Source organism: Lissotriton vulgaris, chromosome 7 (assembly GCF_964263255.1).
Source record: "Lissotriton vulgaris chromosome 7, aLisVul1.2, whole genome shotgun sequence".
Lineage (NCBI taxonomy): Eukaryota > Metazoa > Chordata > Amphibia > Caudata > Salamandridae > Lissotriton > Lissotriton vulgaris.
The window spans coordinates 1,055,720,419-1,055,792,507 of record NC_141695.1 but is presented as its reverse complement, the minus strand read 5'-3'; positions in this window follow the sequence as shown (position 1 = coordinate 1,055,792,507).

Sequence of the window (72,089 nt, the reverse complement as noted above, 5' to 3'; positions counted from 1 at the left end):
GTTGCAGATCGAGTTTCAAGGAAACAAAGATTAGGTGCACAATATTTTGAAAAACTGTATCCTTCAACGTTGATCAAAACCAGAAACTAATACATAGGATTCTCATCCTACTAAGTTCTGGCGGATACTAACCTTTCACCCACTCCAGACGTCTATTGGAGTTTTTACGGGAAAAGGGTTCTGTGTGAAAAAGCACGACTGAGTTACTCTATTGTCTTGCGTTAGATTATCGCCTTACCAAACGTTGGGCGCCATGTAGTGTAGTTCCTCTTTTCCCAATAGGCTCAGTGCATTGGAATAACATAAACAGCAGTGTAGACGTAGGACTGAGGTCATCTAGGTCTCTATTGACTATGTTAAACTTAATTTAGGTTCGCGCCAGCTAGCTCAGAGGTCACTGGAAACTTTCTTGAATGAAGAGGGATGGATAACCTTCCCTAGCTCAGACAAGAAGGGATTCAGTTTCCGACAACCGCATAAACATGACAACTTTGCTCCCTCAGAATAAGAGTATATCTCTATAGTCGTGTGAAAACAATAGGCAGATATTTCACTCAGTCAGCAGTGCATACTTAGTTTCACTAGAAGGCAGAGAACTAGAGAGACAGGCGTTTTCAATAAAAGGTGTTATTTATTGAGCAGTCTTCCTTCTCATGCAAGAGAAATTAATTGTCACAATTGCAATACTTAAAGTAAAGTGCGTACAGTAAAAGTAGTATTATGAAATAATACTGTAAAAGCATTGATACGGTTTCTTAGCCATATGATACTTTAAAATGGATAAAATATATACATACAGAAATATATTGACTAAAAGGCTCAACTGGTGCTTCTAACTATGCCTACCCCGGTGTACCTGACCTAAGCCTAATACGTGGGAAGGGACAAGTAAGTAGCGATGTTAAGTTAAGTTGGTTAAGATAATTTTGCCAAGAATCTGCATCAAGAATTCTCCTAAGGGTTTAGTCAGCTCCGTACCTTGGTAATAGAATGTGGGAGGTCTGGTATCTCTTTCCTCAGGACTCGATATCCCAGCTACCTGCAAGGGTAGGCTGGAAACACCGGAGCTGGATTTTCTCGGCTGGAGAAAAAGTCAGCGGCTCTCTCGGTACGTCGAACAGGAGGGGTGGCTTCCGCGGGCACTCTCATCAGCTGGGCTCTCGGGCAAGTAGATGGCCGCTCTGCTCCAAACCACTGTTTCTTTGCTTAAGGCAACTGTTGGTATTTTATACCTGAAAGGTGCCAGGTTTGATGTAAGGTTGGACATAAGACGTCACAAAGAACTAACAGTTCTTGCAGGACTTCTGGAGTTCTTGTTCAAATCAAAACAAAAGCAGGGGGGGGGGTTCCCGGGCTGGTGGAGGCTTGGTTTGTTTAAAGAACGCGTTGTGCTTTCTAGGAGTCGATGGGAGTAGCCGTGCTGTGCTTTGGATTGCATGGGCTATTACTGAATATGAATCTGATTCTTATGCCTTTGTCAGGACATTATTGATTATAACCTCACAAGGGCATAAATCGGGAATATAGAATTAGGGTCCTAGATATGAACACGACAATGAATGATGGTAAAACAGAGAGATTGTTTGCCCATTGAGTGCGAGAATATATCTTTCACACTCATTAACATAAAAAGAAGACAGTACTGCCACTTTTTTTAGGTTTCACCTGTCCAGTGAAATCTCTAGTATTTAATATATCTTAAAAGGGGGCTTTTATAGGTTCCCATAGGCAAATTAATGTGTTCATTCGCTTTTTTGTAGAACTTTTTTTTTGTAAACTTTCCCTGGATCCATGCATTACGCTACTTCTACTAAAACTGTTCACACTGTTTAATCCCCATTCGCTGTCAAGATAAGATCTCTTCCCACAAAAAAGGCAGAAAGCTTCTAACAGTATGCTGGAATACTTGCTTTTTTTAATTAGTTGTGTATAGCAGATGCTTTAGCCTTAGAATGTTTGTGGCATTTCCTATTCATGTCTCAGTACCTTTCTTTACACTTTGTAGGCATTGTCGGATTGTTTTTTTCAACTTTATCTATTTGTTCATTATGATCAAATTCTATATGTTGTAATAAATATTGTGCGTTAAAGATGAAGTCAATATACAAGAGCTATGCTATATTTTACCACTAAACAGGCATCCACAAGTGCAGTTACCTTGCACACTGCAGGGGCATGATTTGAATGGTGCAGCAAGTGCAGTAGCACCGGGCCCAACATTTTTCAGAACTCACCGAAACACATAATATAGTATGATATATAATTATTAACTACTAAACAGGCTGCAACAAGTGCAGGTACCTTGCAGACAACAGGGTCATTATTTGAATGGTGCAGGAGGTGCAGTGGAATCAAAATTCCTCTAAGCACCTAATATTGATATATTTTACTACTATGCAGTTGCTTTGAAGTTAAAAGGGGCTTGACATAAATGGTGCAGCAGGTGCAGTGACATCGGGGTCAAACGTTGTCATAACTCCAGTAAACACCAAATATTGCTACATTTAACCCCTTCGCTGCGGCGGCTATTCCGCCGCAGCGCTAAGGGGGTGGGGCTCCCGCGCGGCGGCTCCATATTAGTGACGGAACAGCTCCGTCACGGCTCGCGGGCTAGCTGTGCTTGTGACGGAACGGTTCCGTCACGAACTTGCCCGCCCATCAAAGCGTCAGCGCAGGCGCGCAATCAGCGCCGCGCAGGCGCGGCGAGCGGGCCATGACGGAACCGTTCCGTCACAAGCACAGCTCACCCGTGGCTTGTGACAGAGCGGTTCCGTCACAAGCATGGGAGGGGTTAACTACTAAACAGGCAGTCACAAGGGCAGTTATCTTGCAGGCAACAGGGTCATTATTTGGTGCAGCAGGTGCAGTGGCACTGGGCCCAAATTTTGTCAGCACTACTCTAAACACCTAATATTGCTATATTTCACTAAAATTTAGGCAGACACAATTGCAGTTATCTTGCAGTTAAAAGGGGCTTGATTTGAGAGGTACAGCGGGTGCAGTGGCACTGGAGCCAAAAGCTCTAGGGACCCCACTAAACGCAGAATATTGCTACATTTTACTGCTAAACAGGCAGTCACACATTCAGCTATCTTGCAGGCACTAAGGGCATGATTTGCATGGTGCAGCAGATGCAGTGGCACCATGCCCAAAAGTTGTCAGAACTCCTCTAAACACATAATATTGCTATTACATCAATTAATTCGAATATTTCCCTCTTTATTTCATTTTTCAAAATGCTGCTATTACTTTCCTGCACTACACCTATAGTAACAGCACATTATATTTCCTTTTTGAACATAAACAAGTCATAACATTTTAACAGATATTCTGTAACTTGTATTGGACAACTAGTCAGCAAGCTGCAACTTACAACAAAAACAACTTTTTATTAATCACATAGGGAAACCTAATGCAATGATTGTTCAAAGCGTGATGAGTATCTGTCAGGCAGAGCAAAGGCCAGCCTGATAGACACTCACCATGCCAAGGTCAGGTAGCCAGTCACTTTACACGAGCCAATATACAGGTGCCTCACCACAGAGATGGGGGTCATCAAGTCTTATTGACCCCACCCCCCTCGTTACCACGTTAGGGAAGACCTTGTTCTTATTGGCCGACCCATGCCAAGGTGAGCCAATGAAAGAAGGTGGCAGGATCTTCCATGATTCACTACCCTCCCTGAAGCCTGTGCTTCTCCTTCCTTCCGTCACTGATGTGACCAGGTATGTGTATGTTGAAAGTTACATGTGTGTATGCATGCATGTATGTCAATTTGTGCTGTGTGCTTTCAATGGGCGTGTGCATGGGTTTGTGCTAGCGAATGATGGGTGTATGTGTGCGCGCTTGTGAATGGATGGGTGTGAGTGCGCTGGTAGATGGGTGGGAGTGAGTATGTGTGTGTGTGAGCTTGTGAGGGATGGGAGGAAGGGAGTGTGCTTGTGCGTGCCCGCCCCACTTCTCATCCACATTACGAGCCAACACTGGCCCACTACCTACAAAGAAAAATGTGACTCATTTAGATTGTTCTGAAAGGTATTTAAGTGAATATCACGATAACATAAATGTGCGACATGATCTTGGCAAATGAGGTCGTGTTCTGACAGATGTAGTCAAGGCCCCTATTTTAAACATAACATGTTTATAAACAATAGCTGGCAGGTTTGTTCGGTCTTGCTGACGAACATTTCCAGCTGACTTCAATTCAGCCTGTGTGGTGAAAACACTTCCATCGCTGCGTGTGGCTCTGTGCAAATAGTGTGAAAGAAAAATGCTACCCCTCAACCTATCCATCAACACTGCTCCATTTCCCTGCCTTGCTGACGACTCTCATTACAGCCCAAACACACACATGCACACATAACATCAGCACAGCTCCTGTCCTGTCTCTGCAAGTTGTGAGGTGCCGTGAAATAGTCTTTCCTACTTAGAAAATACCAATTAGAAATGAAAATGCGTCACGTTTTCACGACTGTGTACAACAATTAAAGCGTTCGGGGTCGATTCTGAAAGGCAATAATGAGTATGTGAAGTGGTTCTGCTGTAGCAATAATCCACGTACTCAATGCCTCTGTGAATAAATGGGAATAATGTTATGCCATCAGTGCAAGATGAAAAGACTTAACCCTCTTTGCATTGTTTCTTACAGCGAGTTGGTCATTTCGGGCTGATTCAGTATGTCTGTAAAGCGTTACTCCTGTAGTAAAGTACTACTTCACTGCTCCTAATTGCCTTTGTGATTGTGTCCCAAATAATCTCAAATCAGAAAAAAATCTAATTGTTCAGGGAAGAATGATATACAGTTAGTCCAAATAGAAGGGGCACTCTGCCCTCCTTTCACTTTTATCAATAGAGAGCTGAGCGTTTTGGGGCTGATTCACAAAGATATTTATGAGTACATAAGGACGTCATCCTGATATACAACTTCATGCACCTGTTAAATGCCTTTATGATTCAGCCCCAGTGTCTGCAAGTTTACACAACAGGTGACAGGGGTCTTACTGTATGTCGAGAGAAGATGAAAGCCATGTGCCATTGTTGTTGGGTATTTGAAAATTGTAAGTACATTTCTATAAATTGCAACAGCACCCACAGTGGGCAAATGGGAGCTGCCCAGCCAGTCTGAAGGCCCCACGAACAAGATGTAGCTACTGTTACAGGCTTGCAAAGGAGGCATTCTGTGCCCACTCCCAACAATGGGGGTTTGGGGGGGCGGCCGACCATGGGGGTTATTTGGGGCCCGGAGGGAGGGGGGGGGAAGGCGACCATGGGGACATGGGTAGTTGGGCTAATTGGGCTGGTGGCGGGTGCGTTGGGCTCCTTTTGGGCTTGAGCTTGGGCTGGTTGGGCTGGAGATACTTTAATGGCCATTTTGCGTCACTGACCACCATTTCGGTGGCAGTGACACAGCAGCCGGAGGGGGTTCTGTTCTCTTGTTTTTGCGCGGGTTCTGAGGCCTAGTTGGTGCGGTGTATCGCGTTTGGCGGGGTCGCTGGTGTGGAAAAGAAAGGAGACTGACTTGGATTGGGGATCGTCTTCTGGGGGGAGGGGGATATGGTGGGCCCCAGCAGGTCGCCGTCCCCGACGGGGGTGCGAGGGGAGAGGAGGTGGGGGAGTGGGGGACAGGGAGGTGGGGGAGTGGGGGGAGGGGTGATGGGGGAGGCGGAGAGGGGGCAAGGGAGGGCGGGTGGGGCTGCTGGGGGAGGGGTCAGGGGGTATGGGGTTGGGGGGTCAGGGTGATGCAGGGTGGGGTCGGGGGTGTGGGGAGGGGGTACGAGTTGGGGGGCATTGTTGGGGGGAGGCGGGGGAGCCTCGGCAGGTGGCATTGGGGGGATGGGGTGGGGTGGGGTGGGTGGGATCGGGGGGTGTGGCAGAAGCGGCCGTCGAAGGGGGGGGCACTCCACGGGTTGCGGACGGGGGCCGCAGAGGGGATGGGGAGAGAGGGGAGACTTTGGTGGCCAGGGGGGCAGTTTATTCCCGGCATGCTGGACTCCACGTTTTTTCCTTGGCAGGAGCGTTGGGAGAGGAGCTCGGGTGAGCAGCTTGCAGCTCCAGTCCACCGAGGGGATGGGCCTGCTCTGCCTTGTACGGACGATTGTGCCCCACTGAGGGACACAACAGGAGAGCACAAGAGACGGCGGGGCGATGGGCCCCGCCTGCCCCACCCCGAAGGGTTGAGATGGCCGCCGGCAGTAGGGGTGTGCGTGGACAGGTGGACACTACAGCTTGTGGGTCATGTATGGCGACGGACGGAGAGTGAGTGTGGATTTGGGTGTATTGATGAGGGTGTGTAGAGAGAAGGCGGGGTTGAGTCGATTTGAAGTCATAGGGGGCGACCAGGAGCCGCGAGGATTGCACATGTATGAGGATGGAGAGTCTGAGGAGGAGGGGGGGACAGTAATGCTGTTGGAAGTATATTGCAGGTAAGACCGTGGCTGGAAGCGCCCAGAGTGATGGCCCCTCAGCTCCGCTGGTTAGGCGGAGGGATCCAGTGCGGACTCCGGCTTGACGCCAGGTAAGGTTGAGGATAGAGCGGGGAGTGGTTTGGGCAAGAAGCGCAGCGCGCAGGTGTCGGTGGGGACAGATGCAAGGGGGAGGACTTGGTGCAGCTGGTGAAAGGATGATATGTGACAGATGCGGGGTGGTCACGGATGGGGCGGGTCCATCGGAGGGGGTAGCGTCGGCGAGCGCCAGGGCGGAGGGCGGGCCAGTGCTGCGGCGGTAAGTGCGAAACAGGACGGGGTGGCCGCCAGGGGGGGAGGAGAGTTGCATGGTGCTGGTGCGTAAGCTCCCATATATGGGGTGACAAAACTGCTGGGGTCGCACCTCTCGGTGGCGATGAAGGACAAAATATGGAAGGGGGAGTACGTGGAGATGTTGAAGCTTCTTCACAGGGAGATAACGTCTAAGGAGGGGTCCAAGGAAGAAGAGCAGAAGTTGGCCAGGCGCCCCAAGGTGCCGCTGACGATTGAGAATTGGTCGGCGGCATTCCTCATATACGCTAGCGTATACTGCGAGAAGTATCCTGGCAGGGCCATTGCTTTGTTCAAATACATGGATGTGGTGCAGAGGGCGCAGGTGACGTACGGCAGTTATGCTTGGTCACATTCTGATGAGGAGTTCTGGGTGCGGATGGCGTCCTACCCTGACGCAAAGTGGGGGGAAATGGACTCGGACTTGTACCAGCAGACGATGGGGCAAAGTTCAGTTGCACCGTATATACGGCCAGCGGCTTGCCGTTCGTGCCGAGCCCCTTTTCAGCTCGCCCCACCCGTGGGGGGGTGGGGCAGGGGGAGAGCGCAGGGCAGAACCCGGTTGGGGCTTGTTTGGATTTCAACAAAGGCGCGTCCAGTCGGCAATCGTGCCGTTTTCGGCACGAATGCTCAAAATGCAGAAAAAGACACCCAGTTGTTTGCTGCTGGGGAGTCGGAGGTCCGTCGGGACAACAGCCCGTGGCATCGGGAAACCAGCCTGGGAGGAGGGGGGAGGCAGCGGGGGAGCGGGGGCTCTGGGAAAGGGCTCGTTCACCAGTTAGGCTGGACCGGCTGGAGCCACTGCTGGTGGCCTATCCTTGGGCAGACGATGCGGCTGTCTTGCGACGGGGCTTCCGGGAGGGCTTTCGGTTGGGGTACGAGGGGCCGCGGATTGTTCCCGCTGGTGGTGGTGGTCTCAGTGTGGGCTCGGGATTTGGCGACAACCGGGTTCTGTTCCGGGTGGACAACATGTACAGGTGGTAAACAGGCAGTTGGCTGGGGACCCGCAGGTGCTGAAATTGTTGAGGGTTTTCGGGCTTAACTGTCTCGAGCATGACAACCTTTTTCAGGCCCGGTATGTGCCTGGGGTGGACAATGACATTGCTGATGCTTTGTCTCATTCATAGTGGCAGAGGTTCCGTGGGCTAGCCACGGAGGCGGAGGAGACCAAGACGTCGGTGCTGAGGGAGCTGTGGTCGGTGGGAGACTCCGGGTCGTTGAGCTGGTGAGGGCGTTGGTGGCAGTGTCCACTTGGAAGGTGTACGTGCAGGCTTGGGAGGAGTTTTGGCAGTTTGGTGCGGTAAGGCAGGGGGACAAGTGGCAGCGGGAGGAGCAGGTGGTGTGTTTCATGTTGGCCTTGATAGATAAAGGTTTGTCGAGGGTGACGATTGCGGGGAAGTTGTCGGCAGTGGCGTTCATGGGGACGCTGTGGTGGGGGTATCCTCCGTCCGCGGGGGAGTTGGGGGCGAGGCTGTTGGAAGGCTGGGCACGGGAGAGAGGCGTGAGTGTGTGTCAGCGGAGGCCTATAACAGAGGATATGCTGGGACGCCTGTTGGCGACGTTGCTGTCGGTTTGTCGAGACGGGAGGGAGTTGGTGTTGTTTTCCACGCTCATGTCCTGGTTGTTCTTTGGGGCCTTTCGGGTCTCAGAGTTGGTAGGTCTGGGAGGGGGCCGGGGGTATTATGGGAGGAAGTGGAGGTGGAGCGCGGGAGGTGGCGGTACGCTTGCGACGCCCGAAAATGGATCAGCGGGGAGTGGGGACGTGGGTCGTGATGGGGCCGGGGAGGTTGGACGGGGTGTGTCCCGAGGCGGGGGGGCGGCGTTTGGTGGCCGAGCAGGAGGAGTCAGGAGGGGAGGTGTTTGGTAGTGGGGGGACGGCAGGGTGACCGCGGGGCAGGTGTTGTGGGTCCTGCGGCACGCCCTGTGGTGGATGGGTGAGGATCCGAAGATGTTTGGGACACATTCCTTTAGAATAGGGGCGGCGACGGGCGCAAGACGGCACCGCTGGGGGAAGGAGGACATTAAGCGTTTGGGTCAGTGGAAGTCAGATTGTTACAAGAAGTATGTACGGTTGCGGGGGGTAGGCGAGGTGCAATGACATGGATGTTTTTCCGCCCTCTTACATGTGTATCTTTGCAGGTGCTGTGGCAGGGCCAGCTGCGACGGTGTTGGAAATTTACATTGTTGGACATTCCTTTTTCAAAAGAACAGAGGGGGCTGAGTGGGACAAACATCGGAAACTTAATTTGGAACTGGACGACAGATTGTTTAGATGTCATTGGAGGGGAAAAGGGGGGATGCGTTGGCACGAGTTGATGCCGTTGTTGAATGATGTGGTCCGGGGGGGTTTGTCCTGATGTGGTGATCATTCACTTGGGGGAGAACGACCTGGTGCTGTGCAAGGGACTGGCTCTGGTGAAGCAAATGAAACGGGACTTGTTGGAGATCAGGAAGAAGTGGGTGGGATGTCATGTGATATGGTCCAAATTCATTTTTAGAAGGGTCTGGCGGGGGTCGGAGCGCCCAGGGGCTATCGACAGGGCAAGGAGGAAGATCAATAGGGAAATTAAGGAATTTTGTGCAAAGGAAGGGGTAGGGCGCATGGAGCATCCTGAACTGAGATACTGGGCTGTGTATTTTTTTCAGAGAGGACGGGGTACACTTGTCTCGGTATGGGATGGAGCTATACATCGTTCAGTTGAAGGAGGCCCTTGATGTAGCTTTGGGGGTGTGCAGATATCCAAGGGGGGGGGGGTTCCTATGGGGGGGTCGAAAGTCAATAGGTGGCTTTCGAGTGGCGCTTTTCCTAGAGAAAAGGGGCTAAGGGTAGGAGGCCTGGGTTTGTTTCACATGAGGTTGGGATTCCAGAGGTCAAGGGATGTGTTGGTCGGTAAGGAGGCATGTTGCTGTTAGAATGTTGTGGTTATGTTGGGATTATGTAGAGGATGCCAGGAAATCATTTAGGGGAGGGGGTGGGGTCGGTTAGGTACTTCTTATTTAGCGAGGTTTAGTTTTGTTTGGCACAGGCCAAGGTTCTGTTATTTAGGATGCACCTGCTTCCAATAAAGCAGCCTTTGTCACACCTTAACACTGTGTCTGTGGTTCGTCTGCCCCGCCCTCCTGGTGGGCCCCAATGGGGTTTTGGGGGAGCGGCCGACCAACGGGAGGCATGTCACCCCCGGGGTTATTTGGGGCCTAGAGGAAGTGGGGGAAGGTGTCCATGGGGACATGGGTAGTTGGGATCTTTGGGCTGGTGGCGGGTGCGTTGGGCTCCTTTTGGGCTGCGGCTTGGGCTGGTAGGGCTGGGGGATACTTTAACAGCCATTTTGCATCACTGACCATCATTTCGGTGTCGGTGACACAGCAGCCGGAGGGGGTCCTGTTCTCGTGTTTGTGCCCGCCCTCCCTCCCTGTTGGCTGGTAGATTTGGGGGGTCACCTCCCGGGGTCTATTGTCACTATCCTGCTGCCTGGGGGGAAGTACTGGGTCTGTTCTGGGTCAGGCAAAAGTGGGTGGGATTGTCCCCAGAGCAGTTTTCTTGGAGGCCGGTGCATCAGGGATTGGGTGTTGGTGGGTTATCGTGTCGCTGGAACAGGTGCAGGTGTGCTATACAGGAGGTTGGCGCTTTTCCTAGAGAAAAAGGGGCTAAGGGTAGGGGTCCTGGGTTTGTTTCACATGAGGTTGGGATTCCAGAGGTCAAGGGATGTGTTGGTCGATAAGGAGGCATGTTGCTGTTAGAATGTTGTGGTTATGTTGGGATTATGTAAAGGATGCTAGGAAATCATTTAGGGGAGGGGGTGGGGTCGGTTAGGTACTTCTTGTTTAGCGAGGCTTAGTTTGGTACGGCACAGGCCAAGGTTCTGTTATTTAGGATGCACCTGCTTCCAATAAAGCGGCCTTTGTCACACCTTAACACTGTGTCTGTGGTTGATCTCCCCCCCCCCGCCCTCCTGTTGGGCCCCAAAGCTCAAGTGAGCTGTGGTCCTAGAAGCACTGCTGGAGAGGGAGCAATCATTGACCCTAAAGACATGATGGGAAAACAATCAGTTCACATACAGCTGACCAGTCATTCTGCATGTGTTTGGTAAGAGAGAAGGCCAATCTGCCTTGGCAATATGTATAACGTCAGATATACCAAGAAACAATCCAGCGTCAAGGATAGAGACACAGGAAAACTCGCACTCCAAGATTCAATTTCCACAGAAATGTATTTGACAATGCGTTTCACCCACACAGAGGCTTCGTCACAACCTAGTCTAATATACCCACACACACCCACATAGCTATATTGCTGCATCCTATGGGCAGGAGGGTGGAACTTAGAAGGTGGAAGGGCGATTTTGTGGGAATTCTGGGGCAGACGTTTATGGATGAGAAGACCGATATGGAAGGATCTGGTGGAGGCACCTGCTCCTGCTTTCTATGATAAAGTATCTGAAGCTTGACCTACCTTGTCCAGGACCTCTTCACATTGGAGGCTAGCAGGAGCAGATCAGCCCATGCTGTGCGTTAGGAGCCAAGTGTGGCTGAGGTGCAGTTTTCAAGTGGGAGTTGTGGGCTTAAGGGTACTTTCAAACATAACTTGTGGCATGGCTTTGGATGTTGGTCAGTAAGGTACTGTGAAAGTTTCCATAGAGACTGGGGACTTTCACAAGCAGAAAACTTGCAGGTGGAGGGCCGATATTTAATCCGCAGTTTAACGCAAGAGTGAGCCACAACTCTCAGGTCAGGCAGGCCAGGCAAGTGCTCTTACACTCTCAGCAACGCCTGCTGCAACGTTATATGTCACACGTTGGTGCTGTGCAATGCATGGCCATCATGATAAATTGGGCTGTAAAAACTAGTTATCACATGTACGCAATTATAACGTAAAGTGGCGGCTAAATTTGATGATTGGACAACAGCATATTTTCATCCAGCAATAAACGCCCCATTATTACTATGGATTTCTTTAAAAGCGCACTGTGACACAAAGACTTTTAGCAGATGTCTGTATCCTTCATAAAATATATTTTTCCATATATTTTCTTAAGGCAAAATATGCTTCCTCTATCTATTATTTACTTGCATATGGGAATATATTTTTGAAGGGTGAGTTATGGTCATTATGTAAATTATCTTGTTCACTTTGAATCATGGCTAGCACTGCAGCCCCACCTTCTTTTCTACAAACTGTTTGCGATCCACCCATGGATTGGGAATTATGGTATCCAGTGTTTCTTGTTTATGTGGAAGTTCTTGAAGGTATTGACAGTCTACCTTAGAGGAAGCTAGCATTATTAAAACATACCATAGGTGGTGTCAGTGTTAATAAAATCAAAACTTTATGAGTTTAAGACAATCCAGGAAATATTGACATGTCTGAGTAAGCTATTGGACAACTGAACATAAATATACAGTGAGAAGCTCAACACGGTCATTGAAATATGGCAATTTTATTAGAGAGCAAAGAGAGATGATGAAAGAATTGAAGATTATGCCTTGGACATAAGAGCTTTAGCAGCTTCATGAGATGTTTTGAAAATATAACATATAACCAAGTATTAAAGGTCTAGGAGGCATATTATCAAGGACCGGTGTTAAAATTATCGCTGTTTTATCGGCAGGAAACTGCTGATAAAACGGCGATAATGGGCTTGTTAATTCCCATAGAAGCCCGTGTTCTGGTGTTAACATGGGCTTCTATTGGAATTAACAAGGGCGTATTATCAAGCTTCCTGCCAATAAAACGGCGATAATTTTAACACCAGTCCTTGATAATATGCCCCAAGATTATGATGAAACTAAAAGTTAGACGGTCCAAGAAAGAATGTGGGTTGGCACTCAAATGATGTTGAAAGTGACTTTAAATATTGCCACAGGAATTGAACAATCTGATAAATTGGTCCAGGAAATCAGATGTTTTAGTGATAGAAACAGTAACATGAGGAAAAAGGAAACCATTTCTGTAGTAGTAACTGCAGTAAGAAGCCATACATCATAAAAAAGAGAATATAGATGATAATAAAAAATTAAAAAATACATCTTCTACTTCTTGTTATAGAGGTGAAAGTAATTACCATGTATGGAATTTAAAGATGTCTTGCACTAGACAAAAAGAGCATTCATAAGTGGAAGGGGCATTATGGGATACTATGGCAAGGTAACATGGAAGGCACTGTTAGGTGTAGTATGTAGGAAATGGGGGACATTCTTCATTCAAGTGTTTTATTTTGTGTGGGTGAGGGACACTGATCACAACATTGATTTGTTTGAGTATTTCTGGACTGATTTACCATTTTCAGGCAGGAAAACAAAGGAAAATTAATGTTGCTATGGAAGATGTTGCTGTGAAATGGGACACTATTTTGGGTTGACCTCATCAACAAGAAGTATGTATTCATTTAGATCTAAATGCGGTGCCATCAGTCTATTCAATAGGAGATAATGAGAGTAAACATTTCATGATGGCATTGAAACTTAATTGTCCCATGGGATTTTGTGAGGAGTTGGGAAAGGTTAACAGTTTCAGGCACAAAATCATATTGATAGATAATGTAGTTCCATTGCGTCATAAAGTTTTAAATGTATCTTTAACATACAGGGGGAAACTAAAAGAAATGATGAACGATTTGTGTGCCAAACAGATTATTGATCTGATAATCTCTTTCTCTGGCTCTTCCCGCCTACAAGTGCCCATGGGTTAGGGAGTTTCTTACCTGCCCCATTATAACCTTTTTGAAAAACATTTTAGGGCATGAGGACCAAGTTCCCTAGTTCTGTAATAGTGTCTGTAATGGTAAACATCCTTTACCCCACATGTGAAACAACGCCTGCCATTACAACATAATCATTACAAAGACCGCGTTGTTACATCGCATGTCATTACAGCGCAGGCCGTTACAATGACTTGCTGTGGGGGCAGAAGGCGTTGGTTTTTAAATACAACACCTTCCCTACTGTTGCACAGACTGGAGTTGGAATAGTAACTTATACTATTTCAACATCCAGCGCCCCCCTACAGCAAGTCAGTGTAATGACTTGTGTTGTAATGGTATATGATGTAACAAAACAGTTGTTGTAATGAACGCGTTGTTATGACATGCATTCTAAACGCATGCGTTATAATGTGGCATATTCATCTAAAACATTTTGTTCATAGTTGTGGACAACCTATCAGATTTATCTGCAGTGTAGTACTAATGCAGGTCCTGCAATCTGGAAATGGCCAACCAGAGAAAAATTTCCCTCGGCTAATCAAAAGGCTCTATTTTTTAATTTTTCATTAATGCAAGATTCCTGCAGGACCAATCATCCAGATATTTTTCTGAGTGTTATCCCCTACAAGCTGAACTCAAGTCCTTCTTTAAACACACATTTTTTGAAATACCAAGTAAACTGCTGAAAGGAATTACACCAAATCTAGCAATAACTTCGATCTTGGGGGCTGATTATGATGGAGGTCCTTCCGCCATCAAAAGGATATTTCCCACCGCCGGATCAGGATGGCGGTGGGAACATGAATGCACCCACAGCAGACGCAAAGACCGTTCAACACCAGCAATCATCCCTATTGCCTGGAGGACGGCCTAGGGAGCCCAAAATGGTGGCAGTGCCTAGCAGGAACCGTCCACCACATTAGGATGCAGGCAAACACTGGCCTTTCAATGGAAAGGCATGCAGAATTTTGCTACGGGCCCGTTGTACACCCCCAGGGAGGGTGGGGGATTGGGTGCCTGCACTTGAGGGTACCAATGGTAACCCCCTACATTGCCATGCTCAAGGTGGCTGCCACGTTGTGCATCGCAATGCCAGCAGCCCCATCCACAATGTTAAACTACCAGGATGCGCCTGCCAGTGTGGCGGGGGCTTCCTAATATAACATATATATTCAATCCGTATATGAATAATAGTGCGCTCTCAGTTTTGTGGTTAAAGCAGGTCTTTATTCCAAAGGTTACGTGTTTCGAGAGACTCAGCTCTCTTGATCACACGTTTTGCACTAGTGACAAGGCGCATTTACATAGTCCTCGTAGTACAACATAGTAAGAGGACTTTAGGTTCAGTCATTACCAGCACCACCAAACCACCAAACAATGGGCGGACTTCCTCGGAAAAGGATCTTTGTTGACTTACCATATATATATATATATTTATATATATCCGATCCACGGCTGAATAACTTACACCACACACGAAGGATGAATATAATTAACACAAAATGTGATTAATTCCGTAAATGTTAAACACTTGAAATTATTGGTTGAAATGTATTTCACAGTGCCTTTCGTGAATGTGTTTTTTCTGAATGTAAAAGTTAAAAGTAATGTACTAAGTGAAATTCTCTATCACGGGGGTAAACGTCAGTCCTCTTTCTATGCACATGCAACAAGGCGCTGTAGAGCTTTTAAACTTGCTTCCTTCCGTGTCAATGGTAGACACTGACGAAGGAAAACCGAAACGCGTTTGTCTGCTGAGTGTGCTGATTAAAACATATCGAACACTTTCCCTGCGAGTGCCGTAATTTCTTTCTGGAAAACTGAGAGAGACGGAGCTGATATATATATATATATATATATATATATATATATATATACATAATAATGTATATTTATGCAAATATAGATATATATAGATATATTAATATTAAATATGAATGCATTTTAATGCATACTTTTATACATACAGTTACATAAATGTTTTGTAAAATATTTTAGTTTGATATATATATATATATATATATATAGATATATCTATCTATATATATCTATCTATATCTATATATATATATATATATATATATATATATATATATATATATATATATATATATATATATATATATATATATATATTTTTTTTTTTTACTCCAGTGATGCGGCACACAGGCTTGGGTGCTCTCAGCTCGATTTATTCAACACAACACAACTCTAACCAACGCGTTTCAGCCTGACCTCGGCTTTGTTCATGGGTTCGAAGGATCACTTTGTATGCAAATATATATATATGTATATATATGTATATATATATATATTCAATGTCATCAGTGATGTCACTAACCATGTCATGAATGATGTAATATGTGACATCATCAGCAGTGGATTGCGGGTGCGCGATATATAGTTAGCGCTTATAACTATATATGGAATTTCAATGGTTTTATGCGAGTAAAATAAGGTTTTGTAAATGCAAATCCCTAACTATATATGGCCTAAAACCAATGGTTTTTTCATTGAATTTTCAAGGTTTTGTAAATGCAAATTCCTAACTATATATCCACTATAACCTATGGTTTTTTCTGTGAATTTCATTGGTTTTTTAATAGCAAATATGAAAAGCTTTAAAATGTCAAGTACGTGATAAATAAAAACATTTTCGTATTTATGCACGCTGATGTGCTTTGAACGCTGCACCCCCCCCCTCCCCTCTTTTGTCTTAGTAGTACTCTCTCTTTGCAGATACTGAAGGGTAGTTAACGCAGGCCTTTATCCCCGTTGTAATCCGTCGTGGCTGCTTGTCTCTCCATTTGATTGATTGTTGTCCAAGCATTTACTGTTTTAGAATTGGTTCTCTTTGGATCATTCTCTATTTACAAACAAGCACAAAGTCGCAATACTCTGTTTAGTCTTTGCAGATAGTGAAAAATCGTGTAAAAAAAATAAAAGTATTCAAGCAAAATCAGTAGGCCACTAATTGGATCTCTTTTTGACCTCGCTAAAATAGAAATATTAGGAACAACCCTTCATGAGAAATACGAAAATAGTGAGATGAACTGAGCTCCACACCATGAGGGCTGCAAGACAGCTCGGCTCCATCACCCATCCCGCACAAAATAACGACAAACCGTATGCAAATATTAAAAATATAGACAACACACCAGCAAAGAAACAGGGTAAAACATTTTATTAAAAAACTATTTACATAACGTTGGTTTATAAGATGATGTCAGTAGTGGACCGATGTGTGAATAGATCGAAAGCAGCACAAGGCTCCAAGATCCGGATGGCAAGCTCCTGGATGTTGGGTGCCATAGTTTAGAGTTCTGAATTTGAGCCTTTTTGAATGTCTGTGCTTTGTTGAATCAAATTTGCGGCTTGACACAAAGCTGACTCAAGCGTTGCTACTGATGCTATGCAGACCAAAACTGGTTTTCAGTTTGTACATTTTTCTAGATTTTTAATCCAAGTTTGGTTGACTTTGTAGAACGATGGCTTCAAATTTTCAACATACGGTGTGGTGGCGCTGACTGGGAGGGGGCGCTTCGCTCCTGCCCCCTCCCCAAGTAAGATTTTCATACGTGAAAGTACGTTAATGGTTTTGGTCCCTGAGATGCTTCGATGTCACTGCCATTCTCAAATAGCATAAGTTCTGGATGTTGGGTGCCATAGTTAAGAGTTCTGAGCAGCGCTTGTAACACTGTCTGAAGCTTATTTCCACCTACTGCAGCTTCACTATTCTCAAAGTAAGTGAGTGTCGTTTGTGGACCTGACTGCATTAGAAAACAATGTAATATGTTACCTTCCTAAACAGCTTGACGGAGGCCCCTGAGGGGCGGTGTGATGGCCATGGACTCGGAGAAGACACTTGGCTCCGACACCCTCCCCAAGTCTTATAGCACTGGTGTAACCTGAGATTGCCCCCGACATAGGCCGCCGGCTCCCGGGATCCGGCGGAACTTTTTGCCTTTTGATGACTCTTCAATTCTGAACCTTGTCCCATCCAGCTGAGTTGCGCCCACTCTTGCGGCTACAGCGTCTTGCCCACCATCCAGCTGAATTGCGCCCACTCTTGCGGTGCAGCGATAGGCGGCTGCCACAGGACTCTCAAAATGGCGGCCGGCTCTTCGGTTTTGGGCATGGTCCACTAAAATGGCCCTGGGACACCTTTGAACTCGGACGCTTCCCTGATAGGGCTTGGGTCCCATTCTCGAAAAGCGTCCCCTCAGCCGTGAAGATTCTACAAAAGTCTTGGGGGCCTCCGACTCCCGCAGGCTTCTGGAGGGGAGCGGCTGCCATGATTGCTCGTGGAATGGCCACGACGGAGCTACGAGATGGTAGTGGTCTCATGCTGACGCCAGCTTTAGTCTGAAACATCCAGAAACACTGTAGACTACCAATTCGATCAGTTCCGGTAACGCCCCAACATGACCCGGAAGAGAAGAACTTGCCCTCCCCTCTTTGACTGATGGTTCTTGTTGCCTGTCCCCTCTGTTGTCATTTAACAGAACTTTTTGGACTGCTGAAAGGAGTTGTGTTCCGAACGCTGGTTGGTGGAGACATTTTGACTATATTCTTGACCTACGTTGTCGCGTAATGCGTTATATGACACGCCGCGTTACCGCACCCGGAAGTGATCCGCGGCGCGGCGCGCAGCGCGTAACGTAAGCATAACAGGACATGTGACTTGTTAATAAAACTTTTCATTGGTTCATTTTACTTTTGTTAATTTAATGATGAAAAGCTTGGTCATATGACCTAAAAATTACGCTTTTTATTGTTTTCGAACAATATTTTTTTTTCAAACATATGTTATAATATTCCAGGCTAATGTACTTTCCCGGAAAATTTACAACTGTCTTGTAAGTAAAATATATTCCTTTTTCGAGAAAAAGGGCGTTTCTTCCTTCCATAACGGAGCCGTTGAGTAAAAGAGATTCGGCCTGCTATCTTAGTCGCCGATGCGCCTGATTATCAGATTCTTATTGATCACTTTATATTGCAGACATGAAAAACACAACTGCCCTTAAGCATTTATCTTTACTGCGTTCCTACATATTATACCTTTTATCCGTCATGTAATTGGACTGCTTTATTTCACTTGCCTTTACTGATTCGAAAACAGTGACTAAAAGTAAAAACTTTACCAATGTAAATACTACTACCGTGTTTTGTTTTAAAAACCTTTATTGTGAAAATGTCAGTATACAAATACGGGCCTATAACCACGTGGGCCGGCCACGGAGCAAACTGAAATCGTATATGATGAGGAGACATTTACACTGTAGAAGAACGTAACGAGCGGGCCATTAGGTTGCAAGAACAAAGGTGTCTAACAGTTGCGGAATCGGTGGACGTACATTTTGTAATTAAAATACGATACAGCCACTTACAATAACATTTTCTAGATATACATTTGCGGGCAAGGAGTTACGAGTCCCATTTATACCGGCGCCATTTTGGGCGAGGCCGGGCAGGTCCAAGATATAGTCAAAATGTCTCCACCAACCATCGGCCAGACCAGAACCCCTTTCGGCCCTTTATGCTACAAGATGGTGTCTTCCATTCAGAAAATAGTGTTGGCAGCATTTTGAAAGGAAACAGAAACAGCCATTCTCCTAGTGAGTTTCACATTGTTACATTTAGGAAGAATGTTGAAGAGTAGTATGTGGAAAATCTGAAGCCATTTTTCTACAAACTCTCAATCAGACTTGGATGGAAAAAAAAAACCTGAAGAATGTACAAACTGAAAACCAATTTTTGTCTGTATAGCATCAACAGTAACGCTTGAGTCAGCTTTGTGTCAAGCCGCCATTTTCATTCAATCAATAGCGTCCCGCTGCACACATTCAGGGACCTGGTCGTGTCTTCAGATGAAACGGATTGTAGGAAAAGAAGCAGAAAGGAAAAGGAAAAAAGTTCCGCCGCACCTCGGGAGCCGGCCGCCTATGTCATGTGCCACCTTTGGCCACACCAGGGCAATAGTGAAGCTGCAGCAGGTGCAAATAAGCTTCAGACAGTCTTACAAGCACTGCTCAGAACTCTCAACTGAGGCACTCAACATCCAGGACTTGCCATTCGGATCTTGGCGCCTTGTGCTGGTTCCGACCTATTCACACATCAGTCCAGTACTGACATCACGTCATAAGCCAACGGGGCACCCCACGCCGACTTTCGGCGCAGCATTGTAGGATGGCCACACCAGTGCGGCAACTTGCTGGACACAACATCGGGGCCATCCAGATCTCGGCGCGTTCGACTCACTGTACCGCAAGAGTGACCGCAACTCAGCTGGACACGCCATCTTTCGGCGCAGCATTGTAGGATGGCCACACCAGTGCGGCAATTTGCTGGACACCACCTCGGTGCCATCCGGATCTCGGCGCGTTCGAGTCACTGTACCGCAACAGTGACCGCAACTCAGCTGGACACGCCGTCTTTCGGCGCAGCATTGTAGGATGGCCACACCAGTGCTGCAATTTGCTGGACACCACCTCGGTGCCATCCGGATCTCGGCGCGTTCGAGTCACTGTACCGCAACAGTGACCGCAACTCAGTTGGACACGCCGTCTTTCGGCGCAGCATTGTAGGATGGCCACACCAGTGCGGCAATTTGCTGGACACCACCCCGGTGCCATCCGAATCTCGGCGCGTTGTGCTGCCTTCGGCCTATTCGCACATGGGTCCGCTACTGACGCCGCCTCACGTGCCAACGGATTTTCTACGCTTTTTGTAGCCCTATGCCGCATAACAGGTCATGTGACTTGTTTATAAAACTTTTCATTGGTTCATTTTACTTTTGGTTTCCTAAAGATGGAAGGCTTGGTCATATGACCTAAAAATAACACTTTTCATTGGTTTAGAACATTTTTTTTTCCCAAACGATGAAAGCCCCACCTTGTTTCTGAATCATTCAGACTGAAGCTGGCGTCAGCATGAGAGCACCACCATCTCGTGGCTCCGTCGTGGTCATTCCGCGAGCAATCATGGCAGCCGCTCCCCACCGGAAGCCTGCGGGAGTCGGGGGCCCCCAAGACTTTTGTAGAATCTTCACGGCTGAGGGGACGCTTTTCGAGAATGGAGCCCAAGCCCTAGCAGGCAAGCGTCCGAGTTCCAAGGTGTCCCAGGGCCATTTCAGTGGACCAGGCCCAAAACCGAGGAGCCGTCCGCCATTTTAAGAGCCATGTGGCAGCCGCCTATCGCTGCACTGCAAGAGTGGGAGCAACTCAACAACATGGTGAGCGAGACGCTGTAGCCGCAAGAGCGGGCGCAACTCAACTAGATGGCCGCCACCTGGGGAGGCCCGTTCACGCCGCCTCCCCCACCCCTGGGCCGCCGCACGCCAATTTTCGGAGCAGCATTGTAGGATACCAAAACCAGTGCAGCAGTTTACTGGACATCACCTGGGTGCCTGTCGTACATGTTGTGTCAGCCATGTGACACTGGACACAGTCCCATCAACATCTCAACGCGTTCTGCTGCCTTGGGACTATTCGCACAACAGACCGCTACTGACGAGGCCTCCCCCCGCACCACCCGGGACGCCCCACGCTGTTTTTCTGTGCTGCATTGTAGGATCCCAAAACCAGTGCGGCACCCAGGCGACATCACCTGGGTGCCGTCCAGAACTCTGCACGTTGTGCTGCCTTGGGACTATTCGCACAAAAGACAGCTTCTAACCATTGTTGCTTTTTGTGTTGAAAAATGTTTAAATGTTTTTAGTTTTTGTTCCGTTCGTTATAGTTGATAGTTAATGAAGTTTTATAATCTTACTTTGTTGGAGTGTTATCTATTTTTTTAAAAACGGGTGAATGGGGCCTTGAATCGGGTTATTGTCATGTGTGGGCTTTGGAAGTGTGCTGCTGCAGGATCGGACATTTCAAACTCAAATGCACGTTCTTTTTCTTACCTTTCCGAAGCATGGAGCGCAATAGCAGGCAGAGAAAGGGTGATGCACGTGTTGAACACTACCTGACCTGGCAAGTTGCTGGCAGTGCCCCCCCGCCCGCTCCTAAAAGAGGGCACACACACACCGCCGCCCCGAGTACTTCACAAATCTTTAAAAGACCATGCGCTTGTTCATGAGGCTTAAATGGTTTATCACCTCTTCTAGAACCCCTGCATCGACCCTCTGACGTTTCCTGGAAAAATTACCATGTAACACAATACCAAGCCCTGTCAGCTGAAACCCCCAAGGAATCGTGGGGCATATTATCAAGGGGGTTTATCTCCGCTTTTTTGGCTTTAAAAGCCATGAAAGCGGAGATAAAATTATCTCCCTATTACCAAGCTGTCGCTAACACCAGTTAGTGACAGCTAAAAGGAGATAGCGACCATCTTGGGCCCCGCTTTGCATGTCAGTGATACTTATCACTAATGACATGCAAAGTGGCGTACCAAGATGTTAGCGACTGGAAACAGTCCCTAACATCGCTATCTTCTATTACCAACTTTTGGAGATATTCCCGCTAAGCGCGAATATCTCCAAAATCTAACACCTGCCCTGAGCAGTTCTTAGCCATGTTATCCAATGGGAGGTGGATAACATGGCTAAGAGCATTTGCTCGATAATACATGAATATCGCTGACTTTTCTGCGATAATAGCAAGGTTTATCTGCGATAAAAATCGCCGATGTGCGGCGATAATTTTTGTCTCTAAACAAGTTAGAGACAAAAATTATCGCTAGTTGTTCGTAATATGCCCCCGGGTTTTTGCTTGCAGAAATCGGGAGGCGGGAGACTAGCACTGAAATCAGTAGTCACACGCCTGAATCAGGAGGGTTGGCATGTCTGAATTCTCTACAGCTGGGGCCATAAACTACATCCGCAGGGGTAGGTGATAGCCTGGGACCAGCCTGGCATCTAAAATGGCTGCCGTGCACGACAAAATTGTGGCATTGGAAAAAAGGCAAGATGGCGCAGCCGCTGGAAGAGATGTATCAACATATATGAGCCTCCTCAGCCACCCTCAGGAAACATAGGGGATTAGGATACGTCTCCCGCACCCCTTTATACCTAGTAATTTAATTAACGAAGCACAAAATGGCGAATTCCCGTTTCGCTACCAGTTTGCGGCCCAGTTCGCGGCCCGTGAAGCGCTTCTACCGTGAAAAATCATTTTTTTTTTCTTTTTCCCACGGGACCCTTTAATAACCCCAACAACATTCCTAGGGGGTCAAGAGGGGGATACCTTGCCCCCTTTCATTAAATTCCCCCTTAGTTTTTCACCTCTTCTTCTCTCTCGATCCTACCGAGAAACAAGATGGCGGCCACTCCGGACTGTCACGCAGCAAAATAAAAAAAAGCTCACGCACAGCCGCTGGAAGAGATGTATCAACATATATCAGCCTCCTCAGCCACCCTCAGGAAACATAGGGGATTAGGATGCGTCTCCCGCACCCCCTTATACCTAGTAATTTAATTAACGAAGCACAAAATGGCGAATTCCCGTTTCGCTACCAGTTTGCGGCCCAGTTCGCGGCCCGTGAAGCGCTTCTACCGTGAAAAATCATTTTTTTTTTCTTTTTCCCACGGGACCCTTTAATAACCCCAACAACATTCCTAGGGGGTCAAGAGGGGGATACCTTGCCCCCTTTCATTAAATTCCCCCTTAGTTTTTCACCTCTTCTTCTCTCTCGATCCTACCGAAAAACAAGATGGCGGCCGCTCCGGACTGTCACGCAGCAAAATAAAAAAAAGCTCACGCACAGCCGCTGGAAGAGATGTATCAACATATATCAGCCTCCTCAGCCACTCTCAGGAAACATAGGGGATTAGGATACGTCTCCCGCACCCCCTTATACCTAGTAATTTAATTAACGAAGCACAAAATGGCGAATTCCCGTTTCGCTACCAGTTTGCGGCCCAGTTCGCGGCCCGTGAAGCGCTTCTACCGTGAAAAATCATTTTTTTTTCCTTTTCCCCACGGGACCCTTTAATAACCCCAACAACATTCCTAGGGGGTCAAGAGGGGGATACCTTGCCCCCTTTCATTAAATTCCCCTTTCGTTTTTCACCTCTTCTTCTCTCTCGATCCTACCTAGAGACAAAATGGCGGCCGCTCCGGACTGTTTAGAATGTTGACAGACACCGGAGAGCCAATCAGCTTTCTGCGCGCAAAGTTCCGAAACGCGAAAAGTAAGCGGACCGGATCGCTGCCCGGAGCGCTGTTACAGATATATATCTTGATTTAAACGTTAATTTCTCAAAATCCACTGAAGCACATATATTGAGACCTAGCAAAGGCACATCGGGCTACCAGTCCCTACAATTTTGCCAAGTTTCGTGCAAATCCATTCAGCCGTTCGAGCTAAAAGTGAGGCCAACCGCCCTATGGAAAACTCAATGTAAAAAACGCGTTTTGGGACCCCCCTTTTTTCTCAGCCCCCCCTTGACGAAACCCCACCAAATTTCCAGGGGCTGCTCCGAAACAAAATGTGCCATTTTCCTGAAAATTTCAGCCGATTCCGTCCACAAACGCCAAAGTTATTAGACATAGAATTTTCAGAAATCCCATAGGGAATTAATCCTAACTATATATACCTACTGGCGATAGCCAGTAGGTAATATATATATATATATATATATATATATATATATATATATATATATATATATATATCAAAACGAGTGCAATCTCCCGAGCTCCGACCACAGCGACCCAGGAAATCACGCGGATCCAATAAGTATAAGCACAGTTCTTTTATTTAAAAGCTGAACCAGGCAATCTGACGCGTTTCGGGCATCCGCCCTTGCTCACAGACGAAACCCCACCAAATTTCCAGGGGCTGCTCCGAAAAACAAAATGTGCCATTTTCCTGAAAATTTCAGCCGATTCCGTCCACAAACGCCAAAGTTATTAGACATAGAATTTTCAGAAATCCCATAGGGAATTAATCCTAACTATATATACCTACTGGCGATAGCCAGTAGGTAATATATATATATATATATATATATATATATATATATATATATATATATATATATATATATATACATATATATATATACATATATATATATATATATATATATATATATATATATATGTATATATATATATATATATATATAAAATACTCTTGTTTTCAAAATAGGAGAAAACAAGCACTGCACTCCACCGTTGATCCCAAAGATATTTATTCTGGGTGAGCGCTAGTCAACGCGTTTTGGTTGCCGCTCACAACTTTGATCACGATCGTCGTGATTAAGGTGGGGTGCGCCGACAAAATGCTTTGTTGACTAGCGCTCACCCAGAATAAATATCTTTGGGATCCTCATTGGAGTGCCTATTTCGAGAACGAGAGTGTTCTTTATATATGTGAGACGTTGGTGGAATTCCCTCTACGCCGTCACCACCAGCGTTTTGCCAGCACACCAGCATCCGCCTGTTTGAGGGGCAATATATATATATATATATATATATATATATATATTCACTGAAAAAAACATAGGTTTTGTGATGTCATTTGAGATGTCATCAGTGATGTCATCAGTGATGTCACTGACCATGTCATGAATGATGTAATATGTGACATCATCAGCAGTGGATTGCGGGTGCGCCATATATAGTTAGACCAACTAACTATATAGGAGGAATTTCAATGGTTTTTTATATGTTAATTCCTAACTATATAAGGCCTAAAACCTATGTTTTTTTTCAGTGAATTTCCAAGGTTTTTTAAAGGCTAATTCCTAACTATATATGGTCTATAACCTATGGTTTTTTCAGTGAATCTCATTGGTTTTTTAAAAGCTAATATCTATAGCTGTAAAATATATTCTTTATTACGTGACGTATCATATATAGACTCCTACTAGAACATTTGGCATAAATAGCGCTTCTAATGGTCAGTAGACGGTCTGATATCGGAGTGGAGCATTGGTGCATGAATGCGCGTGCTGAGGACATTGCTGTTTTATCACTAGGATAATCCTTTGTACCCAATAACCCACAATATTAGCATTCTCAGCGTTTCCATATACATTTTATAATAATATATATTTGTTTCCTGCTATTTTCCAAGTGTTTTCTTATCCTGGTGCTACCTCTATACAGCAGTCTGACATTCCCTAGGACCACGTCCACACTACATAAAAACACAAAAATGTATGTGCCTAACCCAAAAAACGGAGTGGATAGTTTGTTTTCCTCTCTCAAAGTAAAACAAATGGTTTATGTGTGTGTATGTATATATCACTAAGGAAACAAATTTTGTTTCAACAATTCAGCAGAGGCTGGCAATCACTTATCCATCCAGCCATGCATGTGTCTGTACGTCCACAACTATGCTTCCACCTGTCTACACACTCGCACTCAGCCATTCACATCCACTTATTCATTAACACACTGATTCAATGATCCACCATGCATTAAACATTCATTCATAAATTCACCCACATCCATGCACTCATCTATCAAGCCATCCAACCTTACCCGAGAATGTATCCAGATATCCACTATAGCCACATCCAGAAATACACACTATACATTCATTAACCCACAGTTATGCATTCATCCATCACGAGGAACCTCTCTGAACAGGATGTGGGAGATCTGTCTGTCTCTTGGGGAGAATGAAGTAAAAAAAGGACAGAAGTAGCAGGAGGAGAAGAGATCACCTGCCCACTTACCACACGTCCACCCACACCCAATCATTCATTCATCCACCATCATTCATCACCTGCACTCATGAACCTTCAATCTGCTTCTATGTGGGCATGTTTGTATCAGTTCCACCTGTTTGTTCATTTACGCACTTACCCACACATCCAACAACACCTGCACATTCATCAATCCAGTTATCCACTCACACCTATGCATCAATCCGTTCAAGCACAGTTATTGCAGTCGGTACAGTGGCACAGGAGTCCAGAGCAATGAGAGGCCAACTGTTTTAGAAAAACTTAAAATGAAGCGTGGGGGGGCATTTCCCTTCCTTGAATTGGAGTCCAGGGCGCGCTTGCTGCAACAAAGAAACCTTCCACTTATACCATTGTATGCACCCAAACCCATCATCATTCAATCTTCCACCGTAAACACTTTTATGTTTAGTGGTGTATGTTTTTTTGATGTGTGCACTGGTGAACGTCTATACAAAAACCTGTGTGCATAGCAATCAGTAAACGTTTTCGTACTTGTGTACCCTATATGCATCAGAACGTGTGTGTGCTCTGTGCGCGTTTATGCTGTATTTGTGTATGTACCATAGAATAGCCGAACTTACTGTCTTGGTCAAAGCTCTTCATACACCTCACCCACACACAGCCCGCAGATCAGGAAGTTAGGCTGTGACCACACTCTGTACGTCTAGTCACAACCCTTTATTCCAGTAAGAGGAGGTCAATTTGCATTTTTGTTTCATTTCCGTTCTAAACGCAAATCCATTTCCCCACCAAGGGCTTTTGAAATAGACCCACACTTGCAAAAGAGGCCTTGGGTGCTACACAAGGTGCAATAACAGCCTTTTATCACAGCCCTATCCATATTTGTGCATCTTCAGTCAAACCCTGCAACCATTTCCAGAAGGGTAATTTAAAAACGGAGAAAGCTATTCTTTAGAAAGACATATTCAGAACGATTCACAGAACGCCTTTTTTCCTGCATAAGCACAAAACTGCATTTGTGCAAGTTAGATGATGTGCAATTTGTTGCAAGAGGCACATTAACAATGCAGCAGTAGGTGCAAATCTTCCATTGTTAAGTCACAGGTGCATGCCTGTGACTCCCCTCCCTCCCCTCACACCAACGAAAACATCACTCTAGAGAAAACCTCCTTTTACATTCGCAGCCAGTGTAGAAAAGTGGGTTACAGTGTGGGAGGAGAAATGGGGGGAGTCAGGAGGCACAAAGTCAGAGCCAATTACACGTTTTTTTTAATCTGCCAGGACAAATGCAATATTAATTCTGTTCTGGCTTACTTATTCATGAACAGGTTCGATTTTAAAATATCTTACAAGTTAAGGCACCAGCTGTAGAGATATTTGAATACCTGGCAATATCAAAGTAGCGAGAGAGCTAATGTGCTGCCCTGTTACAAACCGCGTGCAACATGCAGGTCACAGATTTATATTTTATGTGCACAGCTCAGTGGGTTACCGGCTGCTCTGCGGGCGGGCTCCTCGCTTCCCCGGGCGGCGGCTGGAATGCGGCGGGGGTGGGCACCGACAATGTGCCCCGCGCCCCCTCAACCACTGCTCCAGCCTCCCTCTTGGTCTCCGGGGGTCCCTCGGCACAGGGGAGCCCCGCACCTGTCCGTCCCGCCTCCTCTTCGTCCTGGTGCCGGCGGCTTCCTTCTCTCCTCGGGGCTCCCTCAGCACACGGTAGCCCCAGCCGCAGACAACGCTTCTCTTCCAGGTGGCAGGGCTCCCTCCCATCACGGGAGCCCTGCAGAGTCAGCCGCCATCTTCCTTCTTCCCCCTCGCAGCAGGGGCGGGCATTCCCAGCCGGCCGCGCTGAGATTTGCCGGCCGGCCCCAGCACTTCTGGGTCGCTGCGGGCAGCGCGGCGGCCCGATTTCAGGCAGGCAGGCGGGGACGAGGTGGGCACTCAGCCGCAGACGACGCTTCTCTTGCAGATGGCAGGGCTCCCTCCCATCACGGGAGCCCTGCAGAGTCAGCCGCCATCTTCCTTCTTTCCCCTCGAGGCGGGGGCGGGCATTTCCAGCCTGCAGCGCTGGGATTGGCCAGCCGGCCCAAGCACTTCCGGGTCGCTGCGGGCAGCGCGGCGGCCCGATTTCAGGCAGGCAGGCGGGGACAGTGCGCGCACTGGTGCGCGCCGATAGATATATAATTGATTTTAAATGCAATTTTCTCAGCAAATACTGGACGGATTTACACCATTTAAAGAAAAGCGTAATCTGCGAACCAGTCTCTTCCATTTTACCAAATTTCAAATAATTCCGTTCAGCCGTTCGGGCTGTAGCCGTGTCTAAAGGTCCTATGGAAATTAACATGGGGAACACACGTTTTGGGACGAGGAGAGGAGCGGAGCGAGCCATCTTCTTTGAGAAATTTGCGAAGATTCATCAACCAGCGCCAAAGTTATTCCCAATAGAATGTCGGGGATTTCCTATGGAAACTAGGTCCTAACTATATATACCTACTGGCTACCGCCAGTAGGTAATATATATATATATATATATATATATATATATATATATATATATATATATATATATATATATATATATATATATATATATATATATATATATGAATATATATATATATATATATATTATATATATATATATGAATATATATATATATATATATATATATATATATATATATATATATATATATATATATATATATATATATTCACTGAAAAAAAACATATGTTTCACACCAGTTATAGTTAGCTGGAAATTTTACTGACATAAAACAATTGAAATTCCCACTTTATAGTTAGTTGGACTCACTAGAACTTGCGCGCCTGCAATACACTGCTGATGACGTCACATATTACATCACTCATGACATGGTCAGTGACATCACTCATGACATCACTGATGATACCATCCAGTGAATGTGTGTCTTTCTGAAAAATAAATATGTTTTATATATGTATATGTAAAGGTCGATGGAAGAATAAATGTTTAAATAAGTGTCTAAATGGATGTTTTTAAAAAAAATTGATTGGTTAACTGGCTTATTAAGTGTATCTTAGTAAATACATATATTAGTGAGAAATGTTTAAATATTTAAATATATGTTTTAGTGTTTCACTTTGTGTGTAAGTGGCTGCATGGGTTTGTGAGTAGCTACATGTGTGTGTATATGGCTTATTAGATGTTGTTTTTAGTATCAGTATGAGTGTCTGTATGGTTTGGTGGGGGGAGTACTTAGCACATAGATGCATCAATGACTGACTCTCTGTTTGTATGTGTTTTGAACACAACATATGTGCAGGACTGTATGGGTGGATGAGTGTGTATATGTGTGTGTTAGTGAGTGAATGACTGTCTCACTAGTGTCTTTATCAGTAACGACATGTTTTAATCTAGTATATGTGAGTATTGATGTATATAAGTGAGTATATGTGAGAGTGAGAGATTGTAAGAGTTCCTGTTTAAATAAGTATGTATTTCTATAAGTGATTGTTTAAGAGAGTAAGTATGTGTAAGTTTCCTTAGAAGTAAGGTGGTAGTGTGTGTATAGTTGTATATGCTAATAAATGGATGTTCAATAGTTTATTTGCATGTGTGAGTATGTGTGTGAGTAACTTTTGGAAAACTGTCAATGTGTAACAGGATGTATATGTGTATCACTACATATGATGAGTGAGTATATGTATGAGTGACTATATAGAACTGTTGCTGAACGAGTGGGTGTGTATATAGATGGTGGTATTACTGAATGTTGTTGTAACTGGTATGGGTATCTCCATTTTTTTGAAAATGTTAGTTTCTATTTTTGAATATGTGTTTCAAGGGTTACATTACACTGAAAGGATGTCTGTCACTCTGTCACAAGGATGGTGTCATCAGTGATGTCATGAGTGATGTCACTGACCATGTCATGAGTGATGTAATATGTGACGTCATCAGCAGTGCATTGCAGGCACGCAAGTTATAGTGAGTCCAACTAACTATAACGTGGGAATTTCAATGGTTTTATGTCAGTAAAATTTCCAGCTAACTATAACTGGTGTGAAACCTATGGTTTTTTCAGTGAATTTAATTGGTTTTTTAAATGCTAATTCCTAACTATAACTGGTGTGAAACCTCTGTTTTTTTCAGTGAATTTCATAGGTTTTTTAAATGCTAATTCCAAACTATAAGTCTCACTTTATAAGTATGACTGTTAACGCTCTAGTTGTTCTTTAGAACACTCTGGTACATTCTATCATTGGGCTATAGTTGGGCTACATATGGCTGATATTTGGGCTACATTTGTTTTTTTTTGTCTCTGGTGCCATCTTTGGGCTTCATTGGGCTACATTGCGCTACATTGTGCTACATTTGGGCTCTAACATATATATAGCCCAATGTAGCACAATATATATTTTTTTCAAAGTTAATTTTCGTAAAAACCCCTTGAGTATAGCAAAGGCACATCGGGCTACCAGTCCCTACAATTTTTCCCATTTTTATTTTTATTATTATTTTTTTTTTCCTTGGAGCACTCCCGCTGCGCGCCCCGGTGAGCGCCCTGGAGAGCGTACTCGTTTGAAGCGCCCCGGTGCGCGAATCGGGAAGCGTCCCGTTAGCGCCAACGTCGCGAACGAAAACATGGTTGTGACGTATCGCGTAGCCGCGTCTGCGTGATATGCACGGCGTAAACGCACCCGGAAGCATTCGACGCGCTTACGCGACGCGCCCCTGGGCACGTAGCGTAAGCGCGTTGGGTCATGTGACCTGAAAATAACACTTTTGATTGGTTCACAACAGTTTTGTTTTCCAAATGATGAAAGACCCCACCTTTTTTCCTCATTTTCACTTTGTTGTTTAAGTGAAGAAGACCTGCATTCTGTGAGAAATGGCTTCACTGGTAGCAGCTGCAGGTGCATCTGCACCACCACCACCTCCACCACCACCACAAAGACCACCACAAGACCACATTGGCGGTCATGAAGAAGAGGAGGACGAAGAGGAGCAGGAGGAGAGGCAATATCTGCCTGAGGACAATCCCCCCATACAAACCCAAAGATCATTTTATTTGGGAGTTTTTCAAAATGCCAAGGGGTGCCAAAAAAGTAAATGCAGCAAAGGTGACTTGCCTCATCTGTGACCAAGAACTGTCAAGAGGGAACCCAAACAAGAAATATTCATTTGGGAACCACACGATGATAAGGCATATGCAGAGGAAGCACCCAAACAATTATTCAAGAGCAGAAGTCAGGCAACTGACCAAGAACCCTCCCCATCCTTCTACATCAAGCACCTCCAACCAACCCACTCCATCGGGTGCAGAGGCTAGGGAGATGGTCCCTAATGTCCAAACCAAGTTTTCAAAATTTAAAGTTGTTTGCATATAGTGCAACAAAACAATATCATATGGTGAGCAGAGCATCACTTTACTTAATCGAGCTGCAGACAACCATCACTGCAGCAAGCAACCTTAATTTTTTCTATTTTTTTGCTCCAGTTGAGCTGTTTGCAATTCCCTGTCTTTTGTTTCACCCCAGAAAAACTACAAAAAAATATAAAACAATAAAAAGAAAAAAAACTGTTCTTTTCAGAACTACCTCAATTTATATGAAAATGCTACATTTTTTTAAAACTGTCTTCCTTTTTCCCCCCATGGTACGCTCCCCGGTCTGCTCCCCGGTGCGGGTACCGGGTGCTCCCCCACGAAAATCGAAAAAAAAATAATAATTTTATGCCCCGAGGGGGCCCTTTTATGACCCCCCACATCAAACCTAGGGGGTCAGGGGGGGTCTACCCCTGCCCCCTTATGGTCATTTCCCCCTTTGTTTTTGCCACCTCGGGAGTCTTTATCCTACCGAGACACAAGATGGCGGCCGCTCTGGACTGTTTGGAATGTTTACAGACACCCGAGAGCCAATCAGCTTTCTGTGCGCGAGTCGCGTGGCGCGCCAGGAGCGCGTAACGGGGCGTGCTTACAGATATATATATTTTTTTAACCTAAATTACTAAAAATCCACTGGAGCACATATCTTGAGACATAGCAAAGGCCCATCGGGCAACCAGTCCCTACAATTTTGCCATATTTGGTGTAAATCCATTCAGCCGTTCGGGCTAAAAGTGAGGTCGACCGCCCTATGGAAATTAACATGGGAAAACGCGTTTTGGGAACCCCCTTTTATCTCGACCCCCGCTTGACGCATACCCCCCAAACTTTCGGGGAATGACCGGTGCTCGGCGAGGCCATTTTGAGTAAATTTACAGGCAGATTCGTCAACCGGCGCCAAAGTTATTCCAAATAGAATTTTGAGATTTAACATTGAAAAAAATCCTAACTTTAACTACCTGCTGGCGACCGCCAGTAGGTAATCAAGGTGATCAAGGTCCAGGTCGGACCGAAACGCTTCATGGCGGCATACTGATGCGTGGCGAATTTTTCTTTCAATAAAAACTGAAAAGCACGAAAGATTGGGTCCGCGCTTATCTATCTGAGTCCTGTCCTTTGAGTGGATTCGTTTGATAGAGTACTGGTATATATATATATATATATATATATATATATATATATATATATATATATATATATATATATATATATATATATATATATATATATATATATATATATATATATATATATATATATATATATCCTTAGTACACACAACGCCGAAGCAGCGCCAGAAGGGTCCAGGCCAACTTGAAAAGTGGGGGCTTCCAAATGCATTTCTGGCAACACACAGCAAATGTCTACACAGCCCCTTCGTGAAAAAAGAGCAGAAGCCTCAGCTGGTGACAACAAGGGGGTCATTTATTTTCACGGAATTCGGCGAATGCATTTTGGCATAACAATGCCTTCCTCAGCGCCACAAGAATTCAGGAGGTTTTCATCAAGGCGCTTACATTATCCTGCTGCCTATAACGGCCCAGTGACCCAGGCTCCGCCCACGATGTAATCAGCCCACCTGTTGCAGTTCTTGGCGTAGTCCTTGACTTCAACTCCCAGGATGCAGCTCAGAGCTCCCAGGTAGGTACTTGCATGGGATGTCAACCCAATGGTTGGGCGGGTGGCAGGAGTAGCCAAAGATGAAGTCCGTATCCCCTGCTTGCAATAAAAACAATGTGCCTCCTTGGGTCCCCAAACCGCTTTAGCCCCTTAGCACAGGTCCAAATGTCAGCGGAGGCAACAATGTCAATACACGCCGCCCAAGACGAAGAACAGTGTCCTCGCAACCGCGTTGTTTTTTCCTGCCAAGCGAGGCGGGCCCGGGCCTTACCAATCCTTAGTACACACAACGCCGAAGCAGCGCCAGAAGGGTCCAGGCCAACTTGAAAAGCGGGGGCTTCCAAATGCGTTTCTGGCAACACGCAGCAAATGTCTACACAGCCCCTTCGTGAAAAAAGAGCAGAAGCCTCAGCTGGGGACAACAAGGGGGTCATTTATTTTCACGGAATTCGGCGAATGCATTTCGGCATAACAATGCCTTCCTCAGCACCACAAGAATTCAGGAGGTTTTCATCAAGGCGCTTACATTATCCTGCTGCCTATAACGGCCCAGTGCCCAGGCTCTATTTATATATATATATATATATATATATATATATATATATATATATATATATATATATATATATATATATATATATATATATATATAGAACCAATGCTGACCTCTTTAGAAATCAGCGAGACACATGCGGGCTCAAAGGAAGGATTTATTTGGCAAACATGCAGTCGCTTCCTGAAGTCTGTGAAACGCCATGGCAGACGCGTTTCTGGCCCCATTGGCCGTCATCAGAGCCAGTCCCACAAGAAAACAAAATTTCAAGCGCTCCAGAGACCACTTCAATATCAGCAGTCCCTTGGCTCCTCCTCCTCCAGGTGAGTGTAATAATAGCGTTGCACCTCCCAGGAGCACTGCCTGATGGAACTTGCAGTCCACGAGGTCCCGTATACCAATGTATGGGACAACAGACTCACTTTCGTGCCCCCAATTGCTTGGCGCTTCCTGCATTCCACCACAGGGGTCCTGGGCATATTATTCCGGCCATTACCTTCGAATGAGCCCTTGTCAGGCAGCGCAATGCCGCCTCCTCTCTCCCCTTCGCGCAGACACACACCAGCTGGTTAGTACCTCTGCTAGGGGGGGCGCCGTGTTGTGCTTCTCACACTCCACCACAGTTTTTGCTGATCACACGGAGCTCCAGAACGAGAGGGCATGCCCCTTGCCGGTATCAGCAGAGACCCGGCTACACATAGAGAACCAATGCTGACCTCTTTAGAAGTCAGCGAGACACATGCTCCGGGCTCAAACGAAGGATTTATTTGGCAAACATGCAGTCGCTTCCTGAAGTCTGTGAAACGCCATGGCAGACGCGTTTCTGGCCCCATTGGCCGTCATCAGTGCCAGTCCCACAAGAAAACAAAATTTCAAGCGCTCCAGAGACCACTTCAATATCAGCAGTCCCTTGGCTCCTCCTCCTCCAGGTGAGTGTAATAATAGCGTTGCACCTATATATATATATAAAATATATCAAATACACAGGTTGCCCTCAAAAGGATTCGCTATACCAAGTTGGGTGTAACTCCTTTAATGAAGATTGCTGTGACAACAGTATGAGCAGAAAATCGATTACAAGGTGACCTGACGCTTTTCGGGCTAGCACGCCCTGCAATCTTCATTAAAGGAGTTACAACCTACTTGGTGAGAGCAAATCCTTTTGAGGGCAACCTGTGTATTTGATAAATTTAAATATATATATATATATGTATATATATATATATATATCTTTCCAACAAGGTTGCCCCCTAGAAGAAGTCGCACAGGTAAGGGTTACTGCATCAAACCATCACAGGCAGCAGGAAATGCAGTAAGCAGCAGGCATCCCAGAAAGCCAAACGCGTTTCAAGCATCTAACGTGCTCTTGATCACTGGCAATATGGCGTGGAGGCTGGCTGTTTCAAAACAATGCTTTATTGAAATTCAGAGTCCCGCCCCTGTGGGCGCAAGCATTATGGGTATAGTAGTCCTTGAATTAATGCCCCCAGACTCAGCGTTTCTCTCTCCAAGTGGCGACCAACCAAATGTCCATTAAAATATCATGCCCTGTAGGGTGGGAGTTCCGCATACCACACTGCATGCCAGCCAATATGTTCCTGTGATTAGAGCCCCTTGCCTTCCACCGAGTGTCAGTGTGTCCCGGCACTCAGGATCCGCTAATTGTAAGCGGCGGGACCTCTTCGCGACCGGGCCGGCCGCATTACATCTTTCCAACAAGGTTGCCCCCTAGAAGAAGTCGCACAGGTAAGGGTTAATGCATCAAACCATCACAGGCAGCAGGAAATGCAGTAAGCAGCAGGCATCCCAGAAAGCCAAACGCGTTTCAAGCATCTAACGTGCTCTTGATCACTGGCAATATGGACTCGAGGCTGGCTGTTTCAAAACAATGCTTTATTGAAATTCAGAGTCCCGCCCCTGTGGGCGCAAGCATTATGGGTATAGTAGTCCTTGAATTAATGCCCCCAGACTCAGCGTTTCTCTCTCCAAGTGGCGACCAACCAAATGTCCATTAAAATATCATGCCCTGTAGGGTGGGAGTTCCGCATACCACACTGCATGCCAGCCAATATGTTCCTGTGATTAGAGCCCCTTGCCTTCCACCGAGTGTCAGTGTGTCCCGGCACTCAGGATCCGCTAATTGTAAGCGGCAGGACCTCTTCGCGACCGGGCCGGCCGCATTACATCTTTCCAACAAGGTTGCCCCCTAGAAGAAGTCGCACAGGTAAGGGTTACTGCATCAAACCATCACAGGCAGCAGGAAATGCAGTAAGCAGCAGGCATCCCAGAAAGCCAAACGCGTTTCAAGCATCTAACGTTCTCTTGATCACTGGCAATATGGACTCGAGGCTGGCTGTTTCAAAACAATGCTTTATTGAAATTCAGAGTCCCGCCCCTGTGGGCGCAAGCATTATGGGTATAGTAGTCCTTGAATTAATGCCCCCAGACTCAGCGTTTCTCTCTCCAAGTGGCGACCAACCAAATGTCCATTAAAATATCATACCCTGTAGGGTGGGAGTTCCGCATACCACACTGCATGCCAGCCAATATGTTCCTGTGATTAGAGCCCCTTGCCTTCCACCGAGTGTCAGTGTGTCCCGGCACTCAGGATCCGCTAATTGTAAGCGGCGGGACCTCTTCGCGACCGGGCCGGCCGCATTACATCTTTCCAACAAGGTTGCCCCCTAGAAGAAGTCGCACAGGTAAGGGTTACTGCATCAAACCATCACAGGCAGCAGGAAATGCAGTAAGCAGCAGGCATCCCAGAAAGCCAAACGCGTTTCAAGCATCTAACGTGCTCTTGATCACTGGCAATATGGACTCGAGGCTGGCTGTTTCAAAACAATGCTTTATTGAAATTCAGAGTCCCGCCCCTGTGGGCGCAAGCATTATGGGTATAGTAGTCCTTGAATTAATGCCCCCAGACTCAGCGTTTCTCTCTCCAAGTGGCGACCAACCAAATGTCCATTAAAATATCATGCCCTGTAGGGTGGGAGTTCCGCATACCACACTGCATGCCAGCCAATATGTTCCTGTGATTAGAGCCCCTTGCCTTCCACCGAGTGTCAGTGTGTCCCGGCACTCAGGATCCGCTAATTGTAAGCGGCGGGACCTCTTCGCGACCGGGCCGGCCGCATTACATCTTTCCAACAAGGTTGCCCCCTAGAAGAAGTCGCACAGGTAAGGGTTAATGCATCAAACCATCACAGGCAGCAGGAAATGCAGTAAGCAGCAGGCATCCCAGAAAGCCAAACGCGTTTAAAGCATCTAACGTGCTCTTGATCACTGGCAATATGGACTCGAGGCTGGCTGTTTCAAATCAATGCTTTATTGAAATTCAAAGTCCTGCCCCTGTGGGCGCAAGCATTATGGGTATAGTAGTCCTTGAATTAATGCCCCCAGACTCAGCGTTTCTCTCTCCAAGTGGCGACCAACCAAATGTCCATTAAAATATCATGCCCTGTAGGGTGGGAGTTCTGCATACCACACTGCATGCCAGCCAAAATGGTCCTGTGATTAGAGCCCCTTGCCTTCCACCGAGTGTCAGTGTGTCCCGGCACTCAGGATCCGCTAATTGTAAGCGGCAGGACCTCTTCGCGACCGGGCCGGCCGCATTACATCTTTCCAACAAGGTTGCCCCCTAGAAGAAGTCGCACAGGTAAGGGTTACTGCATCAAACCATCACAGGCAGCAGGAAATGCAGTAAGCAGCAGGCATCCCAGAAAGCCAAACGCGTTTCAAGCATCTAACGTGCTCTTGATCTATGCTATGATATATATATAGCAGGCTGTTGATAGTGAATAGTGAATAAAAATCTTTTTCTTCTGCCACAAGAGAAGTTTGCTTCGTTCCTTTTTGCCATACCTGGAGGTCCAGGAATGATTGTTGGCAATATATATATATATATATATATATATATATATATATATATATATATATATATATATATATATATATATATATATATATATATAACCTACTGGCGATAGCCAGTAGGTATATATAGTTAGGATTTTTTCTCTATGGAACTTTTGAAAATTCTATGCCTAATAACTTTGGCGTTTGTGGACGGAATCGGCTGAAATTTTCAGGAAAATGGCACATTTTGTTTCTGAGCAGCTCCTGGAAATTTGGGGGGGGGAGTTCGTCAAGGGGGGGCCGAGAAAAAAGGGGGGTCCCTAAACGCGTTTTTCCCATGTTAATTTCCATAGGGCGGTTGGACTCACTTTTAGCCCGAACGGCTGAATGGATTTCCACGAAACTTGGCAAAATTGTAGGGACTGTTAGCCCGATGTGCCTTTGCTAGGTCTCAATATATGTGCTTCAGTGGATTTTGAGAAATTAACGTTTAAATCAAGATATATATCTGTAACAGCGCTCCGGGCAGCGATCCGGTTCGCAAACTTTTCGCGTATCGGAACTTTGCGATGCGAAGCTGATTGGCCCTCCGGTGTCTGTCAACATTCTAAACAGTCCGGAGCGGCCGCCATCTTGTCTCTCGGTAGGGTCGAGAGACAAGAGGAGGCCAAAACAAAGGGGGAAATGAAGGAAAGGGGGCAAGGTAGACCCCTTCTGACCCCCTAGGATTGATGAGGGAGATATTATAGAGCCACGCGGGGCCCCCCAAAAAAAAAAAAAAAATCCGATTTTTTCGCCGTAGAGACGCGTCTTGGTAAGCGAACCGGGCAGCTAACCGGACAGCTAACCGGGAAGCTAACCGGCAGTGTAACGGGAGTCTGAGGAGTAGCTGATTGGCTGTCAACATTGTAAACAGTCCGGAGCGGCCGCCATCTTGTCTCTCGGTAGGATCGAGAGACAAGAGGAGACCAAAACAAAGGGGGAAATGAAGGAAAGAGGGCAAGGTAGACCCCTTCTGACCCCATAGGATTGATGAGGGGGATATTATAAAGCCACGCGGGGCCCAAAAAAAAAAAAAATCCGATTTTTTTCGCCGTAGAGACGCGTCTTGGTACGCGAACCGGGCAGCTAACCGGACAGCTAACCGGGAAGCTAACCGGCAGTGTAACGGGAGTCTGAGGAGTAGCTGATTGGCTGTCAACATTGTAAACAGTCCGGAGCGGCCGCCATCTTGTCTCTCGGTAGGATCGAGAGACAAGAGGTGGAAAAAAAAAGGTGTAAATGAATGAAAGGGGTAAGGCAGACCCCTCCTGAACCCCTAGGATTGATGAGGGGGCTATTAAAGTTCCCTGCGGGGCAAAAGAAAAAAAAAATTGCGATTTTTCGCGGTAAAGGTGCTTCCTGGTACGTTAACCGGGCAGCTAACCGGCAGGGTAACGGGAGTCCGACATATTGTGTTTTTTGAACGTTTGTGATATGTGCACGTGTGGATTTTGTCTAATTAAGGTTAAAAAAAATATATATATCTTTAAGCGTGTTCTGGCGCGCTTACGTTTTGGGTTTGGTTTGCGCTGCAGAGACGATACGTCACGGTTATGCGATGCATCATGAGGCGTCTCACGGGCTACGTGATACGTCACTTAATAAAGAATATATTTTACAGCTATAGATATTAGCTTTTAAAAAACCAATGAAATTCACAGAAAAAACCATAGGTTATAGACCATATATAGTTAGGAATTTGCATTTACAAAACCTTGAAAATTCACTGAAAAAACCATAGGTTATAGACCATATATAGTTAGGGATTAGCATTTAAAAAACCTTATTTTATTTGCACAAAACCATTGAAATTCCATATATAGTTAGTTGCACTAACTATATATCGCGGACCCGCAATCCACTGCTAATGATGTCACATATTACATCATTCATGACATGGTCAGTGACATCACTGATGACATCACTGATGACATCTCAAATGACATCACTGATGACATCTCAAATGACATCACTGATGACATCACTGATGACATCTCAAATGACATCACTGATGACATCACTGACATCTCATTTGACATTACTGATTATATCACTGATGATATCATTTATGTGATAATACATCTTCAGACTCTAATATAACCTTAGATACACTCAGTGTAAACAGGCACTCACAGACTGTCACACATCCATGGAGTTACTCACACACCTAGTCAGTCATGCAAAGAATCAATCACACCTCCATTTCCTCAACTATACAGTTATACACACCTTACTTATTCAAACATATAGTAACACATATTTACTCTCTTATACAATCCTTGATACAAGTTCACAATGATTCATACAGCCACTCACACATTCACTGGCTCTTATGTTCAGTTATTTATATATGTCAACTCTCACATGGAGTGTGTTTTACATATGTACTTACTTTGACATGTAGCACTGAGATATCCATTCACTCACCAATATACTCATGCACACAGTCAACTGTCCATACAGCTGTTTCTACATGCACTTTTGAACCCATACACCTAGGGAATCAACTGCTCACACATCTATGCACAGAGTTATACACCTCCCAGCCACCCACACACATACTCAGTCTCCCATACAAATACTTGGGCAACCATTCAATAACCCATATAGTTACTGATATAGCTACTGATTTAAACATGCAACAGTTTACAGAACAACATAAATAATGATTGCCAAATTAAGACACTTTAATCACTAACCCATACACTCAGTGAGACACATTTAATCATTCTCTCATACAGTCAGCCATGCACCTACTAAATCCTTCATCCAGACACTTATACATCCACTCATTCTTCAATATGTAAGACATATTTTAACTTTACAGAAACATACAGTCACTGGGTGTTGTCATCAGTGATGTCATCAGTGATGTCATTTGAGATGTCATCAGTGATGTCATCAGTGATGTCACTGACCATGTCATGAATGATGTAATATGTGACATCATTAGCAGTGGATTGCGGGTCCGCGATATATAGTTAGTGCAACTAACTATATATGGAATTTCAATGGTTTTGTGCAAATAAAATAAGGTTTTTTAAATGCTAATCCCTAACTATATATGGTCTATAACCTATGGTTTTTTCAGGGAATATATATATATATATATATATATATATATATATATATATATATATATATATATATATATATTATATATATATATATATATATATATATATATATATATATATATATATATATATATATGTATATGTATATGTATATATATATATATATATCCCATAATTTTTCAGTTAGACGCGCACTCAGAGGTAAAGTGGTACACAGTGTCGCTTTATTTGCTGTGCCAGCTGTGAACGCGCCACCGGACTGTGGGAGGTTCCACCGCAAAAGAGCCGTGAGAAGGAAGTATATATATATATATATATATATGTATATCAGCACAATTTATATATATATACAAATATATTAATGTTAATTTCAGCAAATTGTTATAATAAATGAACATCTAATTCTTTTAGGTATTTATATATAAATATATATATATATCTGTATATATATATGGGGTGTGTGTATATGTATATATATGTATTTATTAAACTATTCTCTATATTAGTATATTATCTATTGGTGGTTGTCAGTAGGTAGTTATAGTAGGGACATAATTGCCAAAGGAAATGCTTTTTTGTTTTGCTAATAACACCATTTAATGAATATTCAAGAACATTTAAAAACTAATTTGCTCTCACTTCCGCTGCTTATTGGAATGGTTTGGGGTGATTCATCAAGCGGAGGGACATGTACAAGGGACGGCCCCAAAATGCCTTTTTCCCATGCAGCTTCCCATAGGGATTTTAGTAACCCTGCGCAAAGCACTACGCTACGCTCGTGTAGTTTGCAAACTTTCCGCTACTTTGCACTACGCGAATTGCACGTAGCATGTGTAGCGTAGCGTAGTGCCGCTGTCATTTTTTGCTTGCTCGCGGTCTTCAACATCAAGTTGACGACCGCAAGCAAGCAAAATGACCTCCTGGCGAGACTTTTTCCTAGTTTGCGAGTCAGGAGTATGGAAAATTAACCTCCCAGCGAGATTCTCAACCCGGGGAGGTCAGGTTTCTCATTGTGAGTGGTCGCATATGCTCGCGACCGCTCGTGATGAGAAACTACCAGTCCGCGTTGAGAAAGTTGTCACTCGAGTACAAATCTACTCAAGCAGCAAAAAACTACAGCTCGCACTGTGCAAGAAGCCTTTTTCAAAGATTGCACAGTGCCGGATGCTTGTCCACACTGTGCAATCATTGAAAACGGCATCTTGCACAGTGCGAACAGGCTACATCGCAGTTCGCGTAGTGCTATGCGTAGCTCGTGTAGTGCGAAGTCCACTTTGCGTAGCTTTGCATGCGCTACTTCGCGAACTACGCCCAGCCCTAGATTTTAAACCCTTTTGCAAGAAAGCTAGCTCTTTGTCAAGAAAGAGTCATTTTATAATTTGGTCTGAATCTGATTGGTAGTATTGGAGTTATTGAAGAAAAAAGATTTATGTATATCTAGGGGCACAGACCCTCTCATGGTGGGATCATATTGGCTGCCACCATTTCAACCAGGAAGTGGTGGCAGGTATCTTGGGACTCAGGCTTGGTCGAGTCCCCCCCCCCCCAAAAAAATGTAAGATTATTGAAGAAACCTATGCTTCTCTGGGTAGACATAACCTGAGAGCCACACCTGGGAAACCACAATTGGCGGGTAATTCTGAAAAGGATAACTCAAAGCCAGCAATCGATTCTCCTGAACAAAACTGGGATAACAATCAATCAAAAAATTATAAACAGAATGCATCTCGATCACTGGGTGGGTCTCCAAAACAGGAGCCCTCTGAAAAAAGGGGAGAGAAAACGCAGTCACCCTCTCCGGGCTGATTTCAGCCCAGGGGACATCAGTGCTCTGACTTAAAGGAAATTGTGAGGAGGACACATGCCCCCCTCCTGAACTCATTTTGGCTCTGAGGGCCCCATCCCCTGAGGCTCGGCTTCAAATTCAAAAGGGAGCCCCCCTCCCAGGGCCATTAATGGTCCTTGGGGCCAAATCCCCCCAATGCTGGCTCCAGCTATGTCCTGAGCTGCCCACCCCAGGGACATAGCGAGTAACTTGGCCACACTTCTGCGGGCTTTGAATCTTGTGTTTGCTTTCACTTGGTGGGAGCAATTTCAAAGCTCTTGCCAAGTGGCAGCAAACATGAAGTCGGCTCCCAGCTGGCGGGAGCTTTAAAATGTCACCGCCCACTGCGAGTAGGCTTCAAATAATTTTCCCTGCCGCAGTAATGCAGGCAGGGAGACAGATCTGAATATTGCGTTCTCCTGCAGGAAGCAGCATTTTTAGCTGCTTCTGCAGGCGGGCACACTGCTGGCTCTCACTGGATGCAGGGATTTGACTGGAGCTGCAGGGGCCTTGGGGTTGTCCCTTCTGCCCGCAATGAGGAGATGATGGGTGCCCTGGGTGGGTGCCAGGGCCCTTAGTTTGCTGAAGCCCATGCGTGAGGTGGGGTTGGCTGCATACTGGGGGTTGGCCAACCCTCTGCTGCTCAACTAACATATGGTAATTAAATATTACTTTATAGTGAAAAAACCCTAGAAATTCCCTGAGAAAAAAAAAGTTTAAAGGACATCTTAGTTAGAAACAGTACAAAAAATAGCAATTCACTGAAAAAAAAACCCAAAGATGTTATAGTTAGGAAATACAATTAAAAACACCTTAGAAATTCACTACAAAATAAAAGGTTACAGGGACATTATAGCTAGGTTCAGAATTTACACACACAAAAGTATATAAATTCAGCAATTATAGTTACAGTTATCTCAAGTAACTATAACCCGCACCCCTACCATGCACTGCTAATTACCCCACATATTACATCACTCATGACATCTTCTATGACATCATTGATAATATCACTGCAACATTTGCTGTAATATTATTAAGGAGAAAACTGTATGGTGGGGGCGTGAGTTATAGTTACCTTAGAGCATGAGTTATAGCATGAGTTATAGCTATTTTTGATGACTGTAACTATAACTGCTGAATTTCGATGGTTATTTGAGTGTAAAATCTGAACCTAACTATAATGTTCCTGTTACCTTTGGTTTTTTAATGAATACATATATATAGATAGATCTTAAAAGATATATATTCAAATATCTGTATAGTGTTTTATGTATAGATATTTCTCATATATGTATATATTCATTTTAATTAAATATGTATACACATACATAATACATGTATATATTAAATATGTTAAAAAAATCAACATTCAGACATGTATTTAATAAAACGACTCTTTACTATAATTACTTTTATTTATTTTTACAGCACCTTGGGTACTGCCACCCACACTGCATCCCCAGGGTTGTAAGTGCAGTTTTCTTCTGTTATTTAAGTACAATTTTTCAAACTATTCCGAATTGTAAAACTGTCATTAAATATTTACATATTTCAAACTGTTCCTCTTATTTAGTTTATTCAGTTCAATCTACTGGTTTGAGCAGTTCTATAATTTTTTTGACTTAAAACAAAAACTAAACAGTATTTGACATTCCTTTTTCTTGGGTATTTCATAAACAGTGGTGATCTAATTAGATGAAGGACTTGAGGCTGATGACGAATCTGGATTTTTTTCCACTTCTTTATTCAGTTTAACTTGTGGCTGTTGTTATGGATGGTTCTAATCAATTCATATATCGTTACTACACACATAGGGGCCTATTTGGTCCGCCCGTCATCCTAGCGGGAATGGGACCACCCGCCATAAGGGCGGGGGTCCCGTGGGGGGTATTAGGATGTGCCTGCCACAGTGGCGGGCACATCCTGCATTTTTAGCATTTGCATAAACAAAGAGGCAGGCACCGTGCGGTGCCTGCTGCTTTGTTTATGCAAATGAAGGGGGGTACCGCAGGTACCCCTCGTGTGCACCCCCCACCTCTCCTTCACTCTGGGGGCCCGCAGGGGGCCCCCAGAGTGAAGACCGCATGCCTTTCCATGGCGGCATCCGATTTGGGAACTGAAAAGAAAATGAGGTTTTTTTGCGCACTGCTTATTTTCTTAACGTGTTGTATTCTGCCTTGTGATTTGTGCTCTTGTCAGTTTTTAGCGTGCAGTCAGGGCGGTGTCTCTTGCCTTCAGACACCCACAGTAAAATCCAAAAAGTTGTGCTTCCCACTGACAAAGTGGAAGCATCCCCTAGCGCACAGCTGTTAAATCCTACTGGGAATCACCCAGAGTTCCTTAAAAGTTCAAACCAAATTTTTGACTGTTTGTATGTTTCTTTATTTTTCAAAGAATATCATATTTGATTAAATTCATCAACTTTTTTTTCTTATGGATGCATTTTTCTGTACTTAAGTCCAATGCATTTCGGTCATTTAGACCTTCATCTGGGACCACATGAGCTGAAACAAGGTATAACAAAAAAACGTATCACAACAATCATTCTATATAAAAATCATACTACATAACACAATAACTTAATACATGTTCAAAGATCATAGTGACTAGTTGTGAAATACACCCCAGTGCGTGAACCAGCTTCTGTGTAGTGGTGACATTATCTTCGCAAAAAAAACGCCCGTGTGGGCACTCACATTTCTAGTATTAGCCAGCGTCTCGTATCTTATGCTTGTGGTCGCATGGGTAAAACTGTCAAAAAGAATATGTGAATAACTTCAATGCAAAGTCTACGTTCGTACTTTTAAGTGTTCAGAAAATAATCAGAAGATGACTTCACACTCGAAGAGTGGTTAACAAGTTATTCACTTACTTTCTTGACGCAAAAAACATAGCGTCTTCTCTCTCCTAGTCTCGAATAACCAGCTCGGTCAATCTCCCGGCATCCATTAGACGCCGGACCAATCCGTATTCATATAACTCTTACTGCGCTAATGGTAGTTCACACGGTTAATGTGATTGGGCGATTCCCGGTCATGTGATCGGGATATCGTCCAATTCCATTCTGTTATTGGTTCAATGGCGGGTTACTGAAACATTTCAAAACGTAAACATAAATTTAGACAGTATCTGATTACATTGGAATGAAAACACTTTGATGGTACATGAACTGTGTTAAATAAAGTAAAATAAAATAGTGGAGATGACAATAGTATGAGTCGTCTTAAATATTAAGCAAAAATCAGAAATAGATGGCTTTTGCATCCTCCAATGTAGGTAAGGCAAAGCACAAAAGATGTGCTTAATTCAACACATTATCCAGTTTACAAATAGCACATGAATTCTATTCGATCATTGAGTCCATAGGGCTTATGGGTATTCAACAAGTACATCCAGCTATTCTCCCTTTGAAGGAGAAATCTGTTGTTGTCACGACCTTCTCTTTTTTCAATTACTTCCAAGATAGTAAATTGGAGTTGGGAAATATTATGTTTCGCTTCGTTGAAATGTACTGCTATTGTGGACTTGGTATTAACTGTTCTTATGTTTGATTTGTGTTCATTTAGTCGTGTTTTTATTTTTCTGGTTGTTTTTCCCACATATGCCTTTCCGCAGGGACATTTAAGCATGTAGATAGCATTGCTCGTATCACAGGTAGCATTGACATGTAGTTTTATGTTGTGACCCTTCATAGGGTGTGTAATCGTATTTCCTTTTATGATGTTATTGCAGTGACCACACTGCAAACATGGTCTTGTTCCTCTGTATATCTCATTTTTAGAAGTCTTCTGTTTCAACAGTTCTCCTAGATTTTTGCTACGGGTAAATGCAAAGATTGGCTGTTGTTCAAAACTGGGTTTGAAATCAATATCCGCTCTTAGGATACTCCAGTGTGCTCTTATGATTTTTTTGAATCTGTAACTCATGGTTGAGTATTTTGATACCACTGTCATTCTTTCCTGTTTGTTCTTAGTTTGTGTTTTCAAAAGATCTGTCCTTGGTATCTTTTTCACTTTTTCCATGGATTGTTCAATAAGAGTAGTAGGATATCCTCTCTTTCGAAATCTGTCACCCATCGTTTTCAAAGTAGGATCAACTTTGTTCTCCTCAGAAGTGATTCTTTTGGCTCTCATCATTTGAGATATTGGAAGATTGTTTTTTAGTGATTCTTGATGGAAGCTTTGAAAATGAACTGTGTTATTTCTGTCTGTTGATTTTCTATGCATTTCCGTTTCAATTTTTTTATCCTTTAGATTAACTCGTACATCCAGGAATGTTATTGTGGATTTGGAAGTTTCCCATGTCAGTTGAATTCTGTCGTGTTTCTGGTTCAATTCTGTTAAAGCAAGTTGTAATCTATCTTCAGTGTTCTTCCATATTAAAAATATGTCGTCTATGTATCGGACGAATATTTTCAGATTATTTGTCCATGTTGGGTTGTTTAGTATATGCTCTTCTTCATAAGCCTTCATGTACAAATTCGCATATACAGGGGCCGCACAATTGCCCATCGATGTTCCGACCAGTTGTTGGTACCAATCATCATTAACCTTAAAGTAACTGTGGTATAGCGTGAAGATTATTAGTTCTAGAAGAAAGATTTGCATGGATTTTTCATGATCAGTTGCCAGGATAGCTTGTTCCATTGCTTCGATGCCACTTCCGTGGGGTATCGAAGTGTATAAAGACTTCACGTCCGCTGTGCAAAGAATCAGTTCCTCATCATCCTTAAGTTCCAACTGGTTTAACTTGATCAAAAAGTCGGTGGAATCTCTGATGTATGTAGTCATGTTTTGGACTGAAGGTTGCATGTATTTATCAATGAATTTCCCTGTAGCTTCATGTATACTGTTTTTTGTGGATACAATGGGACGCAGTGGAGGGTCCATTAAGTTTTTATGCACCTTTGGTATCATGTAGAACGTAGGACTGTTAGGATTTTCTTTCAACAGAAATTTCTTCGTTTTGTCATTTATAGTACCATTCTCCCTTGCTTTGTTGACTATTTCAGTCAGTTTCTTGGTATATTCTTTTGTAGGGTTTGAGTTCAATTTAGAATAGGTATTGGAATCAGCCAAATGTTCTTCGACCTTTTGTTGATACATTGTAGCTCGCATTATAACAAGGGCTCCGCCTTTATCAGCCTTGGTGCATTTTATCTCTTTGTTATCAGCAAGTTTTTTCAAAGTATCCAAATCTTTATTGGTTAGGTTTCTACGAGGTCTTCTTTCAAACTTTATTTTGTTCAAGTCTTGCTTTACCATGGTTTCAAATAAGTCAAGGGTTTTATGACTTGATGGTGCCATAAACGTACTTCTGGTTCGTAATCCTTTTAATTGGTCCTGTTCAGTTATCGCCGGTTTATCCACTACATGGTCAAAAAAATAACGTAACCTAAGTTTTCGCATCAGTTTAAAAAAACTAATTTCCAACTCCAGTGGATTCGTCAAAGTGGTGGGAACAAAAGAAGTGCCTTTTTCCAAAACTGTGAGTTCTTGATCTGTCAATTTATAGTTTGATATATTGATCACTAGGTGGTCTTTGGCGTGGTCTTCTTTTTCTCTTTCTCCTTTGTTTTCGATGTCATGCTTCTTGTATTTGGAGGTTCGTTTTCTCCTCCTGGATCTCCTTGTGGGTCTGGGCCTTCGGCTAAAAAATGATCCTCTGTGTTGCCACCTGTTGTTGAGGTCGTAGGTTCTTCAGTGGGCTTATCCATTCCAGCAGTTCTCCTCTTAGTGGTCCTTTCTTCATTGGTTTGTGCATTCTGTGTTGTTTTCTTTGATTGATAGTTTCTGTTAGGAGGTGGTTTGTTACTAGTATCGCTCCCCGATGATGAGGTATCGGTGTATGGGGTGTACGGGCGATTTCTTCTTCTTTGGGCGTACACATCTGCCCATGTGTACACCTCCCCAAGCTTATAGTCAAGCGTGTCCCGTTTAAATTTTCTTAGTTTTCTCTCATTAACTTCTTGAGTATGACGATCTATTTGTTCTTTAGCATCCTTTAAGGCCTCGTCTAGTTCTTCTGTGGTCATCATTTTTGATAAGTCTTCTGTAAGTTCCTCCATTTCTTTGGTCAAGTCTATCAGGATAAGCGACAGTTCCTCTATGATTAGTAGAATGAGATCCAATGAACAGCGATTCAAAATGGCATACCATTTTTCTTGGAAGGGTTTGGAATTTTTGCACAGAGATGGTTTTAGGGCGATTCTTAGGCCTCTGGGTATGCGCTGGGCTTTATGGTAACGGATGAGTGTGCTTGCATGTAGTTTTTGGTTGATGTGACGCTTTGAGATGTAGATCAATTGTTTCAAATTTTGTGCCTTTGTCCTACCAGAAGATGTTTGAGTCATTTCTTCCTGAATTAAAGAATAAATTCTAGAGGCTTCCCCCTCTTGAAATCCAAACGTGTCTGCCCTTGCTTCAGTACTCTTTGTAATCTCTTCATACTGCATTTTGGCAATTTTTATCTATTCGTGATTTTGTGTGCTGCTCACCTACGTGGCAAGAAGAATTTCTGTACGATGTACGAGTTAATCTAAAGGATAAAAAAATTGAAACGGAAATGCATAGAAAATCAACAGACAGAAATAACACAGTTCATTTTCAAAGCTTCCATCAAGAATCACTAAAAAACAATCTTCCAATATCTCAAATGATGAGAGCCAAAAGAATCACTTCTGAGGAGAACAAAGTTGATCCTACTTTGAAAACGATGGGTGACAGATTTCGAAAGAGAGGATATCCTACTACTCTTATTGAACAATCCATGGAAAAAGTGAAAAAGATACCAAGGACAGATCTTTTGAAAACACAAACTAAGAACAAACAGGAAAGAATGACAGTGGTATCAAAATACTCAACCATGAGTTACAGATTCAAAAAAATCATAAGAGCACACTGGAGTATCCTAAGAGCGGAAATTGATTTCAAACCCAGTTTTGAACAACAGCCAATCTTTGCATTTACCCGTAGCAAAAATCTAGGAAAACTGTTGAAACAGAAGACTTCTAAAAATGAGATATACAGAGGAACAAGACCATGTTTGCAGTGTGGTCACTGCAATAACATCATAAAAGGAAATACGATTACACACCCTATGAAGGGTCACAACATAAAACTACATGTCAATGCTACCTGTGATACGAGCAATGCTATCTACATGCTTAAATGTCCCTGCGGAAAGGCATATGTGGGAAAAACAACCAGAAAAATAAAAACACGACTAAATGAACACAAATCAAACATAAGAACAGTTAATACCAAGTCCACAATAGCAGTACATTTCAACGAAGCGAAACATAATATTTCCCAACTCCAATTTACTATCTTGGAAGTAATTGAAAAAAGAGAAGGTCGTGACAACAACAGATTTCTCCTTCAAAGGGAGAATAGCTGGATGTACTTGTTGAATACCCATAAGCCCTATGGACTCAATGATCGAATAGAATTCATGTGCTATTTGTAAACTGGATAATGTGTTGAATTAAGCACATCTTTTGTGCTTTGCCTTACCTACATTGGAGGATGCAAAAGCCATCTATTTCTGATTTTTGCTTAATATTTAAGACGACTCATACTATTGTCATCTCCACTATTTTATTTTACTTTATTTAACACAGTTCATGTACCATCAAAGTGTTTTCATTCCAATGTAATCAGATACTGTCTAAATTTATGTTTACGTTTTGAAATGTTTCAGTAACCCGCCATTGAACCAATAACAGAATGGAATTGGACGATATCCCGATCACATGACCGGGAATCGCCCAATCACATTAACCGTGTGAACTACCATTAGCGCAGTAAGAGTTATATGAATACGGATTGGTCCGGCGTCTAATGGATGCCGGGAGATTGACCGAGCTGGTTATTCGAGACTAGGAGAGAGAAGACGCTATGTTTTTTGCGTCAAGAAAGTAAGTGAATAACTTGTTAACCACTCGTCGAGTGTGAAGTCATCTTCTGATTATTTTCTGAACACTTAAAAGTACGAACGTAGACTTTACATTGAAGTTATTCACATATTCTTTTTGACAGTTTTACCCATGCGACCACAAGCATAAGATACGAGACGCTGGCTAATACTAGAAATGTGAGTGCCCACACGGGCGTTTTTTTTGCGAAGATAATGTCACCACTACACAGAAGCTGGTTCACGCACTGGGGTGTATTTCACAACTAGTCACTATGATCTTTGAACATGTATTAAGTTATTGTGTTATGTAGTATGATTTTTATATAGAATGATTGTTGTGATACGTTTTTTTGTTATACCTTGTTTCAGCTCATGTGGTCCCAGATGAAGGTCTAAATGACCGAAATGCATTGGACTTAAGTACAGAAAAATGCATCCATAAGAAAAAAAGTTGATGAATTTAATCAAATATGATATTCTTTGAAAAATAAAGAAACATACAAACAGTCAAAAATTTGGTTTGAACTTTTAAGGAACTCTGGGTGATTCCCAGTAGGATTTAACAGCTGTGCGCTAGGGGATGCTTCCACTTTGTCAGTGGGAAGCACAACTTTTTGGCATCCGATTTGGGCCATCCCAATATGGCTGGCGGTGTCTATTAGACACTGCTACCATATTAATCGTTTTCCGACCCCGGCCGCAAGGCGACCGGGGTAGAAAAGCGGTGGACAGTCTTTCCATTCGCCGCGGTTCTCCCCGTCATTCTAATATGGCGCGGGGAATTCAGGACAGGATGTCGGGCGGATTGCCCCCGCCAGGCCGGCGGTGGTTACCACCAGCCTGGCGTGGGCAATCCATCTGATATCCTAATGGGCCACTTTGTCTCTTGGGAACAGTATTCTCATACACACCACACTAAGGTGCCAATATTACCTCATTACTTATTTTTATCCGCTCATTCATTTGTTGATTAAACATTTTCTCTTCAATTTACTCCTTGTTTAGCAAATTTACATCGTTTGTTTTCACACAATCTGCCCATTTTAGGTAGAATCCAAAGATGTTCCGCATTTGTTTGTCCAATGATGGTGCACACAACATTATGCTCCTTTACAGCTTCAATATTCAATTCCAGCATTTGAAGTTCGTTATCTTTAAGTTCACATTGTCAAATGAAGAAGAAGAAATACTTTATTTGTTGAATAATAAAAATCACTACATACAAGAATAAAAACACATTGGGTTATGAGCATTATTATACCAATTAGATTAACTAGTATCACATCTTTAGTCGACAGAGCACATATACTACTTTGTGTTGCGAAATATCATGGCACATTGGTAATGAATACCGTATTTCGCACCAGTCACAGAGATATCCCTTCAAATTAAAGTTTAACATGTTTACAATGGAACAACCACACTACCCTCAATTGTTTAAATTCACATTTCAATATACCATAGTTAAGATTCAATAGGTAAAGTGCACTAGTGCAATGTCTTGCATCTGAACAGCAATAATAAGAGTGCACTTATCTATCTGTCTGATATGGCAGCTATAAAAAAGCATATATAATACAATCTGATACAAGTAATATCGAGGTACATTTTAAAATTGTTTCATTGCCAAATTAATTTTTGTTTTAAAAAAGAACGGAGTTTACAAACAATTTTGTTAAAGACTATCTGTCGACATGTGCTGCCTAACTGTCCTTGCAAGATCCTTTTTTTGTGGGATTTATATTGTCTCATTTCTTTTTCTGTGATCGTCTACAGTTTCTCATTGGTTATTTGTGAATTTGATCTTGTAGGATGTTGAAATGACAAGGGAGCAAACACGAATTCTTATGATTATACTTCGCATTTCAGGCCACAATGGTTCTGAAAATCCACTGCCTGAGATTATCCCTTTCCATGACATTAGTAAATCGATGCTTCATAATGCAGAAATATCGATGTTGGAAAAATGAATAATTTGGAAGAAACACCTTATTTCAATGTAGCTACCTGAGTTATTAAGTTAAGAACAGCATTGTTGCAATTCCTCTGCCTGCCATTTTCTTCAGACCAGGCCGGAAAACTTTATTCAAACATCGGAGACATCCATAAAAACTCTTATGGTAGAACATTCACAATAAATTAAATTAAAATGTGCACTACACAAGTTTGTCAAATTACTACAGTGGTGACGAAAATTCATCAACTTACAAAGTTAAAACTAAGGGCCTTATTATGACTTTGGCAGTGTGGGAGCAGGGCGGCCATGCTGCCGCCCCACTTCCACACCACCAAAGCCAAAACAGACCACCCGTCAGAGTCCAAATTTTTAAGTCGCTGGCCAGCAGTGCCTTTGAAATAGTCATCACAATGTGAAAATCTCAGCATGTTCCTCCGTGTATCGAAATGCACATTGTTGTGCATTTCATTCTGTGCAGGGATGTGAGGGTGCATGCAGACTGGGGGGCAAACCATGTGCCCCCTGCATGTGTCCCATGGTGCAGATTCACAAGGAAGTCCTGTAAGGCCTCTTTCATTTCCTCCCCGCCACACTTTTCATGGAAGTCGCACCACTGTGAAAAGAGCGGTGGTGAGGAAACTCCTGATATGCTTGGTAATGCTGCAGTTCCACTGCGTGCATATTAGGGGCATCAGACCGCTGCGCCATTATCAAGGATCGTGGATCCCTGGTGGCAGCAGCAGTCTTGTGACAGTCCAACTGCCACAGTCCTAATGCAATGGACGGACCACCAATCTGGCAGTCCACAGACTGCCACCACTGGCTTGGCGTTACATTGGACCGCCAAACTCGTAATATAGCCCTAGTAGACACTTTCGACTATCAGTTGCTAACAAAGCATGCACTTTCTCAGCTTTACAGGTCATTAAAAAAAAGGATACCGTAAAGCAGACATCCCTGTCCCCTCGCAGTTGCAAAAGCCTTAGTGCTATTTAAGCTTTATCAGTAGCAGACTTACAATAGTCTTACTAAAATTAGAGTAAAATTAGCAAAAGGAGAAAAAGTGCAATGGAGTTTGGGGAAGACAGCCATCGCCAGGACTCGTGCTTGTTTGCGTTTGTTTGTGGAATTCTACTGAAAAGCATATCAAAGAGTGTTCCTGCCCTAAATTGAAACAGTGATGACCTCTCCCATTGTCCTGAGGGTAAGGAGAGATGAAACACTAGCCCAGGCTTACCATTCAAGCAACCATATGCTGATACAAGTGGGTTTACCAATTCGACGGCTTCCCTAGAACGAAATAGGCTAAGTAGATTTTCTTGTTTAACATTTCTCTTATCTTTGGTGCTAATGAGTTTGGGATGTTCTAACAGCTGAATTATATGGTAATGATTGTGGCAAGAAAACGTCCCTGGGAGGTGGGTTAGGCCAGGAAAACTCAACAGCAAGATGTTAGGAAGTTACAAAGTTTGCAGCAGGAACATATTTGAGAGGAATCCTATGACTTGGATCACCCTTCACAGATGATTCTAGGATCATACAACTCATAAATGCCTCCTCCCGACAGTTGGAATCTTCTTGACTGAGTGGGAGCCCTTACTACCGACTCGGTCGGTTTATAATCTGCCCACCCGATTACGATGTTCGCCTTCGGAAGTTAAACCGTGCAGTCATTCCTAATCAGTTCTGACCAGCTCTCGGAGTATTCGTGTCGGTCGGCACTGCGTCGTCCACCCCTATGGACAGCGTTTCCATCCTCGGGATTGCGATGCCAATTTCCAACAGCCTTTCCGCGTCAGCCTGTCCGACACAAAAAAGTTGTCAGAAAGTGACTTTTGGGGCCCTTAGCAGGGCCCCCTTTATCCTGCAGCCTCAGGTCTCTTACCCCCCTGTAAAACCCTGCACTGTGTGGCAGGAACTTTTGGGTGCCCGCGACAGGGTGCAAGGTTTTCTACCGCACCCCATTTCCCCATAGGAGCCTTTGTTACGGCTGGTTGTCAGGCAGAACATGAGCTCCCTTAGGAAACAATGGGAATCCGACAGAGCAGTGTTAGGTAGCATTGTAATTTGGCCAACGGTACCGTCGACCATGAGTCGGTCAGTTCAGATCACATGTGGGTGTCGGGCTGAAAGCTCCCCTAAATAAGTTAATATTTGTAGTGTAGTTCCTAGTTTCCCACTAGGCCCTGCGCATTGGAATAACATAAACAGTAGTATCGACGTAGAAGTGCGGATCTTCCAGGCCTCCACTGACTATGCTAAACTTAATTGGGTTTGTTACCAACTAGCTCAGAGGTCACTGGAAACTTTCTTCTCTGCATAGGAAGTGATCAGCTTCCCTGGCACAGACAAGAAGGGATTCAGTTTTCCAACAACCGTGCAACATGACAACTTTGCTCCTCAGATTAAGAGTCAATCTCTAGGGTTGTGTGAAACAATAGACAGTTATTTTACTCAGTCAGGTTAGTGCAGTTTACTTTCACGATATGTAGAGAATAGAGAGACGGGCGTTTGTCAATAAAGGTTTAACATTTATTGAACAGTCTTTCTTCTCGTACAAGAGAAATGTATTGCCACAATTGCAAGACTTGTTATGATAAAAAGTACGTACAGTAAGATAAGTATTGCAAGATAATACTGTAAAAGCATTGATATGGTTTCTTAGCCATACAATGGTTTAAAAGTAATAAAACATATATACAGTCATATATACATTAGGCTAAAATACTCAACTGGTGCTTCTAACTACGCCTACCCCAGTGTACCTGACCTAAGCCTAATACTTGGGAGGGGAGTAAGTAAGTAGCTTTAAGTTAAGTTGGTTTTGCCAAGGTTTGCTTCAAGAATTCTCACTAAGGGTTTAGTCAACACCATACCTCTGAATAGAATGATGGAGGTCTGGTATCTCCTTCAGGGGGAACTCGGTATCCCAGTCACCCGCGAGGGCAGACTAGAAACGCTGGAGCTGGATTTCTCTGCAGGAGAAAGGCAGTGTCTCTCTTCAGCGCGTCGAGGAGGAGGAGGGGGGACAGCGTCCGCGGGTAGCTGGCATCTGCTGGGCTTCTTCGCAGAGGGACGGCTGTTCAGCTCCTAAGCTCACCACACCATCGTTCGCGCTTTAGCAGCGATAATGGTATCAGTAGCTTCACCAACAGCAGCGGGGCAGCAGCAGCATCAGCGTACTGCATACAGCATACAACAGCAATGGGACACCAGCAATTGCTTAAGGCAACGTTGGTAATATTTATACCTGACAGGTGCCTGGTTTGACGTAAGTTTGCTGGACATAAGACGTCAATTAAAGATGTCACTAGGAAGTGATAGCTATCAGTTGCTCATTAGAGTTCCATTACTAATCAAAACACAGCAAGCGGGGATTTCCAGGTTTGCTGAGTTTTTATCTTGTTGAAGAACTCGGAGTGTTAATCTAGGAATATCAGATAGTGACTTCTGCTCTGTCATTGCACTAATTGGTTGCAAAGGAAGTGGCAGAGAACTATTCTGGAATGTGGCTCTGTTCGTGTGAGGCCAGAGATGACTTTCTGAATATTGTACTTGAACGGTTATGCCAATATAGGGAATAAATGGATTTATAGCCGAATAGGGGCATAAGGTCACAGTATCGATCAGGAACCTAGATAAACACGCAACATATTCACCAGTTACATAATGTAAATTAAATATAGTTAGATAATTTAAAAGCATATATACATGTTATACTTATTAAAACAAAACTCATATATGTGTATGTTTGTTTAAACATATAGCATTTAAACCAAATATTAAATAATAATCATAATTTAACACCATTGACGCTCATGACGAGCTCAGCTCGTCATGATGTACACCTCCATACACTCATGACGAGCTGAGCTCGTCATGAACCATGGGATTTTAAAAAATTCAGCATTGACGATGAATTTCATAAGCATTGATGTGGTTATGTTACACTTTACTAACTTTTCCCACTCCAATGTCTGCAACAGTAGGGGAAGCATTGGACTTAGGAGGGGTACAAATTACTATTCCCACTCCAGTCACTCAACAGTAGAGAAAGTGTTGGATTGCGAAGGGGTGACATTTACTATTCCAACTCCAGTCAGTGCAGCAATAGGGAAAAAGATGGACTCAGGAGAGGTAACAGTTTTCTTTTCCCTCTCCAGTCAGTGCAACAGTAGGGAAAGTGTTGGATTATGGAGGGGTAAAATGTACTATATCCACTCCAGTTTGTGCAACAATAGGGAAAAGATTGGACTCAGGAATGGGTACAATTTACTATTTCCACTCAAATCTGCGCAACAGTAGGGAAAGCTTTGAACTCAGGAGATGTAAAATTTACTATTGCCACTCCAGTAGGTGCAACAGTAGGGAAAGTGTTGGATTGCGAAATGCTAAATTTACTATTCCCACTCCAGTCTGTGCAACTGTAGGGAAAGTGTTGGATAGCAGAGGAGTAACATTTACTGTTCCTATTTCAGTCTGTATAACATTAGAGAGAGAGTAGCTCACTTCAACTAAATAAAATATTTTAACACCTTACGTTAAATACCAACAAACGTAAATATTTAAATCTATAATACATATGTATTTAGTTTTTAAATGAAAAGTTACATATTTAGTACAATGTTTTTTTCAATATTTTACATTAAAATAAATAATAATAATATAATTAACAAGCCACACTATATTTTCACAATTATAAAACCAACAAATATAATGGTATTTACAATTAAAAAGCATAGCACAATTAACACATAACATAATAAATAACATATTTTGAAAAAATAAATAGCTAATTTTACATATATTATTCAATAACCTCCTACCCTATACCTCTACAAAGTAAACAACACACACTAAAATATATCCTTACATTATAATAATTACATATTTTACATAATTATCAATTAAACAATTATTGGTAATGAACTGATAATAAAATAATTGTATTTAATTACCTTCTCACCCTTTGTCCCTACAAACCACACAACACACACATCATATATGACTTAAAGAAATTCTTAATCACATAATTTACATAATTAATTATAAATTAAATAATTATTAATAATTAACATTAATAATTTACCATTGTTTTAATTTCCTTCACACCCTTTACCCTCACAAAAACCACAACATGCACCAAAAATATTAATAAAATGTGATTAATTAAATAATGTATGTTATTAAGTATCAAGTAAATAATTAAAAATGCATTATTAAAGAATTGTAATTAAATTACCTTCCACCCTATGCCACTACAAATCCCTCAATATCTACCTAAAACATAATTAAAAAAAATACATAAAATAACTAATTATCAATTAAATAATGAATAATAATTAATAATTAATTATCATTAATTTACTTCCCACCTTGTACCCCTATAAGCCCCAAAAAACACTATGGCACTAAAAATACCAATAAACTATTAAAATATTAAAACAAATAAAAAAAATAATTGGCAAACTATGTCAAAAACACTAACAATAATTATTCAAAATATTTATAACATATACAATTAAAATATATGCAGTAATACATAAAAAAAATTAAATGACAATTAACAACAACTTTTTGGGAAATGATATTAACAACATAGATATTTTTAACAGCAATATTAACAACATCGATATTTTTATCATTATTATTTCTTACCTTAAAATTGATATTTTTGTCAACGATATTTTGGTACACGATATTTGTCCATCACAATATTTAAAACTTGATATTTCTACTCCTCAATATTTTTTTTTAATATTGAGTCTGAATGCCCCGGAGAATAACTGTTTGTAACTACTTATAAATAATTCAATAAGGTGTCTGCTTTGTGACACTATATTTACTTGAGTCGTCTCATAATGGAAAGGGGCGACCACTCGGTCCCCCCGAACGTATCGTAGGGGGCCCGGATCCCCCCGGGAAACCATTTTGGGCGGGGGGCGTGTCACGGCTGGTATGCCCGAAGCGGCGTAGCCGGGGCGCGCCTTTTCCCGCCCAAGAGGGGTTGTCCTAGACACCTACACCGATGGCCACGCCCAGTAGGCGTACCGGAGGAGGGTACACGCCCTCCGGAAGAGGAATAAAGAGGGCAGGAATCCGAAGAAGCATCCTCTTGTTCCTGTGCTTGGAAGCTGCACCCACTCGTTGCACGTGAGCCCTCGACGGAACAAGGAGCAATTTTGAGAACTTGTAAGTCTTGTGTTTCTCTTTCAGCGACATCGAGCCTAAGGATCCAGGACCGTGTTGAGCAACGGGGATCGAATATCCGATAACAATGCCTGGCAAGAAGGCGGGAAAGAAGTCCGGGACTGACCAGATGCTTCGCATGCTGATAAAAGATATGGCGGCCATGAAGAAGCAGATGGCAGCGATGAACAATACGGGTAAACCAAAGAAGGTTATAGGCCCGGCATTGCCGGGAGTTGTCCCCGCGGGGAGGGGTAAAAGGGTCAGGAATAGGGCAGCAGGGGAGGAGGTCCCGGCTCCCGAGGTACCCCCGGCAAGCCCGGCCATTCCAGTCGAGGCCCCGGTACCGATCCCGGACGCGGGTCAACCGATTCCGGTTGTTGTTACGCCCGCCAGCGAGGAGGACATGCCTCCGGAATTAGCCGCCCAGTTGGCCGCATGGCTTGGCAGAAAAACAGGGGGTGCTACGGCACCGGGAGACACGGCTGAAGAGGCCAAGTTACTAATGCAGCAGTTGCGGCAGTCGCGAGATGCCGCAAAGGCAAATCTCCCTCTTGTCCCCCCACAGGTGACCTTGGAAGGACCGGCAGCTGGCGTCAAAAAAACAGCGGGAACAGCCATGGAGCCGGGTAAGCAGGCATTGCCAATGGCAAGGGAGGGGTCTTTGCCCTCAAGACGGGAGAAGGTGGTCCAACATATACCGTTGGCCACGAAAGAATTGATATGGGCTGATAAGTATGTGAATATGTTTTCTCTGCTGACTGACCATCGCGAGATGGAGTATGCTAAGACACAGAAGGATTTGTGGCACCCGAGTGTGTGGCGAGCCAAAATGGCGGGATTCAGGGTTGATGAGACAATCACAAATTGGGCCAAGTCCTTTGCGATGTTTACTGCAATTATTAACGTAAGCCCGAGGTTTTGCCCGAATTGTCCTGCTATCTGGCACGAATATTGGATTTTTATGAAACGTATGAGGGCAATGAGTGGATGGGTTACGATATGAAGTTTCGTAAGGCCAAGGAGTACGATTCATCTCTGACGTGGGATTGTCTCGACTCGATCTCTTGGCAGAAGCAGCTCCTGCCGGGCGCGACGAAGTCGTCCTCGCTAGGAGGGAATGGGTCGGGGCCTTCCCGCCATCAGCCTGCGGCACCCTTTCGAGCGGGCCCCGCTGGCGACCACCAACCAAGGAATGGTGGGAATGGGGGTAAGAGAGGGGTCTGTTGGAATTTTAACAGGGGCAATTGCACCAGGCCAAGAGGGACATGTAAGTTCAGACATGCGTGTGCAGGTTGCGGAAATTCTTCACACCCCGAGAGTTCGTGCAGATCCAGGAATAGTGGTACGGGGGGTAGAGGAGGGGCCAAACAGGACTGAAGGGGACCATTGTGTACCGCTACCTACCCCTGTTGATATCATGGCAATGATCCCCTGGCTAAACGAATACCCTGATCATGTCTCCACTGGGGTGTTGAGGAACGGCTTCTTATATGGTTTCCACATCCCGGCGGGGGATTTTCGTGGGGAACCACTTTGTAGAAACCAACTGTCGGCTCAGCATAATCCAGCGGTGGTGGAGAGGAAGATTGCAAAGGAGGTTGCCCTTGGCTGGGTTGCTGGCCCATATAGGCACCCGCCAGTAACTAATTTCATCTGTTCCCCGTTGGGAGTGGTTCCCAAGAAGGACCCGGGGGAATTTAGGCTGATCCATAACTTGTCAGCTCCGAGGGGTCTTTCGGTGAACGATGCGATTGACCCGGGAGTTTGTTTGGTGCGGTACGCATCCTTCGATGATGCCGTCACCATGTTGAATCGCCTGGGGCCCGGAGCGCTGATGGCGAAGTCAGATATCGAGTCGGCGTTCCGGTTGCTCCCGGTACACCCACGGGATCAGCGTCTGTTAGGCTTTGTGTTCCAGGGCCATTACTACATGGATAGATGTATGCCAATGGGTTGCTCCATCTCTTGTGCTTATTTTGAGAAATTCAGCTGTTTTCTGGAATGGGCATTTACCAAAGCCACTGGCCATAGCCATGTTATGCATTACCTGGATGATTTTTTGTTCTTGGGGCCAGCCGGCGACACAAAATGTGCGCAGGCGTTACAGGAATTTTGCACCCTCATGAAGGGATTCGGGGTGCCATTGGCACCAGGTAAGACGGTTGGACCATCTACTTTACTCGAGTTTCTGGGAATTGAGCTCGATTCCGTGGAGGGATGTTTCCGTTTGCCGGTAGGGAAAGTAGCGAAATTCACGGCTTCCCTGGAACTGTGCATTAGCAAAGAGAAAGTTACCCTCCATCAGTTACAACAAGCAGTGGGTCAGCTTAACTTTGCCCTAAGAGTGATACCAATGGCCTGCCCCCTTTTCCCGCTCTATTGCACAAGCCATGTTTGGTCTCAAGGAAGGGCACCACCGCACGAGACTGTCGGCAGAGGTCCGCCAGGACATGCGCATATGGTTGGCGTTTCTGGCGGACTTCAACGGTCGAGTGGTGTGGAACAAGCCGCCAGCGTCTTCGGACGAGCTGGGTTTGTGGACCGACTCGGCGGGGAGCGTGGGATTTGGCGCCATCTTTGGTAATCGATGGTCGGCACAGACATGGCCGACGTGGTGGCACACCAGCGGTCTCACAGGTAACATTGGGTTTCTCGAGTTGTTCCCCATTTTTGTGGCTCTGAAGGGATGGCCAGATGAGTTCAGAGATCGCTCTGTGGTGTTTTGGTCCGACAATATGACTATCGTTGAATGTATAAATAATTAGGCAGCACGCTGCAAGTGGATATTAAGATTACTGAAGGAAATTGTACTACTTTGCATGAGACTGAACGTGCAATTCAGGGCGAAGCATGTGCCAGGTGTACTGAACCAGGCGGCTGATGCACTCTCTCGTTCACACATGCAGGCTTTCAGGGGTTACCTACCTTCCGCTGACCTACCGGCGGCACCATTTCCCGAAGCACTCTGGCTACTCGGTGCCCCGGATTACAAGACCTCGTGGCAGCAAGCTTAGCCCCCAGGACAAGGAAGGCATACGAAGGAGCGTTTAGTTCCTATTGTGCATTTTTGGGTCCGGCAGGGGGGGACAATTGGGGTCAGGAGGATTATGTCCTGAAGTTTCTAGTAGCACTGCACAGGGAAGCCCGATCAGCGGCAACGGCCAATAGGCACCGGGCCGCCATCTCATTCATGGCGCAGGCGCATGGCATCAAGGACCCGACATCGTCCTTTTTGGTAAAGAAAGCCCTTCGTGGTTGGCAACGCCTTGAGGGTCGTAGAGTAGACGAGAGGCGCCCGATTGGGTTAGAAAGGTTGTCCCTGCTGATGTCGATACTTCCCACGACATGTTCCTCCCATTTTGAGGCAGTGCTGTTCCGGCCCGCTTTCGCATTAGCATTCCATGGGGCTATGCGGGTGAGCGAGCTGGTTGCAAGAAATAAGAAAGATGTGGAGGGAGGTCTGTGTCGGGATCACATTCTGATTAAGGGTGATTCAATGGTGGTCACAATAGCCAAGTCCAAGACTGACCAGAGTGCTATGGGAGACAGTATTGTTGTCCAGCGCATGCGAGGGTCCCCCATGTGCCCGGTGAAGTGCGTTGAGGAATATTTGGCGCGAAGGGCGGATACATGGGGGGGAAGCCTGCTGAGACACATCGACGCCACCCCACTGACGAGGTTTCAGTTTCAGAGGGTGCTAACAATGGCAATCGCAGCGGCGGGCTTGGACCAGGGCGATTTTGGGACCCATTCCTTTAGGATAGGGGCTGCTACAGAGGCTACAGCCAGGGGTCAGAGTGTTGAAAAGGTGAAACAACTGGGACGATGGTCCTCGAATTGTTATAAAAGGTATGTGCGGTTGCACATGTTGTGAAGTCAATTTCATGCACTCACGCTTCTTGTCTTCTGTTTGGTTTACAGTTTCGCAAGCATGCTATGCGGGGCGGACTGTGCAGTCGACCCGGCACCTGGGGACTAGCGGTCAGAGATCACCGGCTGAGGAGAGAGTGGTGTGGGTCGTGGGCCACTCATACGTGAGGCGGGCCGGGGACGTATTCAAAGCAGGTGACGTGACTCACGCAGCTGGGGAATACGGGTACAGAGTGACCTTCCACGGAAGGGGCGGGCTCTGTATTGACCAGTTTCAATCTTTAATCGAGGAACTGTTAGGGCGGCAGAGGTCACCGCCATCTGTAATCATAGTACACCTGGGGGGCAATGACTTGGTGACACTCGGTCGGCGAGTACTACTCGAGCGAGTTTTGTCTACTGTTAGCTGGCTAGCGAGAAGGATCCCGGGGTGCACGATAGCATGGTCCCACATGATTCCCAGGAAGGTGTGGCGGGGGGGCCTCTCGGTGTCAGCACTTAATCATTCAGTGAAAAAGGTCAACAACAAACTTGGTAGGTTGTTTTGCTCGGCGCAGTTGCACAGTATTCCGCATGAATGTATTCGGGGGGATCACATGTATCTCGATGATGGGGTCCATTTGTCCCGAGGGGAATGTCTTACTCATAGGAGACTTCATAGCATGGCTAAGGGGTTTGTAAGAACATGACCTTTAGGAGGAGTTTGTGGGGGGGCCGGATAGCCGGTCAACTATCCGGCCTGTGGCGGTAAGGTCATGATCGGTGAGCAGTAATTTCAAGGTCCCTAGAGGGGGGCGCCACCCACTATGGATGGGAGCGCCCAGGGGGAGGTGGCCATTGGCCCCTCCCACGGGGAGGCGGCACCCACTAAGTATGGGTCGCCTAGGGGAAGACGGCCATAGGCCCCTTCCAGGGGAGGAGGCGGCTAGATGCCCCTCCTACGAATTTCCCGGGGCCCGGATATCCGCGATGGCGGATGTGATAGACAGTGTGGGGTGGGAGGGGGGTCCACGCTGCCTTCTTACAGACACCTCACACGGGTCCTCGGACGACCTTTAAGATGGCGTCGAGTTAAAATGGGGGGCCCCCGCAAGACAAGGGAAATTGGAGTTGGCACAGAGGGTACAGTCCTCTGCGCGGCTGCCCTCACACCGTGAGGGGGAGAGTTCTGGTAGTAGGGATCTGACACCGGTTGCGACCTTGCCGTTGGCCCGTAATGCTAGGATGTACAATTTTAATTTAGAAAGTATGCATTTGCAGGATGTTAGACTCGGCTAGGAAAACCTTTGTACTAGAGATTTGTTAAGGTTAGCCAATGAACATGTCTTCATCAAAATGTAATAAATGAAAATTGTACATGATATGAAACTGTTATTTTAATGTTTTAATTTTGTTTCATATTTTAATAAATACGGCCGGGAGGGTAACTCCCTCCCGCCTTCCAAAAGTTCAGAACTGCGTCCGTCTTCCCATCCTTGGGGATTGTGTTGGGAGGGGGTGACAGGCATCCCGGCCATATGGAAAGGGGCGACCACTCGGTCCCCCCGAACGTATGGTAGGGGGCCCGGATCCCCCCGGGAAACTATTTTGGGCGGGGGGCGTGTCACGGCTGGTATGCCCGAAGCGGCGTAGCCGGGGCGCGCCTTTTCCCGCCCAAGAGAGGTTGTCCTAGACACCTACACCGATGGCCACGCCCAGTAGGCGTACCGGAGGAGGGTACATGCCCTCCCGAAGAGGAATAAAGAGAGCAGGAATCCGAAGAAGCATCCTCTTGTTCCTGTGCTTGGAAGCTGCACCCACTCGTTGCACGTGAGCCCTCGACGGAACAAGGAGCATTTTTGACCCACCCACCAGCCCCTTATGGCAACGTTAGTACTGCAATAAAGTGATTTGCTTTGATAACATCTTTTTCCCTTTGTTTAGCGGTTGATAACATGGCAATGTTAGTACTGCAATAAAGTGATTTGCTTGATAGCATCTTCTTCCCTTGTTTAGCGGATGATAACGGTCTAGTTTAATGATGTGATGAATGTCTAGTAGTATAGACAAATGTTGCAAATGAACAGTATAATTTTCTCCCTTAGTAGGTAAACAAATGTCGTATTTATTTTTTGGTCGGGCGGTAAGGTCATGATCGGTGAGCAGTAATTTCAAGGTCCCTAGAGGGGGGCGCCACCCACTATGGATGGGAGCGCCCGGGGGGAGGCGACCATTGGCCCCTCCCACGGGGAGGCGGCACCCACTAAGTATGGGTCGCCTAGGGGAAGACGGCCATAGGCCCCTTCCAGGGGAGGAGGCGGCTAGATGCCCCTCCTACGAATTTCCCGGGGCCCGGATATCCGCGACGGCGGATGTGATAGACAGTGTGGGGTGGGAGGGGGGTCCACGCTGCCTTCCTACAGACACCTCACACGGGTCCTCGGACGACCTTTAAGATGGCGTCGAGTCAAAATGGGGGGCCCCCGCAAGACAAGGGAAATTGGAGTTGGCACAGAGGGTATAGTCCTCTGCGCGGCCGCCCTCACACCGTGAGGGGGGGAGTTCTGGTAGTAGGGATCTGACACCGGTTACGACCTTGCCGTTGGCCCGTAATGCTAGGATGTACAATTTTAATTTAGAAAGTATGCATTTGCAGGATGTTAGACTTGGCTAGGAAAACCTTTGTACTAGAGATTTGTTAAGGTTAGCCAATGAACATGTCTTCATCAAAATGTAATAAATGAAAATTGTACATGATATGAAACTGTTATTTAAATGTTTTAATTTTGTTTCATATTTTAATAAATACGGCCGGGAGGGTAACTCCCTCCCGCCTTCCAAAAGTTCAGAACTGCGTCCGTCTTCCCATCCTTGGGGATTGTGTTGGGAGGGGGTGACAGGCATCCCGGCCATATTACTTTGTGGTCATAATAATTGTGTGCATTTTGTGATTTATTCAGACATGTTTTAGCTTTGCAGCTGTGTTATAAAGAGGAGAATTATGTCATTTTTAGATCTGGCTATTGACAGCTGTACATCTGGAAAGCTCATCTCATAAACATAAAACTCATACACGGCAGAGAGGGTATCTGGATCAGCCTTTTTCAGCGATCAATTAATTTTTGTCCGCCTTCTTTTTGCCATTGCTTAAGAAATGTGTCCTTCACATTTTTTAAACACACCAGAGTATTCTAGTCTCATTGTTAACCATCGGCTGTTAGGTGTATTAGTTTGCCTGCCTAAAGAGGGATTCTTCCCATTACAGTGAACAGACGGTGAAGCAAAGCATTGATGCACTGCACCTAAATGTGATTTTACACCTTAAAAGTGCTTCCATCCTAAGGGCCCTATTACAAGTCTGGCGGTCCAAGGACTGCCAGACACGTGGTGTTGTGGCAGATCCAGCCACCGCTGTAACATTGGTCCGACCACCCTATTACGTCTTCAGCAGTCGCTCTGCCCTGGGACTGCCGGCTCCGCCAGGGAACCGCCGTTCCCTGGCAAAGGAGCAGCGGGCAGATTCCGCAATATGCTTGGTGGGATGGCCATGGTCCTGCCAAGCATATTACGAGTTTCCTCTTAGCCAGGCATTTCATGGCAGTTTCACCGCTTTGAAAACCCTGGTGGAGAGGAAAACAAGGTAGTTATAGTTAGGGCCTAGTTTCCATTGGGAAAAAACGTTTTTTCATTTGCCTATAACTTATGCACTGTTTGACGAATCTTAGCAAAATTTTCACAACTAATGGGCCACGCACTTCAGCTGTTGTGTTGAAAGTTTTGGGGAATTCCATCAAGCGGGGCCGAGAAAAAAGGTGTGTCCCAAAATGCTTTTTCCCACGCTAATTTCAATTGGAAACTTTAGACAAATCTACAGCCTGAACTGCTGAATGGAATAACACCAAATTTGGCAAAAAAGCTATCTCTTGGTTCAGAAAGCACTGTTTTTGTTAAATGGTGTAAATCTGTTCAGTAGTTCCTGAGAAATTTAAAGATATATAGCTGAGGAGAATCCTTGAACCTTCCCGATCTTGTGCCTGAAATATGATTGGCTGACAACACTTCAAACCTGGAAGTGTTGACAGACATCTTGTGACTCGATTGAACCTTAGTCACAAGAAAAAACATGAAAAAATAAGAAAAGGGAGCAGGTTAGAAACATCCTGAACCCCTAGGCCTGTTCACGGCCAAACAAATGCATGTTTTTAAAAACTTTATGTGGCATTAGCTGTAGATGCATGAATTCGGCAGAAAATAAAAAAATGTAATAAAGAAATGAAGCTCAGGCTCATGTTCTTCTTTTACTTTAGGCGCCCGAGTGGGCCAGGTCCCAGGGGCAATAAAAAATGGATGTGTCAGAGATGATGTGGATGATGTAATCACTGATGTCATCAGTGATGTCATTTGAGATGTCATGATTGATGTCATCAGTGATGTCACTGACCATATCATGAGTGATGTAATATGTGAGGTCATAAGCAGTGCATTGCGGGGTTCAAGTTACAGTTAACTCACGTAACTATAACAGCTGAATTTCAATGGTTTTGTACAAGTGAAATGTCAGCCTAACTATAACATCCCTGTAATCTTTGTTTTTTTTGTGAATATCTAAGGTTTTCTAAGTTCTATTTGCTAACTTTAACATCCCTGTAACCTCTGTTTTTTTTGTAAATATATATATATATATATATATACATACATATTTTTTTTGTGCGGTATGTTCTTACACTTTTGTGTTATTTATGTGTGTATGCAAGATGCAATATTGTTTTAAACACATTATTTGGGATACAGGGTCAATGGATACAAAAAATAAATATACATATACATTGAATTATATTTCATTTAATAGGTGTCACCACATGATGCTTACCAAATCCATGACATATGGATAATAAATTGTGAAATATGAAATTGTATTATGAGAAGTTATAACAGAATTTAATGTGATTATGAATTTTGACCATATTAGAATCCCTATACCACCTGTTGTATTGAATGGTGTACACAAATAAATTGCTTTAACATAAAATGTTATGTATTGGGGATTCTGATGATGTCACCTCTCAGCCCACATGTGGATAACTGGTGCAAGGATTTAGGAGTGTTTCTCTCTTCTCTCTTTTTGCTTGAGATGTAATCTTAGAATTTGAAATATATGTACCTTATGTGACCTTTACTGGACCTCGCATGTTGTGGGATTTTTTCTTGTGTCTTGTTTTCAAGACTCTATGTTGGTAATAGTTTGTGTTTAATCTGTGCCACTTTAAAAAAAAATAAACAAAACACACATTTGTTGGGTGTATGGTATTGGTACCTGTCCTGTATGCACAGCGCTATTTCAAACTACATGTATTTAGGTTTCTAGTTGTAAAAATATTGTATACATTTTTGTGCATTAAAGCCCTAATGAAGTTCAATGTTCGAACCAAATGCATTGACTGAGGGTTTGACTATACTAATTTGTGTGGAATCAAGTATTTTTGGGAAATAAAAATAAAAAAAATATAAAAAAATATTTTGGATTATTCTATTTGGACTGATTTAATTTGGAAGCACATCTATGTTTAGAAACTGTGATTTACTACTTTAGCAGAGCATAGCACTTACCAAAATAAACTGCTTGTATTAAAACTGTTGTATTAGCTGTCTGAATGGGTACAACATATGCAAACCACACTATCCATCTCATGCTCCAAAGCACTCTCCTGCCAAAGTCTGTTAACCTGCTTCCCTCATGATTGCACCTCTTTCATTGCAACCTACCCCTAAAGATCACAATGTACACACCAAACAATCCCAAAGGTTTAGAGTATTTCTGTACATGCTATTTGTATAAACCCAACATATTCACATAGTCTGTGATCGCAAATTCCACAATGCAATTTATTACAAGACTCTTCAGAGCTAGACTTTCTCCATACAATCAAAGTTCAATCTACTCCATCTACTCAAGCAACCACAGTCTCATATTTCAGTGGTCCATCTACAACTCATAATATCAAAGCTGCGCTCCTGAACTGCAGGTCTGTGGTCACTAGAGAAACTGTGACTCTTTGGCTCAAGCAGAAACCTACAGGTATCCAACTTCCATATCACTATCTTATCTTCACAACACAACATCATTCACCTCAAAAGAACATAAAAAACTAATGGGGAGTTGTCTTTATCCTTAAGGAGTCACTATATTAGATACTGATGAGCTCAATAAACTCCTCATTCCAATTCCTTACAGTGGAAATTACAAATATGATACATAGAGCACTGACACTGAACATCTCTTAAAACCCACCTAGCCAAAAAAATTGTTTAATTGGTGTCTTTCATGATTAAAGATCTGATCGACTACCTTCTCTTGTGAGTAGCCGCAGTCGGTGCAGGTAGCAGCGGTGGGATGGTGGCGCTGGTTTAGGGAGGATTTCGAGGGGCGATACAGAGTGAAAATTAAATAAATAATTATTTTTCCCTCTGCATTGTCCCTCGAAATCCCTCCTAACCCGGCCCCACCGTGGTTACCTGTACGGACCGCAGCTGCTTGTGAGCAGATTTTCTTGATAGTGTTCAACCCCCACTGAGAAAAAGGTGGAGACACCCATGCACACCTCCTCACCTACTTCCTATCCGGCCAATAATCAATTGGGACATTACTCATTCCTACCCTCAATCAGGGATCTGACCTGAACCTTATCTGAATAAAGATGGCTCACATTCAAATCTGTAACCACTTCTGTAAGAAATTGGGGGCTTGCTGTTAGACCTGACAGCCTTAGGGTATTCTTCCCCCAAACCTTTTGCCTGCTTGCCTCCATTTAATGGAACTTTACTTCTGTTGGCTGTACGACTCTGTACAGTTTACTATCTCTAACCAGTGCGAAAGTGCTTACCCTCACTCCCCTAATCATGGTTTAATTGGCATACCCATAATTGGATTATTTAATTTACATATAATGTCTCTAGTAGAGTGCACTACATGTGCCCAGGGTCTGTAAATTAAATGCAAGTAGTGTGCCTGCAGCACTGATTTTGCCACTCACTTAAGTTGCCCTTTAAACATGTCTCAGGCATGCCATTGCAGTACCTGTGTGTGCAGCTTTAAATAGCCATGTCAACCTGGCAAGTTTAAACTCTTGCCAGGCCCAAACCTTCCATTTTAAAAGATATAAGTGAGGCCGCGGGTAGGCCCAGGACAGACCTGAGGTCAGGGTGCAATGTATTTAAAAAGTAGGACATATACTGTAACATTTTGATTGTCCTGGTAATGAAAACCTCATAAACTTGTTTTTCACTACGGCAAGGTCTTCTTTGAGAAGAACTGCTACGTGGATTTGGCTCCACACAGAAGGTCCATATCACCCTCATAGTCTTCGAAACAGACGCTTCGCTGATTATGAGTGCATCTCTGATCCAGTCCTCACATCTTTCATTGACGGCAGCTCAATGATGACACTGGCCTCCTCATCGCATCCTCGCAGCTCTCTGGAATCAATGCATTACCAGCTGCGTAGCACATCCTTGATGCCCAGGCTTCCTATTACAAGCCCTGTCGTTGAGATCTTTGACTACAAACCAACAGGACCTTGCATCACAGCCTAGCTGCATCTCAGAACCAATGCCTCCCTTCGACTTCTTCCCCTCAGATACACGCAATTCTCCGCAACCAGGAATAAAGATACTTTGGTCAGCAGGCCTATCTTGGTCCCTGTAGCCGACCTGCACTCCATAGCAGTTGGCTTGAACTTGTGACTTTGTCCCGGTCCAGCACAACCAGATATTTCTTGTTGCTGCTCTGTGATTTTTTGTTCTATTTTACCTTACAACTTTACAATTTAATATCTCTGGTTTCCCTGATTATATTTTTCTCATTTTGGTCTTTATTTATAAAAAATTACTCTATTTTTGTAAGCCAGGTGTGGGATTATTTTGTGTTGTGTTTTCACTGTTTGAAGTAGTGCACAAAATATTTATACATTGCCTCTAAATTTAAACTTACTACACTGTTACAAGCTACCAGAGGGTGAGCACAGGATTATGTTTGCTGCTTGACCAGGGTTCATACGCCAGTCAACCGGTAACCCCAATTTCTAACTTTAGTTGGCCGGAGTGTAAGCCCCGGTCACCAGCAACCACAATCCTTGTCAGGCCCAAGTGAACCTCATATTAGCTTGTGCTCACCCACTTGGTAACTTGGCACAGAGTAGTCAAGCTTATGTCAGAGGCAATGTGTAAAGTATGTGGGCAACAATTCAAACAGTAAAACAGTAAAAGCACAAAACCAAAGGAGCCCACAACAGATTTAGAAAAAAGAGTAATGTTTAATAAATAAAACAAGATCAAAACAACTAAAATCCAATTAGTAGAACCTGAGATATAGAATTTTAGATTTTGTAACGAAAATACCTCCAAAAGTACAAAGCGCCATCTGGGGACATCTAATGGTGCTGGACTGGAACAAAATCACAAGTTCAGGCAGACTTGCCGGCCAGCTACAGGGACCCAGGTAGGCCCGCTGAACAGAGGGGCATATTCACAAGGAAAGTGGTGAAGTGTGTTGTTAAGCCAAGAAGACTAACAACACATTCTGTCATTTTAGAAATGCAGGGCTGCACCATATTTACAAGAATACGGTGCAGCCCTGCATTTCCCACTGCACTAGTGCTAAATTCAGCTGCCTAGCACCAATGCAGGCACCCTTGCACCATACTGCAAGGGTGTCTGCGTTGAGGGAAAAGATTGTTTATGTGCAGGAAGGTGTCCCTTCCTGCACAGAAACAATCTGAAAAGGCGATTCGAAACTTCGATGTGTGCTGATTAATGCATCACACTTAGAAGTTGCAAAATGTCATTTTTTAATTATTCTTTATGTGCTGGAAAGGACACCTTCCTGCACATAAATATCAAAGGCATTTTTCTGTTTCCATATGTGCTGCACAATGCAGCACACATGGAACCAGAATAAACGAGGAGAAATTAAACATTTCTCCTTGTTTCGCCAGGGTAAGCCCAGCTTTTCCCTCGTCTTAATTTTGGCACTGCCCCATATTTATGCCACCCTTGTAAATATGGGTCAGCATCCCAATCAATGGGTGTTGCGGTGGAACACCCACAGCAACACCCCTTTTCATCCCCTTTCATGCTAAGTATAACGTGAAGGGGTGCCTTATTTACAAGCCAGCGTTAAGCCACGTTAAGTTGCTTAACACTGCCTTGTGAATAAGATGAAGCTCGTATTGCCACCACAACGTCTTCAAAAGTGACATTGTGGTGGAGATAGGGGCTTGTAAATATGCCCCAGAGTACCTTAAGTCCTGGTTTCAGAACATTACGTTGATTCGCGTTGAAGATGCACTGCGCAGCCGAAGTAATGTGTTGGTTCAAAGATGCAGAGAGGCGATGGCACAAAGTCCTGTTGAGTCATCATCGAGGATCCAGTCAACGGGGCTTGTGATGCGAAGTCTGGCATCAGGAATGTGGTGTGCAGCTGGCGATACGAAGTCCAGCATCATTGACATTATCAGCTTTTTCTGTGTTGCTTTTAAGTTGTTTGTTTAATTTTAAAACTTTTTTTGATGAAAAAAACATTCCAATTTTGGGTAATTTAATTTTCATTTTCAATTGTAAATGGTCACTTTCTTCGTTCTTTGGGAATATTTGCAGACATATTTTGCAATACCTTTCTTTGGTACAATGTATATATAATTTCAACTCTGGGTTTTTCCACATGGCTGGTCCATTTAGCTCCAGATAGTATAGTTTTTTTTATGTCCATAGTC